This window comes from Phoxinus phoxinus (genome assembly GCF_949152265.1).
Source record: "Phoxinus phoxinus genome assembly, chromosome: 6".
In the NCBI taxonomy this organism is placed as follows: Eukaryota; Metazoa; Chordata; class Actinopteri; order Cypriniformes; family Leuciscidae; genus Phoxinus; species Phoxinus phoxinus.
Genome location: NC_136881.1, coordinates 42,922,196 through 42,994,284, shown reverse-complemented (window position 1 = coordinate 42,994,284; position 72,089 = coordinate 42,922,196). Strand labels below are relative to the sequence as shown.

Here is a 72,089-nt window from a genome sequence, read left to right as displayed (position 1 = left end):
AGTTTTCAGTTGTCTTTTGAATGTGGTCAGGGATTCTGCATTCCGGACGAGGGTAGGCAGAAGTTTAGATACTTCTTCCTCGGTCAGTGGAGAGAATGAGGAGAGAAGGTTTTTGGGAGTGGGAGGGGTTGGACTGGGTTCCTGTGTGTGAGGAGCTGAGAACTGACTGCTGATAGTTGTTGTTTTGTTGGTGAAGAAGTTAGCAAAATCATCAGCAGTTAAAGAGGAGGTGGGTGGTGGTGGAGGTGGACAGAGGAGAGAGTTGAATGTCTTGAAAAGTGTTTGTGTGTTAGCGGTGCTGTTGATCTTGTTGTGGAAATAAGAAGATTTTGCAGCATGAACATCAACAGAAAAGGAAGAGAGCAGAGATTGATACATACTAAGGTCAGTTGTGTCTTTTGATTTGCGCCATTTCCTCTCTGTTGCCCTGAGTTTGGTCCGGTGTTAACCTCAGATAACCAGGGGTTAGAGGGAGTAGTGCGCGCTGGCCTGGAGGAGATATTGTCTAAAGAAGAAGTTAAAGTGGAGCATAAAGTATCTGTTGCGGTATTAACATCCAGAGATGAGAATTGTGAGGGTGAGGGGAGAGAAGACGACACAGCAGAGGAAATATGGGAGGGATGTAATGTGTTACATAGCTCTAAGTGAATGAAAATAAATCTGAAAGTGCACCGTATATAAACATATTGTCTTTCAAAAGTAAGAGTCGACTCTTGAATTGTTTTTCAAATGAGTCATTAGCTTTTTCGGCGTGACGTCAAGACGACAAATTATCAAATTGGCCACGCCCACTTATTGCGCGCGCAGACACCAGGGAAACTTAAACCAGCAGCTGATTCCTGAGGATACTGGACATGCATGTCGAGGAGACGAGCATGTGAAGAATCTGTGGTTAAAATTAATATTTACCATGATACTACAGCAGTATAATCCTAAACTATTCCTTTTAACTTTTACTGACGACTGCTTCTCAAATATCGGAGTTCAATGCAGGATTCGCAAACTGCTTGCTCTTGAAAGACATGTTCAAAATACTAGTTTTGAGTTTTACATTGTGTAGGTCGCCTGCTATCTGGCTAACTCATGTTATCACTCTCTAACTGAAATACTTCTGCTGATCAGCTGTGGGCCACTATTACATACAACTGTGTCTATTAATGCAGATCGTCTGTCGTTCTCACTACTTTGAGGAAAGATTAAGCATGGAGCAAGATTTGTTTTACCAATGTTTATGTTATATCAGTCATTCAAGCTAAGCTCGGCTAATGTATACATTGCATACATGCACTGTTATTGATACAGTTTCCATGTGTTCACCGCAATATATTAGAAGCATACTCGGTAAATAAATGAGTACAAGTAAAATAATCGGTTGATGGACATGCACTTGTTAATCCTGATGGTGAGGAATTGCAACATCTCATAATGTACCTCAAACTGAGTATAAATCACTGAAACGTCCTGCTCGAGTCATCTTAGGAGGAAAGGAGGGATTTAGAGAGATCGATTCATTTGGCGAGTCGTTTGAGAATCATTGAAAATCTGGTGATGTGCAAATGTATATTATGAGAAAATTAAACAGTTTTTTTACCTTTGAGGCATGTAAACATGTTGTAGGAGACTCCAAAACAACATTAGGAAACTTTCAAATAGCATAATAGGGGCCCTTTAAATTGGTGAATTTCAATTGTCTACCATCAAATTGAAATGTAATACATCACATGGTAAAAAAGTTTCTACCATTTCAATGGATAACAGAAAGCACCTTTCATGGAGAAATTGCATAAATGTGTGTTTTGCTCATCTATTTTTGCAACAAAACAAACTCAAACAAGCAGCACTCCTAAATGAATCATTGCTTGAAACAAATAGGTTGAGTAAATGATTCAATTACTCACATGTCACCAGTCAGGATGTGTTTCTCTCATGAAATGCTCTGTGAATTCACCAGTGAACTTATTTTTGTAGGTCACAAAATCTCTTGTCAACAACATGTTTTTTGTACATGTTGAGTCGCTAAATGCATCGAATGTTAATGTGATGAACTGGTGTGCTTTGAAATCCTAGGTTTTCAACGACCCCATTCATGGCCACATTGCGCTGCACCCCCTGCTGGTGAAGATCACAGATACTCCTCAGTTTCAGAGACTCCGACACATAAAACAACTCGGAGGAACATATCTGGTGTATCCGGGAGCTTCTCACAATCGCTTCGAACACTCTCTTGGGTGAAATATTATTATATTCAGATAAATTTTTTTTAGATCGTTTAAGTAATTAGGTTTCAGTTATTATTTGAGAGATTTAAAGTTAATATTTCAATCATTTGACTACATTTGCACGTTCACAGTTCTCTGATGTTGTTGATGTTTTTACATGGCATGCAAGGAAACTGTTACAAGCTCCTGCCAGTCTAGGGTTGGGAGAAGGTAACCGGTTTGAATAAATTAAAAAAAAAGTAAACGAGGAGGGTTCTCTTCAATCCTCTGCCCCAGAAATGTGAGTCAACACCACCAGATATCAAATGAGAAGTATTTATTGTACAACTGAAAATAGGGATTCAATCTTCAGGAGAAGGTCACCAAAACAACAAACAAAAAGAATCTTACTATTAGAAGGAAATCTACATGACCTACACAGGTAAAAGAAAATAAATAAACAACATAAGCTAAGCTCCACTCCCTGACTAAACAAAAACAGGGAGTAACGTCTTACAAAATAAAAAGGGTGACTCAAACTCCCTACCAGTCCCCATACAAAGTAAAAGTAAATACAATACCTTTTAATACCGAACAAATAAAGAAAAGTTGAGAAAGAGAAATAAAATGTAGCCAAGCTACCTGCTATCTCCCACACCAAAGGGATATTCAATTTGATAGCACAACACTTCAGTTTCACAGAGAGCACAACAGTTTCACAAAGAGCTCAACAAGTCTGGTGCAGGGGAGAAGTGAAACTCCTCAAGCAGTGTTCACTCTGTCCTTTTATAGCAGCTAACGAGCCTCCTTTCGAGTTTCAGGTGTGTCCATTTAGCTGCAATGCAAGCAGAGTGAGGGAGAGCAAGAGAGAACACACAACAAAAACAATATTTCACAAAGTAAAGCAAATACAGAAAAGAACACTGTACACAATACGTCCCTGGACGTAACACCTCCACCACCAAGAATACAAACTGGGTGTTTATATTCATACACACTTTCATTTTTGTTGAATGGCACACGGTTCAAAGAAACAGGCATTCCTTTTATACTCTAGAGAGGGCATCAGCCATAATATTTCCACTGCCTTTCTTGTGTCGAATGTCCAAATTATACTCCTGGACAGTGAGTGACCACCGTAATAGCCGCTGATTGGAACCTGACATACGAGAAAGGAACACCAAAGGGTTATGATCAGTGTACACAACAATAGGATTAGAGCTACTCCCCAAGTATACGTCAAAATGTTGAAGAGCCAGCAATAGCGACAGAGCTTCCTTTTCAATTACACTATAGTTTTGCTGGGTCTTGGATAACTTTTTAGAAAAGAAGGAGACAGGATGTTCAATATGGTACTCATCCTCTTGCAGCAAAAACGTTTTTGGTAGCAAACTGTGATGTTGTGTGTGTGTGTGTGTGTGTGTGTGTGTGTGTGTGTGTGTGTGTGTTAGTGTGGCGTATTTATCAGGTTGTCTGGTCAATATACTTCATGACAATCAGCCAGAGCTCAAAATCACCAGACAGGATTACCTGTGTGTTCAGATCGCTGGACTGTGTCACGACTTGGGTGAGTAGCACTAATGCACATATGGGAACTGAAAATAATCCTATATTCAGTGTTTTGTGTGTTTGTCATGGATTCTAAACTCACCCAAACCATTGTCAAATCGAGCATTGATTTATGATAACCATAACTAGAATTATCCAGTTTCTCTTTATTTTTTTAGGTCATGGTCCATTTTCCCATGTGTTTGATGGCCTGGTTATTCCTGAAGCCAAAAAAATGAAAAGAATAAGAAGTAAGTGTATGTCGACTTGCAAATGTATTATGTTATTGTTACATTTGGACATGCAGAACTCAAGTCATGTATGTCTGGGAAATTAAACTGAAAGAGTTTTGTAATGTGCATAACTTGACTTACAATCCACATGAGACCTGTATTTTATTCTTAGGCTTGCCTGATGACATCCCTGAGAAGTGGAAGGTGAGAATGAACACATTGCTCACACACACACTCTGTGCCGTTGGCTTCTGTAATATATGTATTTATGATTTCATTTGTGTTTGTGTCTTCACTGCAGCATGAGCAGATGTCAGTGCAGATGTTTGATGACATTGTGAAGAGTTTGAAGACTGAGAATGAGGATGTGTTGAAAGAGCACGGACTGGATGATACAGACGTCACCTTCATTAAAGAGTTAATCGAAGGGGCAAAAGATTCAGTTGCTGAGGTTCATACTGATACTTCATCTGTCATTGATGTGTTAGCATGAATAAAGCCTCATTTACATACAGCCTTTGCTCCTCTTTTCAGTGGACATACAAGGGAAGAGCTGAAGATAAATCCTTCCTGTATGAGATTGTGGCAAACAAACAGAACGGCATTGATGTGGACAAATGGGACTATTTTGCACGGTGCATATTGGGCATTTTGCACAGATGTTACTGTGATGTAGAATCTATTATAACTTTGAGCCAAATTATGTTTATTTCTCAGAGACTGTCATCACCTCGGCATTCGTAACAGTTTTGACCATCATCGTCTGCTGAAGTTCGCTCGAGTGTGTGAAGTGAACGGGAGAAAGCACATCTGCTTCAGAGACAAGGTACATCACACACTATGATTACTAATCAAAGACACACACATACTGAATGTATGACGTGTATATTCAAGATTCATCTACTCTGCTTAAAACTTCAGATAAAAAGTGGCATTAGCTCTTGAATGTGAACACTGCATCATGGGAAGTGTATCTGTGACTCTGGTGTGTGTGTGTCTACCAGGAGGCAGATAATGTGTATGACATGTTTCGCACTCGATACACTCTCCATCGCCAGGCCTACCAGCACAAGATCTGCAACATCATTGAAGAGATGTGAGTCTCTCTGTTCTCAGTGAATATGAGATTTCACAATATTTAATCTGCTGCATAACTTATTCATCTTACACAAATTCAGCATTCGACTGTGATTCTTATACATGTTGGAAACACTAACTCAAATGTGTTAGGTTTGCAGAAGCGCTCGTACTAGCTGACCGTGATCTTCATGAAAGGAAACCTGAAGATATGCTGAAGATTTCTGAAGCCATAAAGACAGCAGAGGAATACAGCAAACTCACAGGTCAGCTGAAAGTACTGGTGAAAAACATGTCAACTCAAAGCTAAAAGAGCTAAAGATACCGGATTACCATAAACCAGCATACACATATCCTCTCCTTTGAGACATTATGTGTCTCAGGATATGTGAAGTGTATAATAATGAATCTTCTGTTGTTGTGTCAGATGAGATCTTTGAGCAGATCTCGTGCTCCACTGCTGAAAACCTGCAGGAATCCAGAAACATCCTGGACAAGATCGTCAGGAGAAAACTGCCAAAGTTTGTGGGAGAAGCTCGTCTGACTGAGGAAAACATCTCAAAGGTTGTACAGAATCTGAAAAACACATTGCTTTACTGTTTGATTAACCCTATAAAACTGACAAACCCTCTCAAATCTGGAAATTCAGGAAGATCTGACGAAATCATGGATAGCCGCAGTGCAGAACTACAACCCCACTGACCCGACTGTTTCTCTGAACGCTGAAGAATTACCAGTTTATGTAAGTTATCTTATTTCAGTGCTGATTTTAAACCAGATAACATGAATATGCAGGTTTTGACACTGAAATAAAACAGAGTTGTTTAGTGAATCACCTCATGTTCTCACAAGCTCAGGTGGTTGATCTGGATCACGGCATGAAGGACAAAAACCCCATTGAATCTGTCTATTTCTACAGCAAGAGGAATCCCACCCAAGCTTCTACCATTAAAGATTATCAGGTATTCATGACACTCAAAGAGTTTTATTCCAGATATTAAAGATTATCAGGTATTCGTGACACTCAAACTGTTTTATTCCAGATATTAAAGATTATCAGGTATTCGTGACACTCAAACTGTTTTATTCCAGATATTAAAGATTATCAGGTATTCGTGACACTCAAACTGTTTTATTCCAGATATTAAAGATTATCAGGTATTCGTGACACTCAAACTGTTTTATTCCAGATATTAAAGATTATCAGGTATTTGTGACACTCAAACTGTTTTATTCCAGATCATTGCAGAATCTTTCTAAATGAGTGCCATTAATTCCTTTATAATGTTCTTTTGGTAAACCAATCGGACTGGAGCTTGAACTTTGTCTTGTTGGGCTCAGTGAAGTTTAGTGTACTTCATTTACTCTATGATTGAATATCTTTATAAAACTCATTGTGAGTGATATTTGTCTTGTATTGACAGCTGTCCAGTTTCCTGCCAAAGAAGTTTAATGAAGAGCTTGTCAGAGTTTATTACAGAAGAACTGATGATCAGACGGCTGAAGATAAGATGGAGGAGAAGAAGAAGGTGGAAGAGGCTGAGAAGTGCTTTGAGAAGTGGTGTGCAGAACATTTTGGACTCCGTGTGTGATTTATAATATCTAAAGTTTATGGCTGCAGAGTCGGTTTGTTTAATGAATGAATTACTGAGACACTTTATTATCAAGGAGATGAAATATCATTCATATAGTTGTAGTGGCGGTTTTATGATATTCATTGATCTTTAGTAAAATATAGATGATTCAAAGAATGTCACATGTGTGACTCTCACTTGTTAGTGTGAGATGATTATGTTTATGTACCTGGGAAGGCAGAAGGGAGAGACACTCCAGAGAACAGACGAACGAGGACCTCTGACCTAGATGTCAGAAGGCCATTTGATGTAGGGGGGGGGGGCTTAGTGACGAATCTAAACTAGTGTTATGGCTTCCTTGTCTATGGAAAATTACTGAATGGAAGACTACTGGGAGGATGGCTCTGGCAAGAAGACCTTGGAAGAGCCAGGAGATAAAAGCAGGTTCAGTCTGTCTGGGGGGTGTGTCACTCTTCTGCACAGGGTAACAGCTGTGTATTAGACTGCTCCTTCTTGCAAGAATAAATACTTTTAATTTTATAATTTGACTCTGAGTCTCCCTTACGCAGTGATGTTTGTTTGATGAATTTTTGCCACAACAATTTGGTGTCAGAAGTGAGATTCCTTGGACGATGCCTCCTGGACCTGAGATCGGACGGTGTTTGGCCACCTGGACTGAGTAAGTTCCAGCTCTACCTCGTAAACTTGAGAGAGAGAGGCCGGCCGATGTCAGAGCCCCGGGAGGATCGACCACTGGAAATCAAAAGAACTCAAGGTGGCACAGAACAACATCTCTGAGTAAGGTAATTAAATTCAGTTTAAAGGAGAACTCCGGTCAATTTTAAAATTGAGCTCAATTTTTAGTAAATTTGGAGTGCTGTCAATACAGAGAACAACGACAAAAATCGGTGTTGCCTACACCGTGTTATCCTCTTTTTAAAATTTACACCCTATTGACTTGAATGGGGCAAGTTTTAAACTTAACCAGTTCTTAGTCTTATCATCCTTGATGTGTCATTACAAGTGCCCAGCCATGTTGAGTGATTCCTCAAGAGTAAACACGAGTGAATCTGACTGCAGTAGATGTGAAATATATGAATAAAAATGATGTTATATCAGCCAGCGCAAATACCTGTATTTAGCATAGACAGTATGGTATTTAGTTCCTGTTTTCGGTCGAAGTGCAAAGTAGTCGATTGTCGAGTTCACGCGCATAGGTTTAGTTACTATGATCATGCGCGTGAACTCGACAATCGACTACTTTGGACTTCTACCGAAAACAGGAACTAAATACAGGTATTTGCGCTGGCTGATATAACATCATTTTTATTCAGATCTTTCACATCTACTGCAGTCAGATTCACTCGTGTTCACTCTTAAGGAATCACTCAACATGGCTGGGCACTTGTATGACACATCAAATATGTTAAGAGGATAAAAGCAGGTTTAAAACTTGCCCCATTCAAGTCAATAGGGTGCAAATTTTAAAAATAGGATAACGCGGTGTAGGCAACACCGATTTTTGTCGTTGTTCTCTGTATTGACAGCACTCAAAATTTACTAAAAATTGAGCTCAATGTTAAAATTGACCGGAGTTCTCCTTTAATTGGGGGAAGAGTGAAATTGAACCATATTGGCTGAGAACTGTTTTCTGTGGTACGTAATCTGAAATTCAAACAGATACGAGGAAAATAATCTGAAATTAATTGAGGTCTGTGACAGAACAAGATATTTCAAGCAGATAAATAATCTGGAATTAATTGAGAACTGTGACAGACCAAGACATTTCATACAGATAGGTACCTGGAAATTAATTGTTCCACCACGGAGCAAAGTATTTTTGGGTGCTGAGGCTAATTAGGGGGAGCCAAGAAAGTCGTAACAGATTTTTTGGTAAACCGTAATTAGGAGGACACTAATAGTGTAACCCGTCCGACTGGGTTAAAAGAAAGGTCGGGTTTGTCGGGGACGCTTGACAAATAAAGAGAACGCGCGTAAAAGAGAAATCCACAGAAAGCAGATAAGCGGTCAATAAGTCTCAAAAGCAAGCTTGCGAAATTTGGTACACCGGTGTTTTGTCAAATGAGATCAAATTAAGGGCAGAAATGTATGATATTGAGCACCACAAGATTAAAGACGGTGCGGGAATCAGTTGAACAGGGCAGTGAGAAACAAAGGTTGTTGTGTCTGCGTTCAACGTGTGTAAAAGTGTGAAAAAAAAACAATGAGTTGTTGGCTTGAAGCAGATAAAAGAGAACAGAGTCGATGTAGAATGTATTGCCATATAGTAAGATTGAATATAACTGATAAAAGGGTTTTTATTTTTCATCCATTAGATGGATGCATGACATTAGATGTCAGAAGATTTTTTTGGTAACAAAAGTTGATCCTCTTTGTGAAGGATTGAGATTTGAGTAATATGATATTTTGGTTTCTGTAAAAACAGTAAGTAGGATAAGTGGGACAGAGACAGTAATGATAATACTTGTTGAATCTGCAGAGTGCAGACTAACCATTTTGAGAAGAAAACAACTGTAGAAAAGGTATGTTATGAAAATAACATTTCTGATAAAATTTATGGAACTATTTATGAACGCCTGTTAAGTCAGATTAAGAAATGTGTACTTGCTATTGTAATCAGTGTTGTTGATGATAATACAGAATTAGAGAGATATAAAGACAGATTTTGGAATTCAATAATGTTAAATGTCGGATATTTTGTTGATATTAAGTCATTGAGGGAAAAAGACATTGTCTGTTTTATAAAGGAAATTATGGGTCGGGGATAATTTCCCTGGACAAGTGTTAAAGTTAAACAGAAACTTTGTGAAAACTTTGTTAAAACAATTTATGGATTTCCGTGCAGTTTATGAAAATGAATGTTCTGCCAATAATGATGAAGATTATGATTTGGCTAGTGTGATAGAATCCGCCACTGGTGGACTGTCAAAGAATAGAGAGAACTGCTTATCAGCTGTGTTTACATTCTGATTGGGACACACTGCTTCAAGTGTGCAGTAAGTTGGAGCTGCTAGAAAGCTCAAGGTAATCGAACTATAGGCAAGGGGACAGAGAATGTTTTAATTGTGGTCAGCTGCGTTTAGCAGTAACTGTAAATGACCACTCAGAAAGGTAGAAAAGAAAGTTGATGGAATGTGAAAGTGACGTATTAATGTGGGTTTGAAAGTAGAACAGGATTTGAAGACGATATTAAAGTTTTCGTCTGAGAAAGAACCAAGAATGTGAATGCAGGGCTAAGGGAAGTGAAAAGAATGTGCTAAGTAAGTGAAAGAGAAAAGAAAGTTGATAGATGGAAGTCGTAAGTAGATTGAAAGAGAAAAGAAAGTTGAAAGATTTAAGTCGTAAGGAAATCCTTTTAAAAGGAAAATAACTAAAGTACCAGTAAATGTAAAATTACAGATAGGGAAAATATTTGTAAAGGTAACTAAAAAGATGATTGTCTTTTAATGAAATGCTTAAACATTTTTTTTTGCAGATTGTAATTGAGAATCTGACAACTAAAATTGAGAGGTTATAATGAAACCTTATTGAGAAATAGAATAACTATTTGTATTTAATATCAAATAAGCAGAAGCAGTAGCACTGGGTTGCTAAATGTAAAAACAATTTTGTAGAAAGGGATCTGATTAAACAAACAGCTTGGAAATTGACCATGAAGCTAGAAGCTGATGTTTTGGTTTCAAAAGATAAGATTGGGACTTGGCTGAAACTGCCAGTATGACAGTCTCAATATGAGTGGAAATTTGTAATGTCGAAATTTCCTGATATAAGAGTAAAAGACAACTATAAAATTATTTTTATATTGAAAAGCGTATGTAATTTCTGGCAAAGATGCCTTAAGCTGCCAGAATTAAAAGATAAAGTAGAGAATGTTTAGTATGACAAAAAAAGTGTACCAAGTCCTGAAGGCCTCAGAGTCTCTGTCTCATTCAATGTCAGAAGGCTGTTATCTTAGCCTGTCATGACAATAAGCTATTTAGTAAAGCACAGTGTTTCAGTTGAAAATTATAGACACAGATGTTAAAAGAAATCATGTTAAAGGAAATCATTGCCATTCAGAGGGCAATTTGTACTTAAATATTTTAGATTTGTAAAACTGAATGACTTTAAAGAAGTCTTTAAAATAATAATGTAGACCTGAATGACAGAAGTGACATTTTTGTACTTGTTATTTTAGGACCAGTAACGTATTTGTCTGATCTTAGCCTTCACCATGACACAGGACCTATGATGCTATAGATGTACACTGAATAGATGGATGTGAATAAAGTTCACTGAGATTTTGTTGATTCGGACAGGTCTAACAGATTTGTTATTAAATACTGTTGTTATTAACCTGTCTCCCTTAACACTAGAGGCAGTCCAGATGGAGGTGAGGGGACTCTTGAATGTGTCTTTCCTAAGCTCCAGAAAAACAGCTGAGTTCTGTTGAAGAAACTGATTGTGTGATGCGAGCGGGTCACCAGTGGGTACGTGGCTACTCAAAGACGGGATGATTTTCCTGGCCAGGAGACATTCAAACGCAGGGGGTCCCGGACACTGCATCTCCGGATGGAGGTGTTATATGTGAGAAGGTATGAGAGTTGAGCGCTGATTACCAGAGGCCACTGGGGTCAGCATAGCATTGGGAGGTCAGATGCTGTGTGAGGAATCGCGACGGTCTGACCCGAGAGAATGATTTGTTCCTCTATACCACTCACCAGAGAAAACCCCCCCTCGCAATTCACTGTATGGCTTGTTTTCAATTGTGACAAGTCTGATGGAAATTATAGATAAAGAGCTGATGGGAGATGTGCTTTCAAGAGCCAGCTGAGACCATCTGATTGTCATTATTTGTTGGGGAGACAGTAACATAACTTATTAATTTATATCAGGAACATGTTGCCTTATGGGCAAGGAAAATTATAGATGTTGATATTGAACTAATATGTCTATAAGATGGTTTTAACTCCTGAAGGTTAGACATGGTGATAGTTAAAGATTAAGACAGGTTTTGTAAGAGTTTGGATAACAAAGGTTAGGTGAATTGAGAATTTATACAAGTATTCAAACTAAAGATAACCTTATAAATACTCAGAGCATAATGTATTTTAGATTATTGTAATGGTTCTAATTTGAGTTAGACATTTGTATATTAACATTTATGAACTATTAAGGGTTCTATGATTAATTAAGTTTCAGTCTTAGGAGGCTGTTTGAAAAGATTATTTGTGTAAGAGAGACTGCTGAGTGGAGGAAGGGATTTGGTACTCTGTTTGTCTTTCTGTTATCAGGCCTGGTAAGGCAAGCTTAAACAAAATAATGATAATGAACCAAAACAACCCAGTTGACTTTTCTAAAGAAAAAATGAATAATGAACAGATAGAACATTTGAAACGGTTTGAAAGGCCATGTAAAATTATATAAAAGCTACAGAAAGATGTGAAGTTTAAATCTTATTTAAACCTTAAATATTATACTTTTAGAGTTAATATATAAAAAAAAAAGCGAACATTGTAAATGAGCAGTTAACATGCTGTATGTGTGTCTAGCATAAGTGTGTGTGATGGGGACAGCACTTTATGTCTTGTAGGTGTTAAGTGTAGGGCAGCTATTCCGCCTGAATAGTGAGTATATTGTGTCTTTAACCTCTGGAGAGTGTTTTTTCATTACAGATGTGTTAAGGCAAGTGACAAATTGTAAAGAAGGCAAATGCTGAGTGAATCTGATGAGAAGATGATAGAGAACATGGGACGAGCTTTAAGATCACGCTCCGTCTGGTAGTAATTACTTTTGTCATTTATGATGTGGATTTGAATTACTTTTGGATAAGTTTAGGTATTTATATAAATTGGAAGTGTGGAGTTGTAGATCATGGGTTGAAATAAAAGAAGATGGTATAGATTTGACAGCAACAACAAAGATGTGACACATTGGCTAAGTCAATATCAAATTATGCAGAGAGCCATATATGATTATTGTAAACAAGAGGAGAATGTTTTTGTTTTTTGACTGACATTGACCAAGTCTGTACAGCACGACCTGACCTGATAAACTATTGATGACTTTAAAATGGTTGTAGAGGACTGAGTTGTAAGACCAAACAACAGGCCTGAAAAGCAGGATACGCTGTGAGACTGAGGGCCGTTGCCCTTCAAATACTTCGATAAGAAAATGAGATTGTGGCTTTAAGTGAAGAATGTAATATTTTTGTTTCAGAGACAGAGAAAGATGTCTGGAGGAAGTTTGTCTGAGGGACAACGTTTGGGTTGGTGTTGATGGCAGACTTTATCGAAGACACTATGTTAAATGTTATGTTAAATTGATGATCGAGTTGTGTCGACCATCAAAAGGGGGATGCTTTAGGTTTTATATTCTTTATGGAATAAATGTTGGGAGAACACTATAGGGTAATTGGGTAAAAGCCCTGAAAGAAGCCATTCTTCTGCCTAACAAAATTGCTGTCTGGATTGGTTCAACAGGAAACGCCAGGACATCGAAGGCCGTGGAAACTACGTACTTTACTATCTGACGATAACCTCGAAATTTGTTTTTCTTTACAGAGAGCATGCAGGATTGGGAGACAGGGCAAAATGTGCCCAATGAAATAATGGCAGAGCATAACTTTAAAATTTTCCTTTTGCAGAATGTCAGGAGGGATTGTATCAAGCTGAACTGATTCTGTTTTTCCAAATGTATGAATATTGACTTGTTAACGTGGATATGTGTTTTTCAGGGGAAAAGGACTCTGACTTTATTAAGCAAGAAATGTCTAATGATAATATGTTTCAGTTTGTAAACAGATGGTGAAAATTCCACAGGTCACACCAAAAGGGATGAGAGGGAAAGACAAGCGGTCACTAACAAAATACTTAAAGTCTCCATTCACAGGTGACAGTAAGCAGGAAATGGTTCATTCCATTGGGGGTGTGGTGGTGATCCCATTAGTCCATGGGGCAAACGAGATGATCAACACGCCTGGAGGAGGATGTGGACCAACTAATGGTTTAAGAATGTGGTTTTGTGATGATTTTGAGGATTTTATCTGATTATATTGAAATAGAGCTTAGTATTGATATTGGTATATGACAAATGATTTGATTGGTTACTGATTCATTAGAAAATATTTAAGGCAAATGTTTTGAGGAAGATCTATTAATTAATTTAAATTATAGGGATTATTGTTGAAGCTTATTAAGTAGAACCACTGCCTGATTGAATTAAAGGTAAAAGAACAAAATATGGTTAGGGAAATGGATATGGGGGATGTTAAATGTGTTATGCTGATAATTTTGTTATTCATGGGTGAATATGAGAAAACTGGAATGTCTGTTCAATTGAAAATTACAGTCTATCTGGATGATGATGATGATGAACAAAATTATGCAGATGATTCAAGTAGAGATTACAGTTAAATGTGTTGATGTTTTCTTTTTCTTTCTGAGAACGATTGATATGTAAAGAGGGTTAAAAGTAGCAGTCATCCGTGTTACGAGATGGCGTACAAGGACAGGGTTTGAAACTGAGGGATTTTTTTATTTTTTTATTTTTTTATTTGTATTTATTTATTTATTTATTATCTGTTTGTTTTCCTACTGTGCTATAATCTTTTTCCTTACTAGTGTGACTGCGGTAGTGAGCCCGGCATTAGTAAATTGTTTACTTGCTTGCTAAATAATTAATGGGGCTTTCCCCCACAAAAAACAGCCTTATGCTTCTTCATTCTAAACTTTTTCTTCACAGGTTCAAGGAGACTGATTTTTATGATGTGATGTAATGACTTGAACTTGCATTTAATATTGTTGTTATTATTATTATTATGTTTGATTAATAATGATAAAAAGTGAGGAGTTGTAGTGGCGGTTTTATGATATTCATTGATCTTTAGTAAAATATAGATGATTCAAAGAATGTCACATGTGTGACTCTCACTTGTTAGTGTGAGATGATTATGTTTATGTACCTGGGAAGGCAGAAGGGAGAGACACTCCAGAGAACAGACGAACGAGGACCTCTGACCTAGATGTCAGAAGGCCATTTGATGTAGGGGGGGGGGGGCTTAGTGACGAATCTAAACTAGTGTTATGGCTTCCTTGTCTATGGAAAATTACTGAATGGAAGACTACTGGGAGGATGGCTCTGGCAAGAAGACCTTGGAAGAGCCAGGAGATAAAAGCAGGTTCAGTCTGTCTGGGGGGTGTGTCACTCTTCTGCACAGGGTAACAGCTGTGTATTAGACTGCTCCTTCTTGCAAGAATAAATACTTTTAATTTTATAATTTGACTCTGAGTCTCCCTTACGCAGTGATGTTTGTTTGATGAATTTTTGCCACAACATACACTGTTAGACCTTACCGGGTTTTTTTACAGTAAAATACTGGCAACACTGTTGCCAGTAATTTACTGTTAATTGTACAGTTCTTTACTGTAATCTACAGTATTTTACTGTAGTATACAGTTTGTTACTGTAACATTTACTAAATTAAAACTCGAGTTAAAACTAATTTCACTTGCAGAAACCGACTGCCTTAAATTGACCAACTGTCATTTAAATGTATTAACTAAAATGTGTAATGCATTAATAATGTGAGAAAAGAGTTGAGAACTTTCATTAGAAACCACTAAAAAAAACTTAAGTACATAAAAAGATTTCCACTGGACCAGCAATTACACAGTCACCACCTGTTAAATAAAGCAACATGCAGCGTATCATCAATGTTTCTAGATCGGCTGCTGCACTGAAGCACAGGCTCTACTCTTCAGCACAATGGTGACCCAAAAAACTACATTTTACAGTAAACTACTGGCAACAGTGTTGCCAGTATAAACCTGTTTTATAACTTACAGTTTATTACTGTTTAAATACTTTTCGTGGGTGTGTCTTTTTATCTTACACTGTTAACCCTTTCAACCCCACAGGAAAATCCACACTACAAAGAGTAAAAGTAACATTGACAGAGTTGCAGTGAGATAATTAAGAGAATATGTAAGTGATTGTTGAGCATTCGTGATGAACACCTGCTGTTAACAAGCAGAATCACTGAAGGAAAGAGGAACACAAGAACAGAAAATAGAGAAACACAAGAACTACAACTGACTTCCAGCCATAACACATTATTACACGTATTATTAACCAGTATGACTTTATTTCTGTCATACATCTACAGAAGTAGTTATTGAGATGTTTAATTGAAAATGTTTGATTTGAAGTTACCATTATAGAGATCAGTGTTTGCTTTAATTGGGTTGCTGATGCTAAAATAAAATGTTTTTCTCTTGAGCTGTGTTTTTGCATTCACACTTGAGCACACACACAGTTTGTGAATGATTGTGATTTTATTCACTATCATGAAGAAATCATTATATAGCCTGTCCATTCACTAAGAAGTTACTTCTCACTCATTCAGAGTTTAATTGTCAATCAAAAGTGTTACATTACCACCACTGTGAAACAACAGCAACAATGACTAATTTATTTCTAACACATGCATAACCAAAAATAACAGATCTACACTGCAATACAGAAACACAGAAATAACACAAATTAGAACATGCATCTCAACAATGGTGGGAATACATATTTTTAATTATTATTCATTCAGCAGAGCATGCTGGGAGTTTTATACTATCCTGGTACCCAGCATGCATTGCGACATGAAACTTTTGATTGTCCCCATTGTTGAGATTCATACGCTGATTGTTGATGTCTGTGTGTGCCTGAGACAAACAGGAGATAATATAATTGTAATGCACTATATGATTTCAAAATTCTTCAGTTGAACTGATTACAGAAATATTGCTTTATTTCATGTTGTAGATTATCAGATATATGGTATTAAACCCATTAATTCATGGCTTACATACAAAAATGAGCAACAACTTATGAATGGTAATTTTTTGGTCACAAAACCAAAAATTCCTTATCAACTTCATCTTGACTTTTTATTGCCATAACAAATGTGCTTTATAAACTCAATGTTACAACAGCCAGAGAGAGATGAATGGAAGAAGTTTTTAAGTCAATGTGCAAGAGACCAACTAAAGCAAATACTGATCTCCATCACGGTGACAACAAAATGTATTATTAACTAAATCTCTGTTCATTGTCAACAATAACTTTTGTACATGTATGGAAAAAATAATGTTAAACTGGTTTCACACTCAGTGTGGCTGGAAGTCAGTTGTAGTTCTTGCGTTTCTCTTTTTTCTGTTCTTGTTTCTCTGTCCTTCAGTGATTCTGCTTATCAGGTGTTCATCAGTGTCTCAATTCACTCACTTATTTTCATTCACTCTGTCAAGTGGACTATATTAGTGAACTAGTGTAGGGAATAGTGAATGAGGGTATAGGGTGTGATTGGGAAAACAGCCTCTGAGTGTCGACTTTGAGCGCTGTTAATTCACAGTATATTCCTGTAGGTATATTCCTGTATATTACTGTTTTAATGGAAAATGGTATAATATTGTAAGAATTTGGGCTTTTTCTACAGTAAGGGCTAACAGTGTATGCTATTGAAGAAATATACAGATTATAAAAGTATAATGGAAAATATTTTAAAGTCAAGGAGTGTTCATTTTATAATGGGAATTGCATTTAAAAACAAAACAGGGACAGTTATCTGGTAAATGTGGGTACATTTTATTTCATGCAATTTCAGGGGAAACGAGTGAATTATGAAAACAAATATGCTTTTTAACTTTTTATTTAAGCTTTCAGTGTTTCACCACACATCAAAAATACGTCTAGTTGAACAGTGATTCACTCTCTATTATTTAATAAATATAATTTTGTTAAATCTTGTTGATTTTTCTGCTGCACAAAATATCCTTTTTTTTACGATGAATGGAAAATAAATTTGTGTTTAACACACTTTTGGACACAGAAACAACATTTTGTCTTTGTAATTTTTTCTCTCAAGAATAATCTGGGAAAACAAAGACAAAAAGTCACATTAAAGGAAAATATGAGCAATTCATGTGCAGAACATAAACTACATTCATTCATTACTTCTATTTATATATATTTTAAACCTCTTCGAAGAGTTGTTTCTACACACATGCCCTCTTAAAATAATATACATTTATTAATAATATTTTATTGATTGATTACATGTCGCTGCACTATATAAACATTAATTCATAGTTTTTTTGTAGTTCTCAAGCATTTCTCAAGATGTCTCTCAAGGGTCAATTGGACATTTACCCACTATAGTGGGTTATTGGACAAATAGTGGGTTTGTGGGACGGGGCGCGGCTTGGGAGTGGGGGATGGGAGGTCAACGGGACATTTGCCCAATATAGTGGGTTATTGGACAAATAGTGGGTTTGTGGGACGGGGGCGTGGCTTGGGAGTCGGGGATGGGGGGTAAACGGGACATTTGCCCAATATAGTGGGTTATTTGACAAATAGTGGGTTCGTGGGATGGGGCGTGGCTTGGGAGTGGGGGATGGGGGGTAACGAGACATTTGCCCAATATAGTGGGTTATTGGACAAATATTGGGTTTGTGGGACGGGGCGTGGCTTGGGAGTGGGGGATGGGGGGACAACGAGACATTTGCCCAATATAGTGGGTTATTTGACAAATAGTGGGTTTGTGGGACGGGGGCGTGGCTTGGGAGTCGGGGATGGGGGGTCAACGGGACATTTGCCCAATATAGTGGGTTATTTGACAAATAGTGGGTTCGTGGGATGGGGCGTGGCTTGGGAGTGGGGGATGGGGGGTAACGGGACATTTGCCCACTATAGTGGGTTATTGGACAAATAGTGGGTTCGTGGGACGGGGCGTGGCTTGGGAGTGGGGGACGGGGGGTCAACGGGACATTTGCCCAATATAGTGGGTTTTTGGACAAATAGTGGGTTCGTGGGACGGGGGCGTGGCTTGGGAGTGGGGGACGGGGGGTCAACGGGACATTTGCCCACTATAGTGGGTTATTGGACAAATAGTGGGTTTGTGGGACGGGGCGCGGCTTGGGAGTGGGGGATGGGAGGTCAACGGGACATTTGCCCAATATAGTGGGTTATTGGACAAATAGTGAGTTCGTGGGACGGGGGCGTGACTTGGGAGTGGGGGACGGGGGGTCAACGGGACATTTGCCCAATATAGTGTTTTTGGACAAATAGTGGGTTCGTGGGACGGGGGCGTGGCTTGGGAGTGGGGGACGGGGGGTCAACGGGACATTTGCCCACTATAGTGGGTTATTGGACAAATAGTGGGTTTGTGGGACGGGGCGCGGCTTGGGAGTGGGGGACGGGGGGTCAACGGGACATTTGCCCACTATAGTGGGTTATTGGACAAATAGTGAGTTCGTGGGACGGGGCGCGGCTTGGGAGTGGGGGACGGGAGGTCAACGGGACATTTGCCCAATATAGTGGGTTATTGGACAAATAGTGGGTTCGTGGGACGGGGGCGTGGCTTGGGAGTGGGGGATGAGGGGTCAATTGTCAATATGTAACATTATTTATTTCAATTAACGTAAGTTAATTACATTAAGTTAATCCATAGTCGTTTAGTTGAATAAGGTTAACAGTCTTAATTTTGTCCAAAACAATGACGTTAATTAAGTTCAATTATCCTAAAATTAAAATTTTTACATTCAACCAAAACAAATAATCCAGCTTCACACAGCAAAAACTCCAGTGTTAAATGAACTTTCCTGGGAGTTTATATGGCTCCAGACTCAAGAGTGTTAAAGTATTGAAATATGAGTGTTACCCAGTCAACACGGTGATCTCACAGTGATCTCATCATGTGGTCACAACGTGAGCAATGTGATTTCACAGTGAGCTAAAAGTGTAACCTCACAGCGCACTCACTGTGTGCTCATGGCCGCAATATGAGCTCATCACAGCTAGAAATGTTATTGTTCTATGAATGTTTTGAGAGCATTATATTATGTTATGGTTTCTGTAGCTAATTTTATTTTTGTTACCAGAATGTTCTCCTAAAAAGTAGGATAACAGTCTCTAAAAACATTTTAAAAATGTTTAGTGATTACATTGATAGAACATTATCCCCTAACATTATTATAAGGGTTTAGCGGGAAGTTTCCCAGCAGACACAGGACTGATCCTCTTAAAAGAGGTTTAGATGTCGAAGTTGGTTTGAAAGTAGTTGTTTGGTTTGGTCACCATTATGGAGGTCAGTGTTTGCTTTAGTTGGGCTCTTTGGCCTTGACTATTTGATGTTAGTTTTTCTCTGGCTGTTGTGTTTGTTAAAGAAAGAAAAAATGTGAAGTATATACACAGCAAAAACTGTGTTCACAGCAAACACTCCAGTGTTAAATTAACACTCCTGTGAGTTTATATGAGTCCACACTCAAGAGTGTAAAGTGTTAAAATATGAGTGTTTAATGAACACTCAAGAGTGTTAAAGTTAATGAGATAATAAAGTTATTAATTGAGTGATGATTATTAGTGATGAACACCTGATGTTAAAAAGCAGAATCACAGAAGGAGAAAATCACAAATTGTAAGCCACCATTATGGAGATCAGTGTTTGCTTTAGTTGTGCTCTTGACCCTTATATTATTAACTTAAGATTGTGTGTGCCTGCTGTTATTATAACATATGACAGATGAACAAAGAAAAAAAGTGATCTATTGGTTATGTTATGACAATCATAATTTGAACTTGATCACTGAACCCTTATTTCTGATTTAGTTTTAAGTTGTTTATTACAGCATAACTGATTCTACATAAATATCCAGAACTTTTGATAAATAAATACAGAATAATTTATTTTAAAGTTGTTTTGAAAAAAATCTTTCTTTTAGGCACACACAGACATGAAGATTCAGTCTATGCATCTCAACAATGGTGATGAGCAAAATATTCAATTAGGAAAAGGAAATTACTTCGACAAATCAGATCATAATTTCTTAATTCCGCAATGCATGACGGGAGCCATTAATGAGTTGATTGGTGGCAGCCGCTGCAACATGCTTTATTCTTGTCACCATTGTTGAGATTCACAGGCTGATTATTGATGTCTGTGTTTTTGATCAGAACAACTATAATTGGATTATATAAAAAATACTGAAAATCGTATGATTTAGATACATAGAGCTTCTGTATTAACAAGTTTAACCAAACTATTTAGTATGTTTTGATCATTTCAGATCACAATATGATTATGCCAAAACATAACCGACACCATCAGATCACAATTTTTCTTTGTCCGTCTGACTGTTATTAATCAGTAACAGCAGACAAGCAAAATCTAAAGTTAATAAAATAAGGGTCAAGAGACCAACTAAAGCAAACACTGATCTCCATAATGGTGGCTTACAATTTGAGATTTTCTCAAATTTTATTTTATTTGTTTTGTAATAAGTGAAGCTAGTAATGCTATTTGTGGAGTTGTTTAATAAAGTTGAATCCTGACATCAGAAAAATGTTTAGACGTCAACCCAATTTTAATTTTCAACCAAAATTTGACATCTGAGTGATGTTGGAGTCCACGTCCAATAACATTTTTAGCTGGGATGAGCTCATATTGTGACCATAATATGAGCACACAGTGAGTGCACAGTGCGGTTACACTTTTAACTCACTGTGACCTCACATTGTGATCATATGGAGAGATCACTGTGAGATCAAAGTGTTGACTGGGTAGGCCACATTTACACATAGCCGGGTATTTAGAGAAACAAATATTTCCCCCCCTCCGTTTTCAATAATAACATTGTGCACACAACCCGCATAAATACGCCGTCGAGCGCCTTTATAACTATGCCAAACCTATGGGCGGCAGTGTAGGGAGAAGGATAAAGCCATGCAAGCCAATCAGAATCCTCAGAATCGACAAGAGAGAACCTAAAACCCTGTTTCTCCCAGTTGACACGACAACATATAACCGGCGTTTTCAGAAATCTCCACTTTGGCCGGAGTTTTTAGAAATAATCGTTTTCTGGGATAAAAACAGCGTTTTCGTGCAAATGATAGGCCAAAACGCAGAGAAATATCTGCGTTTTCCCATCGTGTTAACGTGGCGTTAAATTGACACTAAAGAGTGTTAAAGTTAATGAGCTAATTAAGTGATTTATTAAGTGATGATTGATCATGATTGAAGACACCTGATGTTAACAAGCAGAATCACCAAAGGAGAAAATCTATTTTTTTAAGACACCGTTATGGTGATCAGTGTTTGCTTTAGTTGGGCTCTTGACCCTTAAATCAGTAACTTTGGGTTTTGTTTGGTTGTTGTATCTGAGTTATGACTCAGATGAACAAAGAGAAAAGTTGATCGGGCGGTGTTGGTTATGTTTTATCATTAGGTTGCCTACTCCCTGAACTAATTTAGAGTCTAATCTCTGACTTAAATGTACATTGTTAATTACAACATCACTGTGATCCTACCGAATAATATCCAGAATTTTCTAAATAATCTAAAGTATTTCCTAAAAGTTGTTCTGATAAACCAAAATCTTTCTTTTAGGCACACACAGACATCAATAATCGGTGTATGAATCTCAACTAGGTGACAAAAAGAATATTCAATTAGGGAAAGGAAATTATTTAAAAAAATTCAGATCACAATTTATTCATACCGCAATGCATGATGGGAGTCATGAATAAGTTTTTATTGGTTGCACCCAGAATGCACTGCAACATGCTTTATTACTGTCACCATTGTTGAGATTCACAGGCTGATTATTGATGTCAGTGTGTCTAAATAAAGTAATATTCAAAGTCTTTTGATCATAATAAATATTTGTTTATATTGAAAATGCTGATAATCATTAACTGTAGAATGACATGCTGCTATACTTTTCTCATTGTTCATCTGAGAGTTATAACTCAGACACAAAAAGCTAAACGAAATCTAAAGTTAATAATGTAAGGGTCAAGAGCCCAACTAAAGCAAACACTGATCACCATAACGGTGTCTTTAAAAAATAGATTTTCTCCTTCAGTGATTCTGCTTGTTATCATCAGGTGTCTTCAATAATGCTCAATCATAACTCAATTAATCACTTAGGCCCCGTTTACACGATGGGAAAACGCAGATATTTCTCTGCGTTTTGGCCTGTCATTTACACAAAAACGCCGTTTTTATCCCAGAAAACGATTATTTCTAAAAACTCTGGCCAAAGTGGAGATTTCTGAAAACGCCGGTTATATGGTGTCGTGTCAACTGGGAGAAACGGGGTTTTAGGTTCTCTCTTGTCGATTCTGAGGATTCTGATTGGCTTGCATGGCTTTATCCTTCTCCCTACACTGCCGCCCATAGGTTTAGCATAGTTATAAAGGCGCTCGACGGCGTATTTATGCGGGTTGTGTGCACGATGTTATTATTGAAAACGGAGGGGGAGAAATATTAGTTTCTCTAAATACCCGGCTATGTGTAAATGTGGCCTTAATTATCTCATTAACTTTAACACTCTTCAGTGTTAATTTAACACTCATATTTTAACACTTTAACACTCTTGAGTCTGGAGCCATATAAACTCCCAAACTGTAAAAATGAAAACATAGATTTTATTTATATCTAATTAATAAAAATGAGGCAACAGATTACAAGCAATATTATTAATTATATTTAACAAATTAGAATTGAGTAATAATTAATCAAATTAATTCCTTAAATGTTACACTGTAAAAAATAAAACATAGATTTTATTTATATTTAATTAATAAAAATGAGGCAACAGATTACAAGCAATATTATTAATTAAATTTAACAAATTAGAATTGAGTAATAATTATTCAAATTAATTCCTTAAATGTTAACCATTTAAAATGAGTTAAATTTACAAAATATATGTTATTGCCAACATTGAAGACACCTGATGTTAACAAGCAGAATCACTGAAGGAGAAAACCATAATGAAAGTCACCATTATGGAGATGAGTGTGTGTTTTAGTTGGGCTCTTCACCCTTAAATTATTAACTTTAAGTTTATGTTTGGCTGCTGTACATGAGTTATAACAGCCAGATGAACCAACGGTGTTTCACAATCATTTGACCTGAATCACTGAACTCAAATGGAGTCCAATTTCTGACTCAAGTTAACTTTATTAACTATAGAAGTACTGGCCTTTTACACCATAATATTTTTAACTTTTACAATGTAATTCTAATAATTTCTAAAAAGTTTCTCTTGTACAAAAACAAACAAACAGACATCATGAATCTGCCTGTGCATCACTGTTAGACATTTTATTGTATTTTTGCGGTAACTTACTGGCAGCACTATTGCCAGTAAGTTACTGTAAGTTCCACTTTACAGTAGCTTACCTGTAAATGTGTTTTACAGTATGATGCCCTTACTGCAATTTTATTTTACAGTAAGATGGCCTTACCGCAATTTCATTTTACAGTAAGATACCCTTACCGCAATTTCATTTTACAGTAAGATACCCTTACTGCAATTTCATTTTACAGTATGATTTCCTTACTGCAATTTCATTTTACAGTAAGATGCCTTACTGCAATTTAATTTTACAGTATGATGCCCTTACCGCAGTTTTATTTTACAGTACAATACCCTTACTGCAACTTTTTCTTTTATTTTTCATTTATTTTACACTATTAATGCTATTGAATTGAATAAATTCCAAAAAAGTTATTTACTATCACAATTAATTACATTCAATTTACTTATTGTGATGCAACATTTAAAAGAGAAATTCATGCATAACAAATAAAAGCAGATCATGACAATACGCAAAAAAATGTTTTTTTTTTAAAATCAAGTACAAAATACACTAACAGTTCTCAGCTAAAACAAGAGGAAATTAAATCAAAAGGAAATGGCACCCACCTCTCTACTAATCCCAAATAAATAACAATATACATTTGTATGATAAAGAACAATACAACAAAAGTTTACAAATAAATAACTGATCTGAGGAATGGTGCTGCTTTTGCCCCCAAAGCTTCCTCTCCTCCAATCACAGCAGATTTACACCCGATCATTGGCGTCAGGTGGCAGCAATTCCTTTCTGCTTATGGGAAGTAGAGAGAGAGAAACAGGGAGAAAGGGGAAAATAAATAAAAAAACAAAACAAATACATCCATGGACATAACACACTCAAACAGCAAGTTCTACAGATTGTAGCACCAGCACCAGATTTGGTAGCACCGCACATGTAATATGAGCTTAATCACCGTCTTTCTTAAATTTAGACTTTTGTCTCAGTGCATGCGTTGTTTTAGTTTGGCAGGGTCGCCACTAGCTTAGCTTAGCATAATGAATGGAATCTTTTGTTGCCAGCTAGCATGTTCTGAGTAAAAGTGATATAAAAAAACACCTAATTACTTCTTGTGGCCTGCATATTCACAACGAGTACAAATAGCGATGCAGATTAAGACTAGGCGATTTCCTAGACAGATTTTGACTTGGGACTATATTAGGGTGAAGCACAGGCGAAGCACTGCTACTTGAGTGCAGAGATATCACGCAACACATGAAATCCCAGTCAACATAATAGTAGCTGGCTATTTTTCCTACAGTAGACATAGTAAATGGCGATGAACATGGCTGATTTTGTGAGAGACGAAGAGGGTGACTTCTCAGACAGTCAAGATCCAGAACCACACTGTAAAAAATAAAACATAGATTTCATTTAAATTTAATTAATTAAAATGAGGCAACAGATTACAAGCAATATTATTAATTAAATTTTACAAATTAGAATTGAGTAATAATTAATCAAATTAATTCCTTAAATGTTAACCATTTAAAATGAGTAAAATTTACAAAATATATGTTATTGCCAACATTGAAGACACCTGATGTTAACAAGCAGAATCACTGAAGGAGAAAACCATAATTAAAGTCACCATTATGGAGATGAGTGTGTGTTTTAGTTGGGCTCTTGACCCTTAAAATAATAACTTTAAGTTTTGTGTGGCTGCTGTACATGAGTTATAACAGCCAGATGAACAAAAAGAAATGTTGATCTGATGGTGTTGGTTGTGTTTCATAATTTCACAATCATTTGACTTGAATCACTGATCTCATGTAGAGTCCAATTTATGAGTTAAATTTATTTATTAATTCTAGCTGCATAATATTATTATCCTTTTCAATGGAATCCAAATGATCAAATTAATAATAATAAAAAATATATCTGTTTTTTTTTAGGCGCACACAGACATCAAGATTTAGCGTATGAATCTCAGCAATGGTGACAACCTCTGATCATAAGCTCATTATTTATTCATGCAGCAATACATGATGGGAGCCATGAATGAGTTGTGATTGGTACAAACCAGAATGCACTGCAACATGCTTTATAAATGTCACCATTGTTGAGATGCACAGGCTGATTCATGATGTCTGTTTGTTTGTTTTTTGTACAAGAGAAACTTTTTAGAAATTATTTGAATTACATTGTAAAAGATAAAAATATTATGGTGTACAAGGCCAGTACTTCTATAGTTAATAAAGTTAACTTAAGTCACAAATTGTACTCCATTTGAGTTCAGTGATTCAGGTCAAATGATTGTGAAATAATGATTATGTTAAAACACAACCAACATCATCAGATCACCGTTTGTTCATCTGGCTGTTATAACTCACGTACAGCAGCCAAACAAAAACTTAAAGTTAATAATTTAAGGATGAAGAGCCCAACTAAAACACACACTGATCTCCATAATGGTGACTTTAATTATGGTTTTCTCCTTCAGTGATTCTGCTTGTTAACATCAGGTGTCTTCAATGTTGGCAATAACATATATTTTGTAAAATTTACTCATTTTAAATGGTTAACATTTAAGGAATTAATTTGATTAATTATTACTCAATTCTAATTTGTAAAATTTAATTAATAATATTGCTTGTAATCTGTTGCCTCATTTTAATTAATTAAATTTAAATTAAATCTATGTTTTATTTTTTACAGTGTAACATTTAAGGAATTAATTTGATTAATTATTACTCAATTCTAATTTGTTAAATTTAATTAATAATATTGCTTGTAATCTGTTGCCTCATTTTTATTAATTAAATATAAATAACATCTATGTTTTATTTTTTACAGTGTAACATTTAAGGAATTAATTTGATTAATTATTACTCAATTCTAATTTGTAAAATTTAATTAATAATATTGCTTGTAATCTGTTGCCTCATTTTAATTAATTAAATTTAAATGAAATCTATGTTTTATTTTTTACAGTGCATACCTCTATGAACCAGAGTTTTCAGAAGAGGAGCTGCGTGCTTTGGAAATAGAACAACAGGAGGAGGAGGTTGCGATCGCTCAACAACCTGAGGACGTGAGGATGAGAGCCAACACAAACTGGTGGTGTGAGTGTGGGGGAATATGCCAACCTATGCCGACTGAAATAAACTCAACACAATCCAAAAGCGAAGATACTCGGTGCAGGTCACGCCGGTAAGTTGACAGATTTCATGTGTTGCGTGATATCTCTGCGCCCAAGTAGCAGTGCTTCGCCTGTGCTTCACCATGATATAGTCCCAAGTCAATATCTGCCTTGGAAATCACCTAGTCTTAATCTGCATCGCTATTTGTACTTGTGAATACGCAGTAGTAATTAGGTGTTTTATTTTTTATCACTTTTACTCAGTACATGCTAGCTGGCAACAAATGATTCCATTCATTATGCTAAGCTAAGCAAGCGCCGACCCTGTCAAACTAAAACAATGCGTGCACTGAGACAAATGCATTTGCCCACCTATCTAAATGTACGAAAGACGGTGAATAAGCCCTATTTTAAAAAACGGTGGAGTGTTCCTATAAAAGAAAACTATGGTGAAAAATAAACCTAGGGGTTAATTAGCACATGGTTACAGAGTAGATCGTTCTCTGGAATGCGTTTTAATGATAATCGAATGTAAAGAGTTTTATCTCTAAAAACAGATTAGCTTATAACGCTAGTATATGGGGCAGAGAGTAAGTTAAAGTAAATCGCTAGTTAATACCACTAACAAGGCTCAAAATAGCCTCACACTACCACGGTAGCATAATGAGGGTCCTTACATGCAAACCGAAGCTTTGAGAACTTTGTAAGTGTACAAACAGTTTAATAAGAAGATACTTAATAAAGACAGTACATTACGCGTATACAGACAGCAGCCATCTTGGAAAGCAGTCTCGACAAGTCGAGCAACGAACGCTGTGCTAAGTGATATGAACTGTGACTTGTTCATTTTTGTATTATTATTTGTATTTATTTATTTTCTCTGTTGCGTTTAGTGCTTTCTTCCGGAAACAACAGAAGATTCCAAGTCACAGTTCAAATCACTTAGCATGGCAATCGTTGCTCGACTTGTCAAGACTGTTTTCCAAGATGGCTGTGTCTGAATACGCGTAATGTACTGTCTTTATAAAGTATCTTCTTATTAAACTGTCTGTACACTTACAAAGTTCTCAATGCTTCGGTTTGCATTTAGGGACCCTCATTATGTTACCGTGGTAGTGTGAGGCTATTTTGAGCCTTGTTAGTGGTATTAACTAGCGATTTACTTTAACTTACTCTCTGCCCCATATACTAGCGTTATAAGCTAATCTGTATTTAGAGATAAAACTCTTTACATTCGATTATCATGAAAACGCATCCCAGAGAACGATCTACTCGGTAACCATGTGTTAATTACCCCTAGGTTCATTTTTCACCGGAGTTGTCCTTTAAAGGATTCACGGACACCCTGAGAACAGCAGGGACAAATATTTAATGGAACTGCAAAAATTGTGTACTGGTGTTGGTGTCTGACTGATTGTGGTGGCCTGTCCGGGCCAATTTTTTGTACCAGTCCAGCCCTGCATAAGAAACTTACCTAATTTGATGTTCTCCACTCAAATTCGGTGAGCCTCTGCAGAAACGTTGCTACCCGGGAGTTGATGGCAGTCACCTTTCTCTTTACAACACCTCCTGTCTTTCGACCTGTGCCAACTTTGGCCGTGCACAACCTCTTCAGCGTTGATCCTTAAAAAGAATCTTAAAACAAACACAGGTCTTACATTTTCATATTAACACATACAGTAGTCATCTTTAAAAGCGGCCCTCTAACACAGACGCGCTGCACAGTTATACTAGTGAACTCACTCGAGGCCCAGAGAGAAGGAAATGAATAGTGGAATAAAGTTGTTATTTTTGTGTTTTTTTTGCAAACAAAAAATATTCTCGTCGCTTGATAAACTTAAGATTAAGCCACTGTAGTCACTTGGAATATATTAACGATCTCTTTAATAACTTTTCTGGGCCAGCAAGATTCATTCCCTCTGAAAGCCTATGGTGGAGTGAGACAGCTCTCATAAAAAATATCCTAAATTGTGTTCGGAAGATGAACGAAAGACTTACATGGTTGGAACAACATGAGGGTGATTAATTACTGACATAATTATCAATTTTGGATGAACTAACCCTTTAAAGTATTATTTAAATCATTTTATATTTTTATAATCAAAACCTTCTATTTAAAACATTAAAGTACACGTGAACCGGAAGTTGCAAATGACTTGTCTCCAATGTTGTGACGTATTTCCAAGTGAAACGGAATATTGAACAGAGGGCAGGGTTTTACTTTAGCGCTCCTCCTCTCCATCTCTCGCTCAAAGCAGACTAACGGTTTGAGGGGAGTGGTTAAGCGTTTTCCAACCCAAGCCGTCAAGCCTACATCATCAGAAAAAGAACGCCATTTCAGACCGGAAGTAACTTTTCAGACTTTGATTATAGATTACCACGGCAAACTATTTTTTTTCTGTGTATTAACTTGCACGGATTCATTGTTCACCACAAGACTAGTAATATGCGCTAACAAAGTAAATAGGGTCAATCTTGATTTTAATGCTGACTTTAATCTCATAACACTGTTATCAAGAATTTAAATGCATTCACTTCTGAGGCTCATTAAAGTCCCAGTGAACCGGAAGTTGCAAACAACTTTTTTTCCAGTGTTGTGAAGTATGAATTTTGTTGATTCTGATTTAATTTGATTGATAACTTATTCTTCCTAATTGTGTTGTATTATTATAACTCAATTTATATTAATTTATAAATTTGACATAAAGGGCCCTATCATACGTTTAGATCGTTAAACCAGGGCCCAAAATATGACACATTTAATATGGTTAAATGAATAAATTAAAGAAAGCGTAGGGCCTGCAAGGCTCCATTATCACATAATGCATCTGATAGTTACTCAAAACATATACTTACAAAGCCAAAGACCCTCAGTGCTGTGGCTCTTAAAAGAGCCTTTGGGCTGTAGTTAGCTCCTGTTGACACAGACAAAGGAGAAAAAGAAGAAACATTATTTTTTCATCGATGATTATTGGCTAATGACTATATGTTATGAACATGATTAATCACAGATCTATGACTGCTAGATTGATCACTTACACAATCAGATGACAATCGACACTGAAAAAGAGAGAAGAGAATATAACTTTTTAGCCTACAACATGCAGGAGGGAGAGGGGGAAGGGATAGGGGGGCCGTTTTACCAATAATTAGCATAGAATTTCTAAAATATTTTGCAATGAAAATGTATCAATTAATCTATTAGCCAGCCTTTATATTGCGTTAAAAGCGTTACTATTTTAAGCATGTCTGTCCTGTGCAGAGTGAATCCAGCACGTATGATACTATTATGTAAATTTAGCTGTCACTTCAGAAATAGTTTGCAGCTGTCGGTCCAATACATCTCTTACATCGTGTTTACACTTTGTTAATGAGAGGATTCATATTCATATCACATTCATATTCATTCTTTATTGTCATCAATAGAGGACATTTGTTCGCGAGCCCGAAATTCGCGAGCCTGCATAAATCGACACTGAATTTAAATGGCGTTATGGGCGGTGAGTAGATTCTGACTAACTAACTTGAACACCTTTGTTTGGCCATTGCGTTCAAGAGACCAACAACTACCGGTAATCTGTGATTGGCTACATTGCTGCTCACCGCTGCAAAACGCGTTGTAAATTGATTAATTTTCCGTTCTCCAGAGCGTGAACACAAATAAGCACAAATATACACTCACTGGGGCTTTTGGCAAATCTGTTGCGCCAAAATATTATTACAGTATCAATTGAGGGGGCTCTTGCTTGCGTTTGAGGGTGCATAGCACACCCATAGAATCGGCCTGGAGCGAGAGCGCGAGAGAGTGCCTTTGAAAAAAACGCGCTAGGTAATTTCAAAATAGCCTAACGTCACATTAACGGTATTTTTTTAAATGACGAGTAAAATATGCCTTAACTGGTCGTAAAAATTACGGAAAACCATTGTTTGTGTAAATACTAGATTGGGTCCATCGACTGGAAAAGGCAGTCAGACATAATGGGATATGAAAGCGGCAGTTTCTGAGGAAAACTAAGTTAAGTTCCTTCAGACTGTCCTTTTAGTAATAATAGCCTATTAGATTGTATTATTTACTTTCTTCATACAGTTAGCTATATTTAATTGATATTGGTAATAGTTTACGCTGTAAAAGTAACATAAAAGAAATTTGTTCAGTTAAAGTAGCCTACTTACCTCAGAAAAACTCACAGCTGGCGTCTGTGGCGATCCACTCTGCAGGGACGTCTGATAAGCGCGCGCTTGACACACAAACCTCTGTTTACATTCTGCGAGGCTATTGCGCGGGCTTTGCACGCGAGCAACAATTAAAATAGTAATTTTATAAAATTATAAAAAATAAGGTCTAATGTCTATGTATGGGAACCAGTTTTTGGAGAAAATGCTAATATAAAAATGACTTATTTATATAGGATTAAAATAAATCCTTCCATCCACGTGTTTTTTATTTAACTTTTAAACATCCAGCGTGTGCATTGCTTATTGAGAATGCAGATTCATGATTTTCATCTGCAGAACACAGGGGAAAAAACTATACAACATTTTTATATGACATTTTAATAGGCCTAACACATTAATAAAATATGCATATAGCCCTAATACACGTTGTGTACACAATGAACACAAGTGCAGTCATCCCGTGAATTATAAGGCAATGATTAGGAAAGTTAGGCAACTATATATAAAAAAATAAAAAATATTGTGCAAAAGTTCATGTAGGCTATTTCAGTAATTCAAATTAAAAGGTGAAACTAATATATTTAGTATATAACTATGCATGATTATAATTTTCAGAGGGCCAACATTTCTGTATTTAAAATCCTTTTTTAATTTATTAATGTATTGATAATTTTTTTATTTATTTCTTTTTTTTCATATATATTTTTGTATTATTATTTATTTATTTTTTCTTTCCTGTATAGTGCTTTGCATATATGCCAATTCATATATACTGCAGAGAGGCAGGCCTTGTCAAAAGAAGCCTACACACTTCAAGAAATCTGTCTTCTTCATTTACAGTAGCACTACTGCTTTTGCGTAAACAGTAAAGTACTGTAAATTACCATATACAGTAAGTTACTGTAAATTTCACACAAAATACCCACAATGCAGTGCATATTACAGTAGTTAACCGTAAATAATATAAGTGGTATTTTACTGGGCTTTTTTGCGGTAAGTAACTGTAAAATTACGGCAAAGTCTAACAGTGATCTCAACAATGGTGACATTTATAAAGCATGTTGCAGTGCATTCTGGTTTGCACCAATCACAACTCATTCATGGCTCCCATCATGTATTGCTGCATGAATAAATAATGAGCTTATGATCAGAGGTTGTCACCATTGCTGAGATTCATACGCTAAATCTTGATGTCTGTGTGCGCCTAAAAAAAAAACCACATATTTTTTATTATTATTAATTTGATCATTTGGATTTCATTGAAAAGGCTAATAATATTATGCAGCTAGAATTAATAAAATAAATGTAACTCATAAATTGGACTCCACATGAGATCAGTGATTCAAGTCAAATGATTGTGAAATTATGAAACACAACCAACACCATCAGATCAACATTTCTTTTTGTTCATCTGGCTGTTATAACTCATGTACAGCAGCCAAACAAAATCTAAAGTTAATAATTTAAGGGTGAAGAGCCCAACTAAAACACACACTGATCTCCATAATGGTGACTTTAATTATGGTTTTCTCCTTCAGTGATTCTGCTTGTTAACATCAGGTGTCTTCAATGTTGGCAATAACATATATTTTGTAAATTTTACTCATTTTAAATGGTTAACATTTAAGGAATTAATTTGATTAATTATTACTCAATTCTAATTTGTTAAATTTAATTAATAGTATTGCTTGTAATCTGTTGCCTCATTTTTATTAATTAAATTTAAATAAAATCTATGTTTTATTTTTTACAGTGAGAGTTTATTTAACACCGGAGCTGCTGGATTATTTGTTTTGGTTGAATGTAAAAATGTTAATTTTCGGATAATTGAAATTAATTAACTTAGTTGTTTTGGACAAAATTAAGACTGTTAACCTTATTCAACTAAACGGCATTGGATTAATCTTATGTAATTAACTTAAGTTAATTGAAATAAATAATGTTACATAAATCCAACATAACCTAGTTACGTGGGACCTGTTGACATAATAAAGTTAATTAAAGCCAACACAGCATTTTTTAGAGTGAAGAAAGGCATAATATGTGAATAGATTGTTATGTGCTCCTGATTTACTCCTGATTGATAAAATAACAAAGGGAACTGAAAGAAAACCAAATGCATATAATTCAAACATGAAAGGATATTTGATATTTGTGAGATAATCAAACATACAAAACGAAATGCAAAATTGTATCAGTTGACATAAAAACAAAATAATGTGATGTTTGTATTGTATTGTATTGAATGCTTCTTTGAAGCCAGCAATATGGCCATGAACTCCCAATTGTTAATTTCATCAATACACTGGTGTGTGTCTAGGGCTTGGCATTAGTGATGAGATAAGTGTTGTTTGTTAGAGGTTTGGCTGTTGTGTACTATCAGGATCACACACAAACTGAACAGGTGCGAGGACTGATCCACACTGTTAACCCTTGCTGTAAAAAAAGGCAACATTTTGACAATATCATACCGTTTTCCATTAAAACAGTAATATACCGTAGAAAATAAAAGTAGCCTACAGGAATATACTGTGAATTAACAGCGCTCAAAGTCGACACTCAAAATCTGTTTTCCCAATCTCACCCTATACCCTCATTCACTATTCCCTACACTAGTTCACTAATATAGTCCACTTGAATGAAAAGAAGTGAGTGAATTGAGACACTGATGAACTCCTGATAAGCAGAATCACTGAAGGACAGAGAAACAAGAACAGAAAAAAGAGAAACACAAGAACTACAACTGACTTCCAGCCACACTGAGTGTGAAACCAGTTCCCAAACCAGTTCAACATTATTTCTTTCATACATACAAAAGTTCTTGTTGAGAATTAACAGATATTTAGTTGTTGATGAAAACGAAAGGAAAAAGAAAACAGGATCAGATGACAATGGCTGTTTGTTTATGGTCAAAATTATCATCAGGAGGATTCAGATTATCTGATCTCATGTATTGTGTTACCCATAAAATGATAACATTAACTTGGATCTTGTTTGGTTTTTCTTTATTCCACTTGTGCAGAACTCTTTTTTTTGTTGCAATTTAGTTGTAGTTGGAAGTATTTATGTGTATATGTGCGGTCAAACTGTAAACACAAAACAATTCACAATTAGTATCCAGTAATTTTCACTTCTCCAAATACATTTCTACAAACATAACATCAGCTTAGATGATAAACATATTAAACTAAAGTATATACTTTTAAATCAAAGATATCCCCTACAGCAAATATCACATGTGATATGTATATTAGCATGAAACATTATCACATATGTGTGATACAACTGTCAAGACAGATTTCTATAAAACATTTGCTGTATTACAACACATATTAAACTCTGTTTAACAAATAAATGCAACATATATTGCACGAATATTTCAATAGGCAATTTAAACTATAAATATCAAACCAAACATAATAAACAAACTATAGCATTAGGCGTTTAGGCGCTAATCGCAAATAGCGATCTACATAGTGATTATATCAATACACTTATAGGGGGTGGCCCTTTGCCTAAGCTTGGCCACCCCATTTGGCCACCTCTCTCACAACTGTTGTTTATGTCTCTTTTTTTATTGTCAAGAATTACGTTTTTTAAACGCAGAACCGTCTCTTTAAGACCACAAAAAAAAAAAAAAAAAAACGTGAGACGCGCACTTCAACCATAGAGACTCCAACTGCAGCGCAAGTCAAGCGAGTGCGGAAATGTGCAGGTTGCCGAATGAGCTTCTGCAGAACAACAGACAGTGATATACGCATAGTATAAGAGTCAATGTTTCTCAACTGGTGGGTTGCACGACCGTCGCTAGTGTGCAGTTAAAGAAACAAGCGTGCGTTGTCCTACATCAGTTGGCTATCTTCGGTAAGATGAGATATGTCAGGCCAAATGTCAGTAAAACTAACTTTCCTGTCCTGTCAGCCGTTGTACTGTGCTCGCGGTGCGCAAATGCGGCGTGTTTTGACGTCAATTGACTCGTGAAATAATCAAAAAGACGATTAAAGCTGTGTCAAAACTGCATGCATGCATCATGTATTTGTTATGTGTCACATCTGTCTGTAATAATAATAATAATCTGCTATGTGAGATCACAATATAAGGCACAAACTGATGTCGTTTTTAAATGTAGACAAATAAAAGTGAGCACTGTGCATTTGTACTAGCTGGAGTTAATTTGTAAAGAGGACAAAAATGTATCATTTTTAAACCCATAAAATAACTAATTTTACATTCTGGCATTTATGTGCGGTTGACTTCCGCCTTGTTCACATTCTTGCATATGGGGATTCAAAAGAGACATTTTTTTCCCCTTTTTAATTTAGGTAGCCTATGATAGAACTGTTGCAATTATTTATTTTGACAACTAATATAGAAAAGTTAAACATGCAGTGTTAAATTTTTCAGTTGCAACTTTTTTTTGACAAACTCAGAATTGGTTGAAGAATTCAATGATTATATAAAATTCACTGAAGGTTGATTAATCTTTGAGCTACAGTAGTTATCTGCATGTCTCATTCATGAAAGTGCAACAATGTAGAACAAGCTGGGGTTTTGAGAACCAGAAGCAAGCTAACTGAGCAAGTTGAACTTTAGGTACACAGCAAAATCCCCAGGGTTAAACGAACACTGCTCAGTGTTTATATGAGTCCACACTCAGAGAGTGTTAAATGAACACTGAAGCAGTGTAAAAGTTAATGAGATAATTAAGTGATTAATTGAGTTATGATTGAGCATTATTGAAGACACCTGATGTTAACAAGCAGAATCACTGAAGGAGAAAATCATAATTGATATGTTACCATTATGGAGATCAGTGTGTGTTTTAGTTGGGATCATGACCCTTAAATCACTAACTTTATATTTTGTTTGTCTGCTGTATGCGAGTTATAACAGTCAGAAGAACAAATAGAAAAAGTGAGATGATGGTGTTGGATGTGTTTTAACATTATCATTATTTCACAATCATTTGACTTGAATCACTGAACTCATATAGAACCAAATTTATGAGTTACAAATACTTTATTAATTATACAGTCCTTGAAAAGCCTTATATGTTTAACTTTTACAGTTTAATCCAAATAATATATTTAAACTTATTTTTAAAGTATTCACACCAGGAAAGTCAGATAGTTCACTTGCTTTGGTCAAAAAAATGAAAAACACTTGTCATGTTGTCATGGCAGTATTTCACAGATGATCAGATGAATTATTGTGATTTCCTCCAGAGAGCAGCAGAGGACTCGACTTCTCTGTTCTTCATTTCCCTGAGTCATCCTGATCAGTTTCAGTTCAGTTTGCATTTGTTGGTTAAAGGCAACAGTCTTCTGAGTCTCGATGAATGAAGGATAAAGCTAAAATAGAGGCCTGTAAAAATCCCTTCATAGAGCCTTCCCACTCAGCCAGTGCTTTTGAGTTTGTGTTTATATGAATATATTCATGCGTCCTAATTGAGCTCAGCATAAATATGTGAGCTTGGGGTTATTTCTTTCATTCATGTACAAAGCACAAAAACAGGTAGAAATTTTAAACACTCAAAATCATTCTGAAATTGGACATTGAATTTGAAACAGTGCTTTAAAACCTTTTAGCAGCTCAATTTTTGTGATATCAGCTTCAAATTCAGAACACAACTCAGACGTGCTGTATGTGAATTTATAGCAATTTTAGTCCAAATTATTTTTTGAAATGTTTTTTTTTTTTTGTATGAAATAAAAAATATTTTAGTTTAGTACACTTACTCTACAGTAAACTTAAACTCCTATAACTTAAAGCAACTTTAGATCTGCATTCATGATTTACAGCCGTTTATGTTCAGATCCATCAGCTCAAAAAGATGATGACAGTTCACAGAGTAATCTGCTGGATAGTTTGTATGGCTTTCAAGTTTTTACTTTTTGAATCTCAACAACGGTGACATGCTTTGCTGCAATAATATGCCAGAAACCATAGTATAAAACTCCCAGCATGCAGCATGAAGCATTTCATCCTACTGTTCCCATAAACACAGAGAGATGTTCAATTGAACTCCTGGGATTTCTACAACATCCACATTTGATTAATAATGTGCATTGCGTGCGGTCAGTAGTTTGACAGAGAAAGGCTTGTGTGCTCAGCTGGTCACTGTATGGAAATGAATGTGTGTTTGAGGAAACATGCAAACACTGTCAGTCCTGCAGAACACTGATGTACATCTGTTAGATCAGATACAGAGATGAAGCTGTGAGGACACTGGATCTGTGACACACTGTTAGCCCTACATTATCTCGTTAGCGAAAAGTAGCTGTATATTAGCGGGAAAATAGTTGTAAAATAGCGGCAAGGCAGCTATTAACCCTCTGGGGACGAATTGGGCGGTACCGCCCAAAAAGGCATACTTTTACAAATGTGCAATTATCTTCAAAACTATTAATGAAAGAGAGGTGCGGTCTTTTTTGCCGTCTTCCTCAGATTCCGCTGAAAACAGTGATATCCCGTTTGTTTTAGACACACACTTCGCTGTTGCGCAATACCACTGCATAAAAAGGCCAATGAAATCGATGTTGTTAGGCAAACTCCACCAATGGAAAAATTGCCGCTGGGAGGATTTTTTTTTTTTACCCAATCAGAGGAAGGTTACCATGACGTATTCTAGCCAATCAGAGGACTCTGTAGCCTTCAACATGTACAAACAAACAGCGTCATGTGGACGGAGAATGAGACAGAGAGCGAACGGAGCGGAGTATTACAGAGCGCACAGAGATCTATATAAGAGAGAGACAGAAGAATTTAAATAGCATTATTATTGTATTGTTTTAGCACTTTTATGATGGCAAGCAGTAAGATTTACGGCAGAACAAGCTCTGGAACAGTTAGTGGAAAGTAAATCTGCCAGGTTGTGAGTGTGTCATGTTCTTCAGAGCAAGCAGTTCTCATTTAGTTCGAAGCAGACGCTTTTTCACGCCTGGGACTGTTTGTAAAAAAAGTTCCTTATTTCATTGTTCTTAAAACATTTGATTAAACAATTAAAAATGGCTGTCAAGCAAAGGGTTTGACAAATATTTTTTGGTTCAAAAACTGTTCACTATTGTTGTGTGAGCTGTGATTTTCAGTAATAAATGACAAAAATCTAATTTTCGTTTTTGAAATTCTCTCGATTATTGTACATTTTTCACTCATACTTCCTTTATAAACACATAACATGCATGATTATGTTAGCTTAGGGTCTTCTGAATCCATAGATACCAAACACATGGTGTTCCATCTCCATTACATATGGTTTATAAGCCCAAATGTAAAAATAGAGAAAACGGACCAAAAAGGGCTTAGTCCCCAGAGGGTTAAAGCAGGTCGATAACGTGACTCAAAAGTGAAATGTGTAACTTACCAGATTGCCCAATCTCTTCACTGACACTCTTCCAAGCAAGGTCCTTTTTATTCCTGTCTCTGTAGAAATATGAACTTGTGTCATATAGCTCCGTATGAGTGCTCACTGCCAATATCAGCCGTTCCTCCATGTTGAATGTGTCCAGGCTGGAGTTTATGTCACATCAAGTCACTTCAACAAGTGACAGCAGCAAGCAGGCTCCTGATTGGTTAACGTGGCGTAAACAGACGCCAAAGTTCACATTTTTTAACTCTGGCGTCAAACGCGAATTCGCTTCAAATGCGTGAATGCACAAAAAGCACCAAATAAAATCACTCAAGCGTAAACGAATGAGGCGAAATCGTGTCCACCACACCTTACTAAACGTGTCTATGACACCGCATGACCTCCAGATGCTAGTAAACGCGTCTTTACATTGAGTTAACATGGAAATCACTCGCTCCAGATGCTCAATTCGCGTTCGGTGTGAACGTAGCACAACACTGCTTCAGTGTTACTTTAACATCCTGCTGTTAGTTCCCATATAAACACAGAGAGATGTTAGATTTAAAGCAGTAGTTCACTTTAAAATGAAAATTAGTCCATGATTTACTCACCCTCAAGCCATAGGTGTATATGACTTTCTTCTTTCAGACAAATACAATTGGAGTTATTTAAAAAAATGTCCTGGCTCTTCCAAGCTTTATAATGGCAGTGGATTACAACCAATAGATTGACACTCAAAAACGTACATTGATCCGCCATAAACGGACTCCACGCGGCTCTGGGGGGTTAATAAAGGCCTTCTGAAGCAAAATGGTAAATGGTAATGGTAAATGGACTGCATTTATATAGCGCTTTCACAGACCCAATGGCCACCAAAGCGCTTTACAATATTGCCTCACATTCACCCATTCACTCACTCATTCATACACCGACGGCGGTGTCAGCCATGCAAGGCGATCCAGCTCGTCGGGAGCAGCTGGGGTTAGGTGTCTTGCTCAAGGACACCTCGACACTTGGTCAGGTGGAACCGGGGATTGAACCACCAACCTTCCAGTTTGTAGACAATCTACATGAACCACTGAGCCACTGTCGCCCCGTGTAAGAAAAACAATGAGTTTGTGTAAGAAAATTATTCATATTTAACATGTTACAAAGTAAACCGATCAAATGGCCATACACAGTGTTGCCGCTAATGCGCATTATGGAACTTATGACGTCGGAAGTAGCGTAGTTGGTCATGGTGTAAATATCAGCAGTACGGCGCATTACTCGCAAGTTGCGCTTTAGACTGAAGTGGAATCAGAATGTTCGTTTGGCAGGAAGATAATTATTTAATTATTTTAAGTTTTAAATATTAATATTTAAAAATATTTTAAAAAATATTTTAAAAAATATAAATATTTAACCCAGAGGGTTAACCGCTGGTGCCGTGTGAAGTTTGTTCATGACGGATCAATCCATGTTTTTGAGGTTTAATCTGTTGGTTGCAATCTACTTCCATTATAAAACTTGGATGAGGATATGTTTTAATATAACTCCGATTGTATTCGTCTGAAAGAAGACAGTCATATAGACCTAGGATAGCTGGAGGGTGAGTAAATAATAAATCTGCATTGCATGCGGTCAGTAGTTTGACAGAGAAAGGTTTGTGTGCTCAGCTGGTCACTGTATGGAAATGAATGTGTGTTTGAGGAAACATGCAAACACTGTCAGTCCTGCAGGACACTGATTTACATCTGTTAGATCAGATACAGAGATGAAGCTGTGAGGACACTGGATCTGTGACAGGATAATATCTATCTGATCTTTATCTCTCTTCATGTCTTTATCACTTTAGTTCCTGTCTGTTCTGAACACAAACAGAAGACGCTCCACATCATTCAACATTCAAACATTTGCATCAGAGATTTTCCTATTTTATTCAGGGTTCTGACGCAGTTTGGAAAAATATTTGTGTTTCCAGACTTTTTCCTGTATTCAGTTTTATACAATATAAAATTAAGAATTTCTAATAATAAATATATGATTCAAGCTGAGTGATTTCATGGCAAAAGTGTAGTGATCATTCAGTGATCGTCAAACACGACTGCATGAATTCAAGCCACACATTATCATTACGCAAATCTGTTTATATTTAAGAGTCTTCTTTGACCTTCAGTAAATGAATGTGTGTGTGTGTGTCTGTGTATGTGTGTGTGTGTGTGCCACTCAAACCAGCAACAGATAAAGGAGTGAATGATCATTTCATTCAGACTTTACTTTCCTGTTTGGTGATCATTCAACATCAAACTGTTAGGGGTTAACAGTTTTAAGACCCGAGACCAGATATGTAGAAAAGATGACCAGGAGTCGTGAGGTTCAATCAAAAAGATAAAAATTTACTGAAGAATAGTTTGCAGTTTCATCGGTAGAGCGAGCGTCAAAGTCTCACGAGGAGGTCGCAAGCCAACTCCACCTTACACAAAATAATACACCAATTATACCATTTTGCAAGGGCAAGCATCGCATCACCATACATCTGATTGGCTAAGAGAATATAAGACCATAAACAATTTCACACATGTGAGCAGATAAAAGGTGCACATCGCCATTAGTCAGGATAGCTGTCGCCAATCCTTAGATGTAGGTCAGAGTTGACCTAACTGTTAGAGGAGAGCGCCGATGAGGATGAGCGTTGTGTCCCAAATGCCTACGTAGAAAGTCAAACACACACACACATAACACCACCAAATAACATCGCCAAGGCCGAAGAGTGCTTGAGCTTCGTATTATCAGTTAGCCAAAACATAGCTCCTCAGGAAGAAAGGCAGAGAAATGGCATTGCTCTCTAGAGAAAATATATGATTTCACAAGCACAAAAGAATATAGAAATGATTATGTGATAATGCATATATATATATTTGATTATTGATTTGTATAAAAGTAATGTAAGCATTCAAAAGGATATGGAATGAAATATATATATATATAACTGACTGAAGAGACAAGGGATTTTGACCAACCCTTCAGTCCCCCGTTTTAGACCTATGTGGGGCCCAATACCGCCACGTCTGGTCTAACAAGTGAGGTCACTACGGAAGGTGGAGTGGTGACAAATGGTTCCCTGTCGGGTCACAATTGTCTCTTCGCCTTTTTACGGACATGCTGGAAACTAAAAATTCCAGTCCCCATTCCAAGGCTCTCCCACCTTCCACTCACAACAGGGCATCAGTGTTGTTCCTCCTCAGTTTGTCGCTCAGGCGATTCGTCAGCTTTATCAGTCTGCTTTCCTCCTCGACAGGATTCAACTTACTGCAAGAAGACCTGCAAATATATGAGAAGAAGAAACGAACACACATCCATACACAAAAACATAGAAGAGCCAACCATTTTGCATAATGAGGGTACTACCGGGATAATTTAGGGAGTGACCAAGCCAAAAGGTCACCGTTTCATTTCCGTCCAAGCGATAGCAGCGATCATTAACGTTCTGATACATGGTTTGGAATTAAATTTAGACCCTCAGTTGAATTTAGGCATGGGTATTGAACCCATGATGGACGGTTATAAATCTCCTCACAATCCCAGTGAGTGGAGAACGCATGGAGTCTACCGGTCCAAATTGAAATCTGAATACATCAGGAATGATAAGGCTATTATAATCAAAGCCACAAACGAGAGAGGGAGTGCCAATCGAATGATGGCCCACCTCACTTTCAGTCGTTTGGTATTTCGCACTTCTTCCTAAAGAATTAGCAGCTTCAATATATCGCCGGATTCCGCCATCTGTAATGATAAAACATTGTTACAGAATTTTTACTATCACACATATAAACGACAGACCTTTACTGTTTACGAGATTATTTTTCGTTATTATGATGCGGTGATTTGGTTGGAACCTTTATCGAGTGGTTTCACCTGTGACCAATGTCTTCAGACAGTACCCAGAACCCCTCTGTCAAGTAAAACAGATGTATTAGTTGTCAAGAGCACCTGGTAAGGTCCATCGAATTTTGGACCTAGAGGAGAAACAATCTCTCTTTGCAACATTACATTGTCACCTATTTCAGGCAAGGCAGGCATGTAATGACCTGTCATTATTTCACAAGGGCTGATCTGAGTAGTTTTGTTAGGACTGGCTCTCATACTTAAAAGAATCATTGGAACAGCTGCGTGCCACCCTTTCCCCCACTCCAACAATCTCTTTCTCAATGACGTTTTAAGTGTTCTGTTTGAACGTTCAATGGAGCCGCTAGACTGAGGCCTAAACGGGATGTGGAAGTGTTGTTTCACTCCCATCAATTTATGACATTTTTCATTACCTTTCCCGTGAAATGTGTACCCTGATCTGAATCAATTTTTAAGGGTAAGCCCCATCTTGGGAAAATTTCATTCAACATTACTTTTGCGGTTGCGTCTGCGGTGCAGTTTCTCAGTGGAAATGCCTCCACCCATCTGGAGAAAAGATCAACAATCATTAGAATGTATGTGAACCCTCCACTAGGGGGCAATGGACCTATGAAATCAATTTGGAGGTGTGTCCACGGACCCTGAGGTCGAGGGGCATGTCCTAAGGGAATTTTCAGCTTTGAGGAAGAATTAACCTTAAGGCATAATAAACATCTCTTACAGAAATCATTGCAAGAAGCCCTCAGCTTTGGCCACCACCAGGTTTTTGAAATCATTGCATGTAATTTCTCAGGCCCTGCATGTGCCAACCCATGATACAAGGACATTAGTTCGGTTCGAGCAGAAACAGGGCAAACAAAGCGTCCATTAAATTTCCATAGTCCTTCAGAATTTTTCTGTGCTCCTAACATTGTCCACTGTACTATCTCTTCAGGGTCATCCTCTGCATAAAGTTCAAAAATGTCTCTGTAAGTCTCATTCTCAGTGTCTGCAGCGTGGTTCCCTTTGGCTTCCGGGGAGCTGTCAGTAGCGTGCCCGGTGACTTTGATGACTGCTCCTTCTGCGGGAAGATCACAGGCATTCATAAGTTCTTTTACCTGCTGTTGATGTGAGATAGGAAGTCCTGCGGTAGTCAGAAATCCCCTGCGCCTCCATACGGGGCCGAAGCGTGTACCCTGCTCATGAAAGCTGGAGCCGTCCACGAACAAGTTCATAGCATTAGACAGGGGTTCAGATTGAAGAGGGCTTTGGCTGTCCATCTCGATCAGTCGGGCACAGTTGTGTGCAGTTCCTTCTTCTGGAAGCAAGGAGGCAGGATTGATAGCAGTTTCAATGTCAATTTGTATGTCCACATTTTTACTCAAGAGAGTGGTCTCCCATTTGGCTCGTCGTTGATTAGAGATGGAGCCTAAACGGGTATTTGTTAACAGTTTCAAAATCTGGTGTCTGGTGTGCAGTATCACCTTTTGATGTGTCACAATGTCACTGCCCACTCTGCACAGTCACATATCAACAGGCACGGATGTTGCCCTGCCATTGAAACAGGAATAGGAGCAGAATAATATCCTACCATCCCATACGAGTTCCGGCCCGGAACCTTTTGACCCAGAGCAGCGGAGTAAGACCAGGTCCCCACCCATGTCCATAGGTGGAAAGGCCTGCTGGCATCGGTATGTCGTAATGCTGGGGAGGAAGCAAGAGTTTCTTTGATACTCACGAAAGCCTCCTCCATCTCCTCAGTCCAGTCGATCAAATCCGATCCAGGTCTTCCTCCTTTCAGTGCCTCTGTGAGTGGTTTAGAGAGTTTAGTCTATTCAGAAACATACTGGCGGCAGTAATTCAAAAGACCCATCACTTGCCTTAAACCAGTGACAGTGTTTGGCTTTGGAAGTTCAATAATAGCTTTAACTCGTTCGGGGGGGATGCGTCGGCCACGCACCCCCACAATCTGTCCCAGATAAGTCACTTCAGGTAATGCTAGCTGTGCTTTCTTCAAGTTCACTTTGAATCCCCCGTTTTGGAGGACCTTCAAAACAGTCTGAATAGTTTCAGCTCCCTCTCGTGCTTCATTTCTAAAAGGGTATTGTCTTTTGGCTTCATGCAAGGGACCTGGAATGCTCAGAGGCTGAATCTGTGCCAGACCACAATCATATTTGTCTTTTGCCCATACATTTGGGAATTTAGAAATTATAAACTTCCACTCAGGGCAAGCGTCAGCGATACTCACAGAATCAGCCACTGCACATCTCTCCTCATGGTGGGGGCCAGTCTGAGATAAGCGAATTGTTTCATTGCAGCCAAGCACTAGCTTATTTTTAGAAAGCAAAACATCAGCTTCAAGGTTTTTCAAAATGTAAACACCAATAATTGTCCCTACAGTGTTTTCTCCTACCCAAAATTCAGTCTAATATACATTTTCAGAGTTAGAAATGGTTAGAGGGACAGAAACAGATTTGTGATACACCTGTTTGCCATTTAGACCTTCTATATACAAAGTTTCAGAAGTGATTTCAAGATCGAGATCGGTAATTGATACAGTTGCGCCCGTGTCAATCAAAGCAATGCATTGTCGGCCTCCTAACAACGCGTTTATGAATGGGCGGGTGTCTGCATAATTACATGAACCGGAGGCCGCTGACCCCTATGCGTAACCGATCAGCTGTCTCAGATTTTCCAGCTCAGACTGAGACAGCTGGTGGGGAGCGTTTTTGGGGCTATTGCTGCTGGAAGCATCATTTTTAGGACCTTCCTTTTTTGCAGTTCCCTGATTTTTATTTTTATGGCAGTGTCTAGCAACATGGCCATCCCTACCACAATTTCTGCATTTACTAGTGGGTTTTCCATGGGGGAAAGTTCAAGATTTCTGACCCCCGATTTTAACTCAGTTTGCTTTGCTTGCATAGCTGGAATCACTGACATTTTATACGGTGGGGGGTTACAACAGCCACATTCAACAGTCCGCGCACCTCAGTATAGGGTCCATCATACTGGTTCTCAGTCTGACCGGCCAAAGCTGCCGCCTGAACAGTCTGAGAAGAGATGGTGGGGGCGGAGGGAGCACGAGAGACCGTCTCACATTTTGCAGCTCTCTCAGCCTGATCACACACTTTCTTTAGACCTTCACTCAAACTGCACAGATCAGATCCTATCTCTCGTCCGATAATTTTTGTCATCCTATCAAGCTGGACCACCCATTAATCATGTCAGGGATTGCTTTTTCAGGAGTTATTGGTATACCACCCATCTTACAAATCCATGAATACGCAAACACGGATAAAAATTTGACTTTATCAGCTTCCTTTTTTGTTTGCAGCCAGTCTAACTGCTGTGTGATTTTCCAATCAGAATCAAACCCCTGACTGACCATTTTCTTAATGAGCTGTGCGTATTTCTTTGATTTGAGCCCGTCAGAGCAGAGCTGTTTACAGCGTTCGCTCTCTTCTATTTGGTCAGGACTATTTTCTTTATCAGTCATTCTTATTGGTCACAGATGAAAAACCACCACAGAAAAAAGATTTAGCAGCAACAACAATAAATTTGGCGGAAAAATACGTTTAGCAACAACAGTGAGACTTCTACACAATGAAACTACAAAGTATGTTTCGCTTCCCAAGTCACATACTGGTCTATGCCAATTTGGGTCACACTATATATATTTTATTTGTTTGGGACCGTTCCTGATGCATCCCTGGCAAACAACCCTATATTTTACTATTTTTATTTTATTTTATTAATCTAACTAACATCTTGTTCCCTACCTGCCTGAATCACTAACTTCGGGGTACCCCTATCTGAGATGGAAGAGATTGATCAGGTTTTGCGGTGCCACTGGACCTAATCCAGGGACGCCCTCTGCTGGGGTGGTGTCCCACACCAGTATTGCCCCACTGGGCCCCCACAGAGTGCGTTTCACTTTTGCTGTTTTAACCAAAACAGCGACCCTTTATACTCTCGTAGTATAAATAATCTTCACTCGCCTCGTCGGAGTGAAGCTCTCCCGTTCCCCTTCAAAATCTCTTCCAATCAGACAGCCCTAATACTTAATAAAATCTTTCTACCTTGTTTGCTGATTTGCCAGAGATGTCACCACAGAATGGTTTCCCGCCAATCCTCCACCAAAACTGTTAGGGGTTAACAGTTTTAAGACCCGAGACCAGATATGTAGAAAAGATGACCAGGAGTCGTGAGGTTCAATCAAAAAGATAAAAATTTACTGAAGAATAGTTTGCAGTTTCATTGGTAGAGCGAGCGTCAAAGTCTCACGAGGAGGTCGCAAGCCAACTACACCTTACACAAAATAATACACCAATTATACCATTTTGCAAGGGCAAGCATCGCATCACCATACATCTGATTGGCTAAGAGAATATAAGACCATAAACAATTTCACACATGTGAGCAGATAAAAGGTGCACATCGCCATTAGTCAGGATAGCTGTCGCCAATCCTTAGATGTAGGTCAGAGTTGACCTAACTGTTAGAGGAGAGCGCCGATGAGGATGAGCGTTGTGTCCCAAATGCCTACGTAGAAAGTCAAACACACACACACATAACACCACCAAATAACATCGCCAAGGCCGAAGAGTGCTTGAGCTTCGTATTATCAGTTAGCCAAAACATAGCTCCTCAGGAAGAAAGGCAGAGAAATGGCATTGCTCTCTAGAGAAAATATATGATTTCACAAGCACAAAAGAATATAGAAATGATTATGTGATAATGCATATATATATATTTGATTATTGATTTGTATAAAAGTAATGTAAGCATTCAAAAGGATATGGAATGAAATATATATATATATAACTGACTGAAGAGACAAGGGATTTTGACCAACCCTTCAAAACCACGATCACAGAATCAAACCGTTGTGTCACAGGTTAATATATGCACCAGAGGTGTCAAGTAACGAAGTACAAATACTTCGTTACATTACTTAAGTAGAAATTTTGGGTATCTATACTTTACTTGAGTAACTATTTTTCAGCCGACTTTTTACTTCTACTCCTTACATTTTCACGCAATTATCTGTACTTTCTACTCCTTACATTTTAAAAATAGCCTCGTTACTCCTATTTCATTTCTGCTTGTTTTCATTCCCGCTTGTTTTCATTCTGGCTTGTCGTCGTTCAAAAAATGGCCAATTATACTACAATAGATCTGAGTCCCGCCTCCTGAACACACATCGCTAAACTGATTGGCTTTGTGTTTTCTTTCTAACTTGTGAGAGGCTGTCCGCGCGGCGCGCTGTAGTTACATTTGGTTTGTGCGAAGCGGCAAAACTCCTCCGAAGGAAACCTACTGTAGATGCGGTAAGCGAGGGAGAAATCAACAGTTTTGTGCTCAAGAATACGGGGCAAATCGCGTCAAATATTGCTTTGGGGACAGCCGTTTTTACAATATTGCCTACTGTATGACAATCGCGGGATAAGTGGCAAACATAATCGTTAGTGTGTGTGTGTGTGTGCGTGCGCGAGAGGTGAGAGAGAGTGTGTGCATGTGTGTGAGAGGGAGACTGAGTGTGTGTGTGTGTGTGTGAGAGAGAGAGAGAGAGAGAGAGTGTGTGTGTGAGAGAGAAGAGAGAGAGTGTGTGTGTGAGAGAGAGGAGAGAGAGTGTGTGTGTGAGAGAGAAGAGAGAGAGAAGAGAGAGAGTGTGTGTGTGTGTGTGTGTGAGAGAGAGAGAGAGAGTGCGTGCGTGTGTGTGTGAGAGAGAGAGAGAGTGTGTGTGTGGGAGAGAGAGAGTGTGTGTGTGCGCGCAACCATTATAGTGTCAAAATATCCCCACAAAGATGGAAATACCTGAAATCCTTATATGTGGCTGAAACGGGTATACCTGTTATACAGCTATAGCCTAGTGCCTCACAAGTTTTTCAACATTTACATTTTAATATATAAAACATTATAGTCATTATGGCCTTATAATTTTTTTTTTTTTGAGGAGGTGGGGTGCACTATAGGCCCCTTTGGCACGGTGTAAGCTTTTACTAAGCATTACTTTTACTTTTATACTTTAAGTAGTTTTGAAACCATGTACTTTTACACTTTTACTTGAGTAAAAAGCTTGAGTTGATACTTCAACTTCTACAGAAGTCATTTTAAACCCTAGTATCTGTACTTCTACTTGAGTAATGAATGTGAATACTTTTGACACCTCTGATATGCACAACGTAAACCCTTGCAGTAAAAACACAGATAGATCACATTCTGTATAATCACAGTGATTCCATAATCAAAAATACAACACATTACCCATTTAACTTCATGAGGTAATACATGAGATCAGATAATCTGAATCCTCCTGATGATGATTGAGACCATAAACAAACAGACATTGTCATCTGATCCTGTTTTCTTTCAGCTTTTTGCCATAGCAAATATATTCTAAAGACATGGTTACCTCAGCTAAAGACAAACTAATGTTCAAAAGTCAAGGGCCAAGATCTCAACTAAAGCAAACACTGATCTCTATCATAGTGACTACAAGTGAAACAATACAATTACATCTAAACCTCTTTTACTGTCTTCTAAACTATATTCTATAGTATTTTACTATTTCTAAATTATTTTCAATTAAACATCAAAATCTCTGTTAATTTTCAACAGGAACTTTGGTAAATGTATGAAAAAAATTTATACTGGTTTGTAAACTGGTTTCAAACACTCCATCTCCATCATGGTGACAACACACTTTATTATTAATGAAATCCCTGTTCATTCTCAACAAGAACTTTTGTACATGTATGAAATAAATAATGTTAAACTGGTTTCACACTCAGTGTTGCTGGAAGTCAGTTGTAGTTCTTGTGTTTCTCTTTTTTCTGTTCTTGTTTCTCTGTCCTTCAGTGATTCTGCTTATCAGGAGTTCATCAGTGTCTCAATTCACTCTCTTCTTTTCATTCAAGTGGACTATATTAGTGAACTAGTGTAGGGAATAGTGAATGAGGGTATAGGGTGAGATTGGGAAAACAGCCTCTGAGTGTCGACTTTGAGCGCTGTTAATTCACAGTATATTCCTGTAGGTATATTCCTGTATATTACTGTTTTAATGGAAAATGGTATGATATTGTCAAAATGTTGCCCTTTTCTTACAGCAAGGGTTAACAGTGCACTGAATGCCGAACTGAAGTCCACAAATAAGATCCTTGCGTTAGTCCCAGTTCTACCGAGATGTTGTAGGATATATTTGTGAGTCACTGTTGTTTGCATTTGTCCTCATTTGTAAGTTTTGGTTAAAAATATTATAAATATTTAAAGTTGTCCCTTAAAAATATTCATGACCTATGAGCCCAACTAAAAGCAAACACTGATCAGTAAAAATTGATTTTCTCCTTCAGTGATTCTGCTTGTTAACATCAGGTGTCTTCAATAATGATCAATCATCACTCAATTAATAACTTATTTATCTCATTAACTTTAACACTGCTTCATTGTTCATTTAACACTCTCTGAGTGTGGACTCATATAAACACTGAGCAGTGTTAATTTAACACTGGGGATTTTGCTGTGATGCGATAGCTTCCTAGTTTTAAAAATGAGATTTAAATAATTTAATAATAAATATAACATTATTTTCCTGTTAATAACTTAATTTAAACGTATTATTCCAAGCATATTACATTTTATTTACAGCAAACAATCATGCGACTGACATTTCTCGTCGTTCTTGCAGCATCCCTTCTCCTCCCCTTCTCCTCTCCTTCTCCTCCCCTTCTCCTCCCCTTCTCCTCCCCTTCTCTTCCCCTTCTCTTCCCCTTCTCCTCCCCTTCTCTTCCCCTTCTCTTCCCCTTCTCCTCCCCTTCTCCTCCCCTTCTCTTCCCCTGCTCCTCCCCTTCTCTTCCCCTGCTCCTCCCCTTCTCTTCCCCTGCTCCTCCCCTTCTCTTCCCCTGATCCTCCCCTTCTCTTCCCCTTCTCCTCTCCTTCTCCTCCCCTTCTCCTCCCCTTCTCTTCCCCTGCTCCTCCCTTCTCCTCCCCTTCTCTTCCCCTTCTCTTCCCCTGCTCCTCCCCTTCTCTTCCCCTTCTCCTCCCCTTCTCTTCCCCTTCTCCTCCCCTTCTCTTCCCCTGCTCCTCCCCTTCTCTTCCCCTGCTCCTCCCCTTCTCTTCCCCTTCTCCTCCCCTTCTCTTACCCTTCTCCTCCCCTTCTCTTCCCCTGCTCCTCCCCTTCTCCTCCCCTGCTCCTCCCTTCTCCTCCCCTTCTCTTCCCCTTCTCCTCCCCTTCTCCTCCCCTTCTCTTCCCCTTCTCCTCCCCTTCTCTTCCCCTGCTCCTCCCCTTCTTCTCCCCTTCTCCTCCCCTTCTCCTCCCCTTCTTCTCCCCTTCTCCTCCCGTTCTCCTCCCCTTCTCCTCCCCTGCTCCTCCCTTCTCCTCCCCTTCTCCTCCCCTTCTCCTCCCCTTCTCTTCCCCTTCTCCTCCCCTTCTCTTCCCCTTCTCCTCCCCTTCTCTTCCCCTGCTCCTCCCTTCTCCTCCCCTTCTCTTCCCCTTCTCTTCCCCTGCTCCTCCCCTTCTCTTCCCCTTCTCCTCCCCTTCTCTTCCCCTTCTCCTCCCCTTCTCTTCCCCTGCTCCTCCCCTTCTCTTCCCCTGCTCCTCCCCTTCTCTTCCCCTTCTCCTCCCCTTCTCTTACCCTTCTCCTCCCCTTCTCTTCCCCTGCTCCTCCCCTTCTCCTCCCCTGCTCCTCCCTTCTCCTCCCCTTCTCTTCCCCTTCTCCTCCCCTGCTCCTCCCCTTCTCTTCCCCTTCTCCTCCCCTGCTCCTCCCCTTCTCTTCCCCTTCTCCTCCCCTTCTCTTCCCCTGCTCCTCCCCTTCTTCTCCCCTTCTCCTCCCCTTCTCATCCCCTTCTTCTTCCCTTCTCCTCCCGTTCTCCTCCCCTTCTCCTCCCCTGCTCCTCCCTTCTCCTCCCCTTCTCCTCCCCTTCTCCTCCCCTTCTCTTCCCCTTCTCCTCCCCTTCTCTTCCCCTTCTCCTCCCCTTCTCTTCCCCTGCTCCTCCCTTCTCCTCCCCTTCTCTTCCCCTTCTCTTCCCCTGCTCCTCCCCTTCTCTTCCCCTTCTCCTCCCCTTCTCTTCCCCTGCTCCTCCCCTTCTCTTCCCCTGCTCCTCCCCTTCTCTTCCCCTTCTCCTCCCCTTCTCTTACCCTTCTCCTCCCCTTCTCTTCCCCTGCTCCTCCCCTTCTCCTCCCCTGCTCCTCCCTTCTCCTCCCCTTCTCTTCCCCTTCTCTTCCCCTTCTCCTCCCCTGCTCCTCCCCTGCTCCTCCCCTTCTCTTCCCCTTCTCTTCCCCTTCTCCTCCCCTTCTCTTCCCCTTCTCCTCCCCTTCTCTTCCCCTGCTCCTCCCCTTCTCCTCCCCTTCTTCTCCCCTTCTCCTCCCGTTCTCCTCCCCTTCTCCTCCCCTGCTCCTCCCTTCTCCTCCCCTTCTCCTCCCCTTCTCCTCCCCTTCTCTTCCCCTTCTCCTCCCCTTCTCTTCCCCTGCTCCTCCCCTTCTTCTCCCCTTCTCCTCCCCTGCTCCTCCCCTTCTTCTCCCCTTCTCCTCCCTTGCTCCTCCCCTTCTTCTCCCCTTCTCCTCCCCTGCTCCTCCCTTCTCCTCCCCTTCTTCTCCCCTTCTCTTCCCTTGCTCCTCCCCTTCTTCTCCCCTTCTCCTCCCCTGCTCCTCCCTTCTCCCCCCCTTCTCCTCCCCTTCTCTTCCCCTTCTCCTCCCTTCTCCTCCCCTTCTCTTCCCCTGCTCCTCCCCTTCTCCTCCCCTGCTCCTCCCTTCTCTTCCCCTTCTCCTCCCCTGCTCCTCCCCTTCTCCTCCCCTTCTCTTCCCCTGCTCCTCCCCTGCTCCTCCCCTGCTCCTCCCCTTCTCCTCCCCTGCTCCTCCCCTGCTCCTCCCCTTCTATTCCCCTTCTCCTCCCCTTCTCTCCTTCTCCTCCCCTTCTCTTCCCCTTCTCTCCTGCTCCTCCCTTCTCCTCCCCTTCTTTTCCCCTTCTCCTCCCCTTCTCCTCCCCTGCTCCTCCCTTCTCTTCCCCTTCCCCTCCCCTGCTCCTCCCCTTTTCCTCCCCTTCTCCTCCCCTTCTCCTCCCCTGCTCCTCCCTGCTCCTCCCCCTCCTCCTCTTCTCTTCCCCTTCTCTCCTGCTCCTCCTCTTCTCTTCCCCTTCTCCTCCCCTGCTCCTCCCCTTCTCTTCCCCTTCTCCTCCCCTTCTCTTCCCCTTCTCCTCCCCTTCTCTTCCCCTTCTCCTCCCCTGCTCCTCCCCTTCTCCTCCCCTGCTCCTCCCCTTCTCTTCCCCTTCTCCTCCCATTCTCTCCTTCTCCTCCCCTGCTCCTCCCCTTCTCCTCCCCTGCTCCTCCCCTTCTCTTCCCCTTCCCCTCCCCTGCTCCTCCCCTTTTCCTCCCCTTCTCCTCCCCTGCTCCTCCCTGCTCCTCCCCCTCCTCCTCTTCTCTTCCCCTTCTCTCCTGCTCCTCCTCTTCTCTTCCCCTTCTCCTCCCCTGCTCCTCCCCTTCTCTTCCCCTTCTCCTCCCCTTCTCTTCCCCTTCTCCTCCCCTTCTCTTCCCCTTCTCCTCCCCTGCTCCTCCCCTTCTCCTCTCCTGCTCCTCCCCTTCTCTTCCCCTTCTCCTCCCATTCTCTCCTTCTCCTCCCCTGCTCCTCCCCTTCTCCTCCCCTGCTCCTCCCCTTCTCTTCCCCTTCTCCTCCCCTTCTCTTCCCCTTCTCCTCCCCTGCTCCTCCCCTTCTCTTCCCCTTCTCCTCCCCTTCTCTTCCCCTTCTCCTCCCCTGCTCCTCCCCTTCTCCTCCCCTGCTCCTCCCCTTCTCTTCCCCTTCTCCTCCCATTCTCTCCTTCTCCTCCCCTGCTCCTCCCCTTCTCCTCCCCTGCTCCTCCCCTTCTCTTCCCCTTCTCCTCGCCTGCTCCTCCCCTTCTCTTCCCCTTCTCTCCTGCTCCTCCCCTTCTCTTCCCCTTCTCTCCTGCTCCTCCTCTTCTCTTCCCCTGCTCCTCCCCTGCTCCTCCCCTTCTCCTCCCCTTCTCTTCCTCTTCTCCTCCCCTTCTCATCTCCTTCTCCTTCCCTGCTCCTCCCCTTCTCCTCCCCCTCTCCTCCCCTGCTCCTCCCCTTCTCCTTCCCTGCTCCTCCCCTTCTCCTCCCCTGCTCCTCCCCTTCTCATCTCCTTCTCCTTCCCTGCTCCTCCCCTTCTCCTCCCCTGCTCCTCCCCTTCTCCTCCCCTTCTCATCTCCTTCTCCTTCCCTGCTCCTCCCCTTCTCCTCCGTTTGTAGCATATTTTGCCTGTGTAACAGCGGGCAATCGAGTAGATTATCCTCTCTCAGCTCCTCTATAGCAGACAGCAAGCCAAATCCGCTAAGATTATATGGGCACACAAACTCGTGAATAGGGCTTAAGAGTTTTAGGGGCTGTTTACCCGACACCGTTTTCAACTAAAAATGTAAAAGTTTTCATGCGTTTTGGCCGTTTGTTTACACGACCACAGAGTTTTGGGTCCTGAAAATGCAAACTTTTGAAAATCAGGTTTTTAAGTGCAAGTTTTTGAAAGTCTCTGTGTAAACAACAAAAAGGTAAATCTGTGAAAATGATGACAACATGCACATGTGTATTACGTGGTCAATCTATAGTGTTTCATCGCCATCTACTGGCCTGGCAGCAGAATACAGCGCTTTTAGTCGTTTCCGCGGATCCATGTGAATGGGGATCGTTTTGACAATGGTGTCGTCTGTACACGGAAAACTCAAAGGAAAAACTTCTCTGTTTTTAGCATATTGTTGGTGCGTAAACGTACCCTTAAATGAACACTGAAAAGTGTTAAAGTAACACTGAAGCAGTGTTAAAGTTAATGAGATAATTAAGTGATTAATTGAGTGATAATTGATCATTATTGAAGACACCTGATGTTAACAAGCAGAATCACCAGAGGAGAAAAATCACAATTGTAAGTCGCCATTATGATTATTAGTGTTTGCTTTAGTTGAGCTCTTGTCCCTTGGATTATTTTAACATCACTTTTTGTTTTGGGCTGATGAAACTGAGTTGTAACAGCCAGACAAGCAAAGAGAAAGGTTGGTCAGGTGGTGTTGTTGGTTGATTTATAGGCTAATTTATAACCTAATCTCTGAGTTAAATTTACATCATAAGAATCAGCATTTTCAATATAATCCAAAGGCTTTCTTAAAAGTTGGTTTTATTGAAAAGACTTTAAGATAAAGCAATATTAATTATTTGGCTGTAAAGTTCATCATCTTGTCTCAGGGAGGATGCTGTGATTGGATCGAACTTGTGATGAAGAGAAGAGAACCGGCAACAGCATTTTTCTTCCTTTTTCACTTTTTATACTGTAAATCTTTGTTGCATTTTAGTTATATTTGTAACTCTATTGTTTATTTAAAGACACAGAAGCTTTAATTTCATTCTTTATTTTGCACTGTTCATTGCAATAGTGACGTGTAAAAGAGTGAAAGTTCACAGTGAAAACAAACAAAGATCATCTGTTCATCTGAAGCTGCGTCACCTGTTCATCACACACAACCTGCTTCACTACTTCATTAAAGTACACAACCTGTTTCACTGCAGATTCTTCATTAAAGTCAAACACACAATTATGTTATGTATGTGAACATTTACACACCTTACAGTTTGAACCTGCTCCGGTGTGTATTTCAGATGGGTGTGTTAGTGTGTCTTTTGTTTTTCCAAGACATTACCTGTCACGTCTACTAACAACACACACCTGACATGAAGGAACAAAAGATTAAAAGGAAAGATATTAAACATGAAAAACAATACCAACCATAAACCCAGCAAACCTGTTACAAGATTTTTCCCTGAAGTATGGATCTATCTATAAATGCTTATTGTGCTGTAATGGAAAAGTCATTAGCATAGTGTTATAACTATTGTATCACTGCTGTCATGTCTTTTTTTTTTGATTCAGAAGAAGATATTTTGAGTTATGTTGGTGTTGAACACTGGACCCCATTACAAACACAGACATTTCTCAAAATATGTTTTTCAACAGAAGAAAGGAGCTCATTCAGATGTGAAATGACACGAGAGGAGTAAAGGATGACTTGAATGTAAATTTTGGCATGATCTATCGCTTTAACATTCACATTTTATTATATAATATTTGCATTACATTTGCATATATTTGCTAAACAGGCAAGGCAGTTGTAAGACTGATATATATATATATATCATAAGATATAAGATATATATATACAGTGCTATGCATAAGTTTAGACACCCATGCTAAAGTTGACTAAAAAGAGGAATAAAAAATCATCTTTTGGAAATTGAACTTAATGCCTTAATTTAAAAAAATAGGAAAAATCCAACCTTTAAGGACACCAATTTTCTTTGTGAATGAATAATGTATCGTAAATAAATAAATGTTCTTCCTTAAAATACAGGGTGCATAAGTTTGGACACCCCTATGTTAAATCCCCATAGAGGCCGGCAGATTTTTATTTTTAAAGGCCAGTTACTTCATGGATCCAGGATACTCTGCATCCTGATAAAGTTCCCTTGGCCTTTGGAATTAAAATAGCCCCACATCATCACATAGCCTTCACCATATCTAGAGATTGGCATGGAGTACTTTCCATAAGATCATCTCTCAATGCAAATCAAACCAGCTATTAGGCTAACTGAAATAAAACCATGCAAATCTCTAGATATGGTGAAGGCTATGTGATGATGTGGGGATATTTTAATCCCAAAGGTCAAGGGAACTTTATCAGGATGCAGAGTATCCTGGATCCATGAAGTAACTGGCCTTTAAAAATAAAAATCTGCCTGCCTCTATGGGAATTTAACATAGCGGTGTCCAAACTTATGCACCCTGTATTTTAGGGAAGAACATTTATTTATTTACGATACATTATTCATTCACAAAGAAAATTGGTGTCCTTAAAGGTTGGATTTTTCCTATTTTTTTAAATTAAGGCATTAAGTTCAATATTGCAATATTTCAATTTCCAAAATATGATTTTTTATTCCTCTTTTTAGTCAACTTTAGCATGGGTGTCTAAACTTATGCATAGCACTGTATATACACAAGAACTATCCAGCAGATATTGTGTGATTGGCACTGAATGTGTTTCCAGCAGCCGTCGCTCTGCTCTGACTCATTCCCCTTCAGTAAAGCTCAACGTTTGTCTGAGACACACCCTCATAGTTCAGTGACAAAGATGTTTCCTCATCATGTAATCCAGCGAGTTTAGTTGCTGGATCTATAAAATCTGTATGCAGTTCTAAAGATATTTATTGCCTCTTCATCTCATTTTTTAACAAACCACAAAAAGAAAAAAGAAAAAAAAAAGATGCTTCGATCTGAAAAAAACAAAAAGACTCTCTCTGATCACAGGAAAAGTCTTCAGGATCTAAACAAATCCTATAAAGAAAGTGAAGGTAAGGGAAGATGTGTGAATTGATTGAACTTTGGAGTTCATATACACAACTCAGTTTCATATGATAATGTATATATGTGTGTGTGTGTGTGTGTGTGTGTGTGTTCGATCTGTTTATATCTCCTGCTGTGTTAAGAGAGGAATATCCATCTGTTACATATAATCTAACCAAAAAGTTCAGCACAACATTATTGTTCAAGTCTAAAGTGTTAGTTAGTACATACAAATAATGTTATACGTTTCTTTGGACCGCATATTGACTTGAATTGCCAGCGAATGCAATAGATGTAACAGAAAGGAAGCTGTTCCGCCTACAGGAATTACGTCAGAAGGGCATAACCAGAACTTCATCTGCTTGATTTCCTAAAATTAGTCCCACCTTTAAAATATTAAATTAGAAAACATTACAGCTCATATTCTGTAGGGAGATATTTATATTAGTGCTATTCACTATACACTATGAGAAAGGATGTGTTAAAACTGACTCTAACTGTCAATTCTTACACATCAATGTGTGAGTTTTGGGACAACACTTTTTGTGTTAATTTTTACACATTCACGAAAATTTGTCAGGAATGTTAACCAGAAGTGTAGTCAAGACCAAACCCTCCAAGATCAAGACAAAGACCATTTAAGACGGAAGCTAATGCGATGATTAAGTGAATATGTAAATGATGATTGAGCATTAGTGATGAACACCTGCTGTTAACAAGCAGAATTACTGCAGGAAAGAGGAACAAGAACAGAAAAAAGAGGAGAACGAGCAGAAACAAAACAACTAAAACAAACTTACAACATGTCTACACCAGACGTGAATGGCATGACGTGACAAAAGCATTTAAATGGATTAAAAAGGGATGTTGTCTACACTGGATGTTGCACGACATGACATTCCTGATGGTACTGATGTTCCATTCTATTTCTGACATAGGGTGCCACTAGGAGGGCCCTTAGGAAGCATTGGCTAACTAGCGAGGCTCAGGTCATTAAGCTGGAGCCTCAGGAAAAACAGTCAGGACCACTATTAGGGGCGCAAGACAGTCAAGCGGACAAGATCCATGCCTGAAGGGCAGGGACGTCCAGGTTATTAAACCTAGCAAAGGTAGACGGCGAAGACCAGCCGGCTGCCGCACAAATATCCCCAATGGAGACTCTGCTGGACCAAGCCTAGGAGGAGTCCATCCCCCTAGTGGAGTGGTTCCTCACTCCAATGAGACATTCAGAGCACACTAAGCCAAGGCCAGAGCTATAGCATCAACTATATGCAGCATGACAATCTCTGCTTTGTAACTGGCAGCCCTTTAGAGTTGCTTCCGAAGCACATAAAGAGCTACTTTATGTAGTACCGACTGCCGACTGCCGACACTGGCTCCACATAAGTCCTGAGGGCCCAGACCGAGCAAAGTAAGTTAGCACCCCGCTCATCCTCTGAGGCGGGGAAAGCTAACAGGGTAATGACCTGTGCTCTGAACGGAGTAGAGAAGACACAATGCACTCATTAAGAGCACCAACACGCTTGACAGACACTAACGCTATCAGCAGAGCAGTCTTTAGTGACAGGGACCATAAGCCGGCCATAATCCATAATAGAAAAGTATGAGGCCGAGGCGGTTTTCAGTCTCTTGGCTCCCCTCAAAAATGTTATGACTTAGTCGTTCTTTCATATAGATTGGGCGCCCATGAGGGCGTGATTCGCCATGATGGCCGCCACGTATATCTTAAGTGTGGAAGGGGAATGGCCCTTATCCAGCAGCTCCTAAAAAAAGGACAGAATAGTCCCACACCAGCCGGAGAAGACGGACCACTTAAAGGCCGTGTTGCAGGTTAAATTTTCCAACGAATTTGTGCAATTTGCTTGTTGGTAACACAACAAGCAAATGTTGCTTGTTGTATTTTACATTGTATTTTATGTTGTTGGGTATCACAAAACGGAATATAATACGAAAAAGTAGGTACTATCTTACAGCGCCAACGATTCTCCTTTCCGCCACAAAACAATTAACATAGGCTACTCGTGCGTGCAGGCTTGAAGGGGACCATGATCCTGCCTGAGATGTGTGTATGCTATCTTCAGCAGAGACGGATTCAGGCAGCATGCATTCAGCATTCAGCATTCAGTCACATCTGGTCGCGGGGCGAGCTCCTCGACCAGCGACCAAAACACACTCACTGCCCTACAGCACAAGCTTTCCAGCGCAGTTTCCACGGGACGGCACCGCCCGCGCGAGCACCTGCCAAACACCGCGACAGACGCGCGGCGGCTACGTTTGCAACAACATTTTCACCGGAGGAAGAGAAACGCTTAGAAACGCCCATATACAGTGCTATGCATAAGTTTAGACACCCATGCTAAAGTTGACTAAAAAGAGGAATAAAAAATCATATTTTGGAAATTGAACTTAATGCCTTAATTTAAAAAAATAGGAAAAATCCAACCTTTAAGGACACCAATTTTCTTTGTGAATGAATAATGTATCGTAAATAAATAAATGTTCTTCCCTAAAATACAGGGTGCATAAGTTTGGACACCGCTATGTTAAATTCCCATAGAGGCAGGCAGATTTTTATTTTTAAAGGCCAGTTACTTCATGGATCCAGGATACTCTGCATCCTGATAAAGTTCCCTTGGCCTTTGGGATTAAAATATCCCCACATCATCACATAGCCTTCACCATATCTAGAGATTTGCATGGTTTTATTTCAGTTAGCCTAATAGCTGGTTTGATTTGCATTGAGAGATGATCTTATGGAAAGTACTCCATGCCAATCTCTAGATATGGTGAAGGCTATGTGATGATGTGGGGCTATTTTAATTCCAAAGGCCAAGGGAACTTTATCAGGATGCAGAGTATCCTGGATCCATGAAGTAACTGGCCTTTAAAAATAAAAATCTGCCGGCCTCTATGGGGATTTAACATAGGGGTGTCCAAACTTATGCACCCTGTATTTTAAGGAAGAACATTTATTTATTTACGATACATTATTCATTCACAAAGAAAATTGGTGTCCTTAAAGGTTGGATTTTTCCTATTTTTTTAAATTAAGGCATTAAGTTCAATTTCCAAAAGATGATTTTTTATTCCTCTTTTTAGTCAACTTTAGCATGGGTGTCTAAACTTATGCATAGCACTGTAGCTAGCACGATGCCTTCTATTTATAGATGACAAAGACAAAGTTTACCAGTACTATGACAAAGGCTACCGGTAACGTTAATTATCTGAACTAACGTCATGATCACCGACACTATAAAGAAAACGTTGATTTTTCACTCGGTGCTATTCAATGACAGTAAAAAAAAATATGTGTCGTTATCTCATTGCTGCGTTGCTAAATGATAGCAACTCACCAGGACACTTCACCAACTCTCCACTTATTCTCCTCGGACCATGCATTTCACTGGCTTTGACGGCCATCAGGCTACCTTTCCTCCACGTCTCCCCAACGTGACGTCATCGCCGAATTGCGTGAAAAAAAACGTTAATACCAAACACGTAAAAAACTGGTATTTAAGACCATTTTTGAGACATTTTAAAAATGATATACATATCTTGAGTGATTTATGTACCCATTAATCGACAGTGGTGGTTAACCTGCAACATGGCCTTTAAGGGTATAGAGGCTTAAGTCTTAAGTCTTGTAGATGGCACTCTGGCCTCCACTATAGTGTTGGCAACCCTTAAAGGCTCCCATCGAGGTACCACAGGTGTAGGCTCCACAACTCAGGTTGGGGATGCCAAAGGGACCCTCTCGCATGAGAGAGAAGGTATTTCCTCAGCTGAATCAGCTACAGAGCTGTCAACCACGAATGGTTTTACCAGAGTCGAGCAACTAGGAGGGCTGAGGATATGGTCTCTCTGCTACGTCTGATGACCTGAGGAAGCAGAGAGATTAGGCGTACAGGTGAGCCTTGGGCCATTCTTGGGCCAGCGCATCCTGTTCCCTAGAGAAAAATGATGGGCAATGAGAGTTGGCTTCTGAGGCGAAGAGATCTACCTCTGCCCTCCCAAAGATCTCTCAGATCATCTGAACCATTTGGGGGTGGAGTCTCCATTTTCCTGGAGACACTCTGGCCCAGTACAACATGGCCGCTCCCTGGTTCAGCCTGCCTAGCACATGCACAACCCTCAGAGAACCCAGGGCACACTGTACCCACAGGAAAAGCCATCTCACTATTTTGTAAAGAGATCATGACCTGAGGCCACCCTGGTGATTTACGAAGGCCACCATTGTCATGTTGTCCAAACGGATGAGGACATGGTGCCCTTCTTGAGCTGGTAGGAAGGTTTTGAGGGCCAGAAAAAACCGCCATCATTTGAGGCAGATTATATGCAGATGTTGCACCAGGCTGAACCAGGAGCCGAACTCTGGTCTGCCCTTGCACAGACCTCCCCAACCAGAGTTGGAAGCATCTGTCGTGACAATCTTCCTTCTGGAGGTCAGTCCCAATTGAACGCCTGTCTGATATAGGCGAGGGTCCTTCCAATGTGCCACAGCAGTGACACAACGATAATCCACCTTGAGGCGCAAAATGTTCCTGATAGCAAGTGTGGGATGGAACTCAGGTTTTATCTAGCACTGCAGGGGCCACATGTGGAGCAGGCCCAGTGGTACCACAGATGAGGTTGCTGCCATCAGGCCCAGCAAGCTCTGGAAAGATTTGAGGGGACGGAAAGCACCTACTTTGAAAGACACCACATGCCGCTGAATACTCAGCGAGCTTTCCGTCTTGAGCCAGGCCCGCATCTGGGCCGAGTTGATAACTGCCCCCAGGAAGGCAATTCATCTGCTGGGAGACAGGAAGCTCTTGGCAGAGTAGATTCTGAGCCCAATAATCTCCAGGTGACTGAGGAGCACTGACCTGTGAGCACAGAGCTTGTGCTCAGACTGCGCTAACATTAGCCAGCCGTCGAGGTAGTTCATGACGCAGATTCCCGCCTGTCTCAGAGGGGAGAGAACCGAGTCCATGCACTTGATAAAAGTATGTGGAGTCAGAAACAGCCCGAATGGGAGGACTGTTTACTTGTAAGCCACCTCCTCGAACGCGAATCTCAGGAATGGTCTGTGATGAGAGGCTTTCTGGATATAAAAGCGACTTTCAGATCCACAGATAAGAAGCAATCTCCTGGGCAAATCTGCGAAAGCATCTGCTTCAAAGTCAACATCCTGAATGGCTGCCTCATTAATGCGCGATTCAGGAGCCTATGGTTGAGGATGGGCCTGAACCCACCATCTTACTTTGGAATGAGGAAATAGCGACTGAAAAAGCCTGACTTGCTGTTCTCTGGTGGGACAGTTTTGACGGCGCCCTTCGTCAGCAGACACTGCACTTTTTGGAGCAGAGAAGAGGAGCGTCTTTGTCCTGAACTGTAGTGTGAACCACACCCCTGAAGTGATTATCCTCGTTTTATAGTCTGCAGAACCCAGCCTGAAGCAGGGGTGGCAAGGGGTCTGAGTCTTTCGGACTGCAGTTCGCTGAATGGAGACAAGGGACTGATGATAGCGTTTTTGCAAAGAGGGCCCGGTGGAGTTTGGCTTGGAAAACTTGGAGGGCCACCATTGTATGAAGGGCTGAGCCCGCCAGTCCCGCTGTGGAGTAGGCCCTAGCCGCTAGGGCTGAGGTAGTCCTGCAGGGCACAGAGTTCTCAAGGTTGAAACGAGCCTGGGTTCTCTAAGGAGCATGACCAGCCCTCTGCATCAGATGCCGCCAGTGACATCGGCGGCATCTTCCTCACATCCTCCAAAAGGGACGCTCCAGACGAGGTGTGCTGACCCTCTAGTGGGTTACCTTAACAGCATATTTTCATCACCAATGCACAATGCACAATCATCACTCAATTAATTAATTATCTAATTAACTTACTCTTGAATGGTCTTGTTTTCGTCTTGGAGGACTGGGGCCTGATGTATAAACTGATGTATAAACGCCAACAAAATGGGCATAGAAATGTGCGTACACAATTTTCCACGCTCATATCAGGGGATTATACCATGAAGCTGATTTAGGAACCTAGCCAGGTATGTTTCAGTTTAGCTTGCACCAACCCTGGGTTTTAGGCACCATGAAATTGGTTCAAACAGAAATTGGACCAATCAGTTGTGAGCAAAGTGACACACGTCTGATGCGATAAAGTCACTCCACCTGTTTCTACTCCAAATTAAAGGTCCATACATAGCAAATTATTCACTAATGCTCAATCATCACTTAATTAATCACTGAATTATCTCATTAACTCTAACTCTGATTCAGAGTTACTTTAACACTCTTTAGTGGGTCCAAATGTTCTCTGAGCAGAGTTGATTTTGCTGTGTAGATGCATGTACTCACAATCTTCCGCTGACTGGGTTTTATAAAGGGAGTTTTGTGCAGGTTCTGGCATGCACATGATTTTATAAATCTGAAAACTTTTAGGATAAAATCTATGGAACGTTTTATACATGGGGCCCCTGGTCTTCACTACACCTAAGATTAACACAAAGATGTGTAAATGCGTAATATTACCACAATGTGGCTGTTAGTGGTTACACAGATTGTGTTGGATTCCGTGAACAAATTCACAGGATGTGTTAATTGTAAAACTGCACACAATTCATGCTTTTCCAGAGCCTGAGAAACAACAGTTATGGGAGATTATTAATGATGAATTGCAAGATATCTTGAAGAAATACTCATTAGACTTCTCAAAAGAACAAATGAAGGTAAGCAAACTACTCATAACTTTGCTGCTTATGTCATTTCACTTCTCACTTCCCTGAAGGAACATACATGTTTTTAGCAGTGCTATCGATATGTATTAAATGTGGATTTTAATAAAGGACTTTCACACCGGATAGTTCTAGAAACTTAGTTATAGGCACTAGCCACCAGGGTGGTTCCCAGAGAAGTCGTGTTGACGGCAGGTGCGTTCAAGTCACCTTTGTCGGAGTAAGATGGCGATGTACTTTCTCTTAATTAATCATACAAAAATACAGCAAGGTTCTTACATTTTTTCTAGAAAATGAAGAACAAGCAATGTGCATGAGGTGTGTTTTGATTTTTTATGTTTTTAATTAATTTATGAAGCCAATGTAAACTAAATTGTTACATATTATGTTGCTATATTATAATGCTATATTGTGTAGGAAATTAGCTTACTTCGCTGTAAATATAAAAGCCTGACAATATCACTGCTAAAAATATTGTTGTATTCCGCCATGTTGTTCACTGACTCGTACACTGACCCCAACTTGTAAAGAGTTCCTAGAACTAAAATCATTCCTAGTTCCTGCGGTGCGAACATGCCAAAAACCGGTAACTTCCGCTAATAGTTCTAAGAACTATGAAAAGAGGTGCGAAGAGGAGCCCCTATTATCTTTAACATCTCACATAATGTCCATGTGTAAAATATTCTCCTACTCCGTGGACATAAGCATGAATGTACTTTAGGTTTCCTAGAAGGCATCTTTCATAGAGAAATTGCTTAAATCTGTGCTTTACTTATCTATTCTTGCAACACAAACTTGCTTCAAACGAATTGGTTGAGTAAATGATTCAGTCACTCATGTGTCACCCTGTTGGTCGGGATGCATTTCGTTCATGAAATGGTCTTCCACGAAAGGAGTTTTGTGGGTCATAAAATCACTTTGGTCAATTATATTTTTTTTAGGCCTTCATGCTGAGTTGTAGAGTTGGGGTACTCGAACTCGGACTCGAGTCCGGTCTCGAGTCCAATTTTGAATGGACTCGGACTTGTCACGCACTCGAATGAATTTGTACTCGGACTTGACACGGACTCGGGACATTTTAGACTCGGAAAAATGTCCGAGTCCAGTCGAGTCCGGGCACTGGATGACACAAAACGAAATTTTGTGATTTTTTTTTATTCAAAAACGAAACGAAACAACGTTGTTTCAGCGTTGAGCATTGTAGCCAATCACAGTTAAGTGCATAAACACAGTGGCAAATCAGAGGCGTTTTAGAGTCCGCATGCGAATAATTCGCTCAAAATGTATGTTTAGAATCAGCACGTGCTTTATCCTTTCGCAAATCCCCTCATAAACAACAAAGTCTCTCTAGACGCAATATAAATAAGATATTCACTGTGCAGTGCGGACAACTTCAGTCAGTGTTTATGACGAGAGTTTTAGGGAGAGTGCCGAACGCGGTAAGTGATGGCTTAAAGGGAGCGCTGTTGACAATCTAAATAGTTTTGTTTTTCATACTTCTAGAGGACCAGTGGTTACGTTCACACTGTAAATTATAAAGAGTGATAACTGCATTTAAATGTGGGATTGAATCCACTTAATTTTTGTCCTTTGAGTCATGAAATTGCGATGATTTGACACATAGCAACATAAGAACGTGATAACCATAGCAACATTTTGGCGTCTGATAATGTTATCATTTTTGTTGCATTTATACTTTAGTCATAAGTTTACATACTCCTTGCAGAATCTCCAAAATGTTCTTTTTATATGTTTTTTGATAAGACGGATCATACACACATTGTTTCTATTTAGTACTGCCCTGAAAAAGCTTTTTCACATAACAGATGTTTAATAGCCTAAATAAAATACAAACACAAAATAAAGACAAATTACATAGGCTCGATTTTAATATTGTGTCATTACCTGAATGATCAACAACTTTTTTTTCTTTTCTTTTTTTTTTAATGGTTGAGGAAAAATCATCCAGCTCCTGCACATTCTTTGCTTTTCCAGCATCTTCTGCATATTTGACTCCTTACTAGCAGTGACTATGATTGTAAGATCCATACTTTCACACTGGTGACAACTGAGGGACTCATACACAACTATTACAAACCCTGCAAACATTTAGTGATGCACAAGAAGGAAGCATCCGTTAAGAGTCAAGAGGTGTAAACTTTTGAACTGGATCATTGGTGTAAATTGGTCTTATTTGTTTAAAAATGCATTCATTAATTTAGTCCAACCCTTCAGAGGCTAAATAAGATATTAGCATGTACAACACAATAAGAAAAATGTAAACATCATCATCTTGCTCAAAAGTTTACCCCTGGCTCTTAATGCGTGTTGCATTATTAAGCATTACCTTGCAGATTCTAAAAGATGTACAATAGGTAAACGTATGACTGTAACTATACATTGCAATCATTTTGTAAGGTTTAAAATATTAATTTAAGAGCTCAGTGTTGAGACCTTTCGCCGGGATTTGATTGACAGGTGATCTGACCAATTATAATGCAGATACACGCCATTTTTGTTCGACAAACAAACCAAATCAGTTAGTAGATTAAAGGCAGTGGACTTGAACTTGAAAAATAGTGTGTATTGATTTCTTTTTTAGAAATTTGTGCTATAACTAGAAGAGATTATCAGTTCACGTGCTGCTTGAACTGAGGCCTACACATTAAAGCACCACAAAACAGTATTTATCGTTTGAATTTCATAAAAATTAAAAAAATTGAAAGCTGAGACTTTATTTCAAACCAAAAGTACCCTGCTCTGTCTTGTCTGTTGGCACATTGTTAGTGTCCTCTTTGCTCCGACCGAGAACATGTGGAGTGAGAGAGGAATGGCTTGTCGGACGTAGCAACAGTAACCAAGAGGGGCGGGTCTTTGTGAAAGGTCAATTTCAAATAATTTAAATCTTTGTGGACTCGGCCGGACTCGACTCGGACTCGGATGTTAAGGACTCGGACTCAAGTCCGACTCGACCCTCTTTGGACTCGGACTTGGACTTGTACTCGGTTGTTAAGGACTTGGACTCGACTCGGACTCGACAAAGGTGGACTCGGACCCAACACTACTGAGTTGCAAAATCTATTGCATGTTAGTCTGATTAACCGGTGTGTTTTGCGTGCTGTAGATTTTCAACGACCCCATTCATGGCCACATTGCGCTGCACCCCCTGCTGGTGAAGATCACAGATACTCCTTAGTTTTAGAGACTCCGACACATCAAACAACTCGGAGGAACATATCTGGTGTATCCGGGAGCTTCTCACAATCGCTTCGAACACTCTCTTGGGTAAGACATTATTATATTTAGAGCTGAAATTTTAGGCCATTTAAAAGAATAATTCACCCTACAATGAAAATTAAGTCATAAATTAACACCAACGTTTGTGTTGTTCTAATGCCGTATAAACTTCTTTCTTTTATGGACCACAAAAGGAGAATCTTTTTTTAAATTTTTTATAAAAAGCTCAAATGCCTCTGGGCGCAAATGAATAGACGTAAAACCAATCACAGCGATCATCATCGTGTAAAGCCCGCCTCAACGCTTGTGATTGGTGCCTCGATTTGGAAAAACTGGAAATGGGCTTGACCAGACGTAATCAGAGCGGCAAAGATCCGGTCCGGCAAAACTCCGAACACGTCTTCCTTTTTTAAGAATGACTTAATTCTTAGCTCTTTTCTCAAAGAAAAACTTAACAAGTCCTCCAGAGTCACGGCCAAAGCCGATTCAGAAGACCGCTGTTCGCCAGCAGCAGCAGCAATTCTTTGTTTTCATGTGGCAGGGAACCGTCGAAACTCTGTCGTCATTATGTTAATCGCCCCGCCTACTCTATACATGATGTGATTGGCCTGACCCAATTTAGGTTTTTCCAGCTCGAAAGTCATTTTATATTTTGCTGCCGCTAGGGTGCGTCTAGATTTCTACCGCAGTCGAGTACCGAAGACCAACGGCCGAGCTCAGGATTTTCCTTTAATAATACATTCAATTTAATACCATATTTTATAATATCTTTAAATAATTATATTTCATTTAAAATTGTATAGATGAATTATAATATTTCAATAATTTGACTATACATTCCCACGTTAATGGTTCTCTGATGTTGGTTACGGTCATATGGCATAAGTAAAGCAATTAACATCTTTGAAACATTTCTAGATTGTGTTTTTGGTCATGAAGTGGTGTTGTGTGTGTGTGTGTGTGTGTGTGTGTGTGTGTGTGTGTGTGTGTGTGTGTGTGTGTGTTAGTGTGGCGTATTTATCAGGTTGTCTGGTCAAGATTCTTCATGACAATCAGCCAGAGCTCAAAATCACCAAACAGGATTACCTGTGTGTTCAGATCGCTGGACTGTGTCACGACTTGGGTGAGTAGTAATGCACATGGATAAAAAACACCTGCAACTTTTATACTGAAATTTTCATCTCATGATTGTGTTCATTCTAAACTACATTTTAAACTTTAAAATGTTGAAAGTTTATTTGTGTGGAAAAAGTTATTTTAAAAATAGATTTCCAAGTAGATAAAAAATCACAAGTAAGAGAAACACATATCTAAAACGTGTAATGCATTTAAGTTTTGTCTTTATTATTATTATTATTTTACATTTTCAGGTCATGGTCCATTTTCCCATGTATCTGATGGTCTGGTTATTCCAAAAGCCAAAAAAAAAAAAAAAATAAGAGGTAAGTGTCAGTGTGAAACGAGATCTAATCAGAAGGATCTGTGGACATGCACATTTCTTATTTATGTCATTATTTATGAGTGTGTGAAATAAACGGGAGAAATCACATCTGCTTCAGAGACAAGGTACATGATACCCAAAAATGTACATTTCATTATTTATATAATTTTCATAATATATATTTTTTTTGTTCAGCTATCTGTTTAAAAATGTGGCAGTTTGTTAAAAAAAAAAAGTGACCAAAATAAAAGATGAAAAGCTGTTGAATGTGAACACTGCATCATGGGAAGTGTATCTGTGACTCTGGTGTGTGTGTGTGTGTGTGTGTGTGTGTGTGTGTGTGTGTGTGTGTGTGTGTGTGTGTGTGTGTGTCAAACAGGAGGCAGATAATGTGTATGATATGTTTCGCACTCGATACACTCTCCATCGCCAGGCCTACCAGCACAAGATCTGCAACATCATTGAAGAGATGTGAGTCTCTCTATTCTCAGTGAATATGTCCTGCTGTACACACTTTAACATCCTTTGCTCATGCTTATTCTTCTTTACATTACACAAATTCAGCATTAGACTTTTGACTGCATTTATTTATTTATATATCAAAAGTTTAATAAAAATGACATTTCCCTTTCGAGAGAACTCGCGCTGCGACGCCGCTGTGTGATTGGACTGATTTAGTAATATGGCACATAGTTGAACCTTGCACTCAAAAAAATAAATTGTCGAATGAACATGATTTAATCGTATCACCCATTATGCATCTAAGCAAGATTTGAATATTTTATTTGAACACAATATTGGTTTGTAAATTGAACATGATTGTAATATGTCAATGCAACTTCTTTGCAACTAATTGAATCAACATGTTTGTATTGTGTTAGACGAATCAAATGTATTCTCATTCACTCAAAGCACAGGAAAGCAGAATCACCAAAGGAGAAAATCAAATTTTTAAGTCACCATTATGGAGATCAGTGTGTGTTTTAGTTGGGCTCTTCACCCTTAAATTATTAACTTTAAGTTTTGTTTGGCTGCTGTACATAAGTTATAACAGCCAGATGAACAAATAGGAATGGTGATCTGATGGTGTTGGTTGTGTATTAACATAACCATTAATTCACAATCATTTAGCCAGAATCACTGAACTCATATGGAGTCCAATTTATGAGTTAGGTTTAATTTATTAATTTTAGCTGCATAATAGGTTTAGCCTTTTCAATGAAATTAAAACGATCAAATCAATACAAATAAAAATATATATATACACATTTCTTTTTTTGGGCACACACAGACATCAAGAATCAGTGTATGCATCTCAACAATGGTGACATTTATAAAGCATGTTGCAGTGCATTCTGTGTTGCACCAATCAAAACTCATTCATAGCTCCCATCATGCATTGCAGCATGAATAAATAATGAGCTTATGATCAGAGGTGATCTGTTTCTCACCATTGCTGAGATTCATACGTTAAATATTGATGTCTGTGTGTGCCTAAAAAAGATATGTGTATATATATTTTTTATTTTTATTGATTTGATCGTTTAATTTCATTGATAAGGCTAAACATATTATGCAGCTAAAATTAATAAAATAAACCTAAATCATAAATTGGACTCTATATGAGTTCAGTGATTCAGGTTAAATGATTGTGAAATAATGGTTATGTTAATACACAACCAACACCATCAGATCACCGTTCCTATTTATTCATCTGGCTGTTATAACTTATGTACAGCAGCCAAACAAAACTTAAAGTTAATAATTTAAGGGTGAAGAGCCCAACTAAAACACACACTGATCTCCATAATGGTGACTTAAAAATTTGATTTTCTCCTTTGGTGATTCTGCTTTCCTGTGCTTTGAGTGAATGAGAATACATTTGATTCGTCTAACACAATACAAACATGTTGATTCAATTAGTTGCAAAGAAGTTGTATTGACATATTACAATCATGTTCAATTTACAAACCAATATTGTGTTCAAATAAAATATTCAAATCTTGCTTAGATGCATAATGGGTGATACGATTAAATCATGTTCATTCAACAATTTATTTTTTTGAGTGTGACTAACTGGGACTCAGATCTGGAAGCAGACAGACTGGCTTAACCCACCGTCTGCTCGCTGTCTCACGTCAGTCAAATACATCCCAACACACAGAGACTTAGTAAATTAGTCAATTTAGTAAATTCCCCGAATTAGTAAATACAAAAAACTCTCGTGCCCGTTTGCAAGCTACAGATTTATGTTTATTTGATTTATTTTATTCTGTCATGATATATTGAGCAGACAACTTGGTACACTTAGTTTCTTTGTTTTAACTGATCGTCAACTGTTTGCCTGGCACATGCAAAATCTCATCACGCGCATTAGTAGTCTTTGACATATTACGGGAGCTTTGTCAATATTATATGTGTTTGTCAAGGGCACAAGAGGCTTATTGACAAGTCTGAAGTTCAAATATGTTCATACCTTGTAGGTATCGTGAGAACCGCTCACATGCCCAAGATGGTTAGGCAGTCTTTCTTAATTTGTGATTAGCGGCGCCCTGTTTCTGTTAATGTCCTTAAACAGAGACAATGGGGCGTAATCCGTTCTCATGCTCCTTCACCAGGGCAGCTCTGATGCAAAGGCCTTCCGTATTCAGTTCGCAGTGAACTCCTTTCGCAGTTCAAAACACTTACGCTACGTCCGACGTCATACGTAGCGCCAGTTATGCTTTTTTTGTAAGTTAAATAGGGAAGGCGGTCTGGCGGAAGCTAGATCCCAGCAGGCACAGGATATAGACTACGACATCGGTCAGACGTTGGATTTTGGTTGAAAATGAAAGTTGGGTTGACGTCTAAATCCAATGTTTGTTTGACGTCAGTTCCAACGTTGGACAGTTGTTGAATTTTGGTTGGAATAAACCAAACCAAAAGGTGAAATGCATGGCCGTACACTTATTACCAGCTTCACTTAAAACTAACCAGATTTACTTTATTTAATTTCCGTTTTAATGAAATAATTATTTTGTATTTTAAAGTCACCATGATGGTGGTTAGCGTTTGCTTTAGCTGTGCTCTTGACCCTTTTTTCTATGATATTTTGTGTGGCTGCTATAACTGTTTCATAAAGCATAATGGTTGTAGCTAAAGAAGTCATGAGATCAGATGACATTGACTGTTCTTGATGATGATGACATCGATATCATCATGTAATTGCCTGAATCCCTGATCTTTTTAAGTGTGTAATCCTTAGATTATATAGGACTTGTGGTTTTAATTTTTTTTTATTCATAATATAATTTATTTGATTTTACAGCATATCTTGCAGTGTGGTTTTTCAAATAATATACTTGCTTTTTAAAAACTATTTAGTACACAAAAACTTTTAATCTATGGTATTACTTAGACACACACAGACATCAAGAAACAGTGTATGAATCTCAACAATGGTGAAAATCAAACAACATATCCTGATAATCAGATCAACTCTGAGCATAAAACAAGCTACAAAAAAATCCAGCTGCATAATTTATTAATGCCGCAATGCATACTGGGAGATATGGATGAGTTTTGATTGGTGGTACCCATCATGCACTGCAGCAAGAAGCATTTCATTGATTATCACCATTTTTGAGAGTCATTCACTGATTTTTGATGGCTAAGTAATAATGTAGAGTACAATTAGACACAAATCAGTGACTCCGGCAATTACAAGTTGATGACTTCATCATTTTCAATGAACATTCACACATCACCTGATTTTATTTCCTCTAAGCTTTTTTGACACAACAAATGTGCTGTATAAACACAGTTTTGCCAGCCTGAGAAGATTGAATATTTAAAAGTCAAGGATCAAGAGTCCAACTAAAGCAAACGCTAACCACCATCATGGTGACTTTAAAATACAACTATTGATTTCATTAAAACGGGAATTAAATAAAGTAAATCTGGTTAGTAATAAGCTGGTAATGTTTGAGTTGTTGACTCCTCCTCTGCTGAGATCTTCACAGATGTAATGTGCTGCCATGCATGTCACATTTT

The 72,089-nt window shown here is 39.0% G+C and overlaps 1 protein-coding gene and 1 long non-coding RNA gene across 2 annotated transcripts in view; both read left to right on the top strand.

Annotated features, from left to right (window-relative positions):
- Positions 1–17,266, top strand: part of LOC307001030 (deoxynucleoside triphosphate triphosphohydrolase SAMHD1-like) — a 38,756-nt gene extending 21,490 nt beyond the window's left edge. The window contains exons 6-19 of the mRNA XM_079617126.1: positions 2,068–2,228; positions 3,650–3,765; positions 3,926–3,997; positions 4,152–4,183; positions 4,281–4,430; positions 4,514–4,614; positions 4,697–4,805; positions 4,984–5,075; positions 5,210–5,322; positions 5,484–5,620; positions 5,706–5,798; positions 5,914–6,018; positions 6,481–6,746; positions 17,134–17,266. Of these exons, the coding sequence (XP_079473252.1) occupies positions 2,068–2,228; positions 3,650–3,765; positions 3,926–3,997; positions 4,152–4,183; positions 4,281–4,430; positions 4,514–4,614; positions 4,697–4,805; positions 4,984–5,075; positions 5,210–5,322; positions 5,484–5,620; positions 5,706–5,798; positions 5,914–6,018; positions 6,481–6,648 (1,449 nt within the window). The 3' untranslated portion in view covers positions 6,649–6,746; positions 17,134–17,266. The remainder of the gene's footprint in view (positions 1–2,067; positions 2,229–3,649; positions 3,766–3,925; positions 3,998–4,151; positions 4,184–4,280; positions 4,431–4,513; positions 4,615–4,696; positions 4,806–4,983; positions 5,076–5,209; positions 5,323–5,483; positions 5,621–5,705; positions 5,799–5,913; positions 6,019–6,480; positions 6,747–17,133) is intronic.
- Positions 17,267–56,407: 39,141 nt separating this feature from the next.
- Positions 56,408–68,281, top strand: LOC307001047. The gene is made up of 5 exons (XR_013798152.1): positions 56,408–56,678; positions 63,279–63,373; positions 66,504–66,664; positions 67,624–67,739; positions 67,987–68,281. It is a non-coding gene; the product is annotated as an uncharacterized lncRNA (long non-coding RNA).
- Positions 68,282–72,089: the final 3,808 nt, after the last annotated feature.